Genomic DNA, 72,089 nt, shown 5'->3' with positions numbered 1-72,089 from the left:
ACCATAGCTCACACGTACATGGTTAACTAGTATGTAACATGATTCTCCGACCATGCCATACCCATTTCTCGTCGGTAGATCAAGCACCGGTTGTTGACGCGATGTTGCTGGTTCGGAAGGACCGGGAGGAAGTAACGGTAGTGAACGCCTGTTGCCTCTTCGTCCACGGTGTTGACCACTAAAGTTAGATGAAGTAGACGACGATGACGGTGAAGCTGGTTGTTTTCGGTCGCGTCGTCCACCACCACCACCACCCCTTCCACGGCCTCCACGACGTTGACCACCAAGGTGAGAAGAAGACGACGGTAAACCTCGATGTTCATCGCCGCCTCGGCCACCGCCTCCGGTTTCTCTGGACATCGGAAAAAGATAATGCCGGCGATGGTGAAAGTTTGTATGGTTTTAGACAATATGGGAGTGGCGTTTGCACTGAGCATGAAATTCAAAATACTACTGTTGTTTTGTCATTTACATATTCATATTCATACAACTATACCCTTTTGCATGATTCATTAAATGCTCTTGCTTTTATAATAAAATAATCAATTCTTACATATCAATATTATCAACAATCTTTTAATCTAGGATATTAATAATGCTCACATTTTATATTAAAATATAATCCATTATTACAAATCAATATTGTTTTAGTCCACGATAATAAACAATAGAGTAAATTGCTAAAATAGTCTCTGAGGTTTGGACATGTTTGCCATTTTCATCTAAAAACAACTTTTTTGTACCATATAGTCCTACACTTTTGAGATTTTTTGCCATTTTCATCCAAACGTCTGACTTTTTTTTTTTGCAAAAATCGTCCTTGAGATTTGGGATTTTTTGCCGTTTTCATCCAAATGTTTTACAGAAAAATAAAGCAAATTAGACATTTGGATGAAAATGGCAAAAAATCTAAAAAGTGAAGGATTATATGGTACAAAAAAGTTGTTTTGGATGAAAATGGCAAACATGCCAAAACCTCAGGGACGATTTTGGCAATTTACTCTAAAAAAATATGTGTGTAAAAATAAATCTCGATAAGAAAACAAATAACCCGTCTTAGGATGGGGTAAAATGTTAAGAAAATCTAACGCGTAATAGTCAGTTTCATGAACAGATCATATCATGGCTGCAATTCTGGTTGGTAAAAAGTACACGCGCCCAAATGAGGATGTCGTTTAGTCAAGTAAATACGTATAAATGTAAAAGCCATATTTAATTATATAATTTATTGTACATAATAAGAAACTTACAATGAAATTTTACATTAATATTTAATCTAACTCCACCTAGTTCTTTTAAGGTTCATAGTGCACGTAAAGTGCATCGATAACCACCTGCGGCTCCATTTGAGTTTGATGAAAGCTAGCTACCCTTTGTGTGAGCACATCCAACTTTTCCTATATTCTACGAATAGACATGGTGACTCGTTCAACAATATTTGTATGCACACACAAACATCCTTGTTTGCACGTGAATTAGTCATCCTAAAGGGAAACAATATGATGCTTAATGTAAAACCTCAAAACAAACACGCATAAGGCAAAGATAGGAGGGACCACAGCGGGCAAACCACCAACATATGAAAGGTCAAAGTTTTAAAAACCACTGAAGTGTTAAAATGTAAAAACCATAATAAGGAAACTGCTAAATCACAAACATAAACAACAAAGGACTGCCATACCAAGAGAGATAAGTTTAAAAACTCTAAATAAACATGTATAAGGCAAAGGCATGAGGGACCACAACAGCCAAATCAACAACATATGAAAATTCAACGTTTAAAACCATCGTAACTTCAAAGCTTAAATACCAAACCCACGATACTTCCAAATCATAAATAGCCAAAACAAGCGCAGCAATTAAGTTATAGCTTTAAAACTAATGTCGCCTAGGTGATTACTGTTTTGGTCAAAAATTACACAAGGATAATGTAACCAAATCTGATTTTTGTGAGGTTAGATGCTTGGTTAAACGAAAAAATGTGTAAACAAGAAATGAATGAAAATGATGATGAACACAAGGATTTATACGAGGAAAAATCCCTTGATCAATGAATGATCTCCAGCATAAAAAACCTCGGATAGTGAAAACTATCACTATCAACTATATTGAACAATAAAGATTACAACTTTGGATGATAACAAGCTTGATACAAGGATTTCTAGTATGTTTGTGTGTGTAATCGCCAACTGATTGCAGAGAGAGTTCGAATTGTCTAAAGTGTGTAACTATGTTTCTAAATATAGCTTGTTATCCCATACAAAATAAAAAATATCTAACTAACTAACTAACTAACTAACTATCTATCTGAATTGTGTGCTAGCCCCCCACGATCACCACAATGGTCATTAAGCTCTTGCACGTGCACTAAAATGGAGCATATTCTCCTGGAATCTCGAATGGAATAAGTCTCCTTCGCAATACACCTGCAAAACAAGCTAAAGGATAATGGAAACAATTGTTAGTTTAGAATAATAAAGAGGATCCTGGATCCTTAGCCTTCCTGCACCATTTCCTGAGGATCCTCGATCCATACTAAACTGAGGATCCTTAACCCAGGCTATACTGAGGATCCGTGATCCACAACCAATTATATTCTATCCCTAACAATTGTCCCCAAACATGACTAATTGAAATTCAATCGAATAGTCATGTTTCAGCCAAAAGCGGACTAGCCGTTACATACGGATAGAGTCGTTACAGGCTGATGTCAGCAACAATCATGCTTGCAACAAACAATCATTATAAATAGGATAAGGATTAGGGCGATCTATGCATTTAAATTTGAGACACTTCCCCTTTAAATCCACATTTGAAGATCACCAAGGTATCTCCTTCTTTCTTCTCTCTAATTTTCTCCTTTCTGATCCCCTGTTCTTCAAGAATCCATGGCAAAGATGAGCACCTGATCCTCTCCTGCCAAGGATCCTAAACAAGATAGCCCCATCCGAAGTTGATCAGTTACGCCATTGTTTCCCAGACGGAACCGTCTTTAGACCCTTTGACTCTTCGATGAAGAGTGACTGTCTATCAGACACATGGATCACCTTTCCTGCAGCCCCATTCCAGATAGGCTTCACATATCCTTTCCCGACTCTCACACAGGGCTTCTTCACACTGACCGGTCTGTGTTACATTCAGGCCATGCCGATGGTGTGGAGAGCTCTGTACACACTTGAGCACATCGTAGAACATGAAGGTATAGATATAGGCTTGTCTGAGTTGAGCCGCTTGTACAATTTAGTCAGCCGTGGTTCTCACCGCTACCTCTTCAATCCAAACCCCAGCAACCTCATCCAATCCTCAAGACCACTAAGAATGACACCAACCGGAGGAATCAGTTCTTCTTTGTAAGAAGAGATTCCATTCCAAACGGGAGTCATCTTCTCAAGAAGTGGAACACTCAGGGTAAGATATAAGATCCTTAGACCAGGACGACGGTAAGACTTCTCTTTTTTCTGTTGAGGATAACTGATCCTTTCTTGTTTTGTCTATGCAGCTATTTCACTTTCTCATATTCAAGGTTCTCCTGTTATTGAAGAGAGAATCTCTGCCTTCTGGAAAATTGATCCTGCTGTCAGAACATATCAACCCAAAGCAAAGGATACTCAAGAATTTTCCTCAAACATCCTTGTTTGCACGTGAATTAGTCATCCTGAAGGGAAACAATATACTTAATGTAAAACCTCAAAACAAACACGCATAAGGCAAAGATAGGAGGGACCACAGCGGGCAAACCACCAACATATGAAATGTAAAAGTTTTAAAAAAGTTTTAAAAACCACTGAAGGGTTAAAACGTAAAAACCATAATAAGGAAACTGCTAAATCACAAACATAAACAACAAAGGACTGCCATACCAAGATAGATAAGTTTGAAAACTCTAAATAAACATGTATAAGGCAAAGGCACGAGGGACCATAACAGCCAAATCAACAACATATGAAAATTCAACGTTTAAAACCATAGTAACTGTTAGGGCTGGATTTTTATGACCTATGATCCTTACATGTGATCCTAACAAGTGATCCTTACTTCTTTGGCAGATAGTAATCCTCAGAGGAGCTCCAGGATCAGGATCACGGATCATCCTAAGGATCCTCACACTAACGATTGTTCTCTTTGGATTAAATGTTGTTTTGCAGGAATTACTAGTTGGACTTGGTCTTAACAACGTAAACAAGGAATCTATCACGCTAATTTTGCACATGCATAATCAAAGATGGACGTTATGAAGAATATGGAAACTCAGCACAATTCAAGGGCGATTATTTAGGCTAAATTTACTTCTATTTCTAAAGGGGTAACGAGCTAATAGTTAGGTTATTTACCTAAAATACGACCACACACACTTGTATAAGTAGCACTCTTCAACATTCGGAAGACACAACACATTTCTCACACGCTTTGACACACGATACTATAGTGATCCTTGTACTTAGCTCGTTACCATCCGAAGTTGTAAAAATATTATTTGTTATATTGAAGCTTGGTGATCGGTAGTTGCCATCACCCGAGGTTTTTTTATGCCGGAGATCATTCATTGATCAAGGGCTTTTTCCTCGTATAAATCCTTGTGTGACTCGCGTATTTTACATCAAAGTGATCCTTTACTTTGTTCAACATACCAAGCATCATTCCCCGTTTACATAAGAGTTTGGTTGCATTATCCTTGTGTGATTTTTGACCAAAACAGTTTGGCGCCCACCGTGGGGCAATTGGTGCTTCATTCATAAGAAAATTTTCTGTTGGTGATCATTTCGAAGTATTGCATGGCTTCATCGTTGAAGAATACATCCACAGCAATGTCTGCAGTCAACTCATCCCAGAGCACTTTACCTTTGCCTCCACCACCAGCAGGATCTCAGAAAAACACTGAGAAGAGACCAACTCCTGCTTTCTCTAAACCTTCATCTTCTTCTGCTCTAACTTCTTCTGCTCCCAGTACTAGTGATATATTTACTTTGATTTTGCAGATGAGGGATCGTATGCAGCAGCAGGATGAAACTAATGACAGGATCCTCAGAGAAATCGGAGATCTCAAAAGACAAAAGAAAACGGCAGAGGATCATTCCCCACTGATGCCCAAATCTTTGAATTTTGATACTCCGATGGTTACTTCACAGCCATCAGAGGCCCCAGGCGTTCAACATATGGGTGGATTAAGAGGAGTGCATTTCGGCCCAGCAGTAGTGACTCAGGCATCAGGATCATATTTCCGACCGGCAGGATCCTATACTCAGCATATGGGATCCTTCATGAACTCAGGATCCTCCTTCGTTCCAGGATTATCCCAGGTTCAAGGATCCTCCTTAGTTCCAGGATTATCCCAGGTTCAAGGATCCTCCTTAGTTCCAGGATCATCCCATATTCAGGGATCCCTTCAGATACCAGGATCCTTGAAGAATTTGCAAACAGGAAGTCCAGATGTCCATCAAGGAGATTTTATTCCGATGCAGACCATTGCTTCCACTGATCCATCCATCATCCCAGAATCCCAGCAATATGGATTCACATCCAATGTTCCTAACTTGAACCCGATGGGAGGTAACACTTTAAATAATTCTCTTACCACTAACCATGGATTCGTGCAGGATACAGGTATCAACCATGCTATGGCCAGAGAACTGCAGAAACTGAAGGATATGATCTCAAGTGTTCCAGGGGTAGTTAAACCTATCCCGGAGATTGCAGATGGAAGCCATAAGGTATCTCGTTTCGCACCGCCAATTTGTGATGTTGAGATACCCAAAAGGTTCCATATCCCTACTATGAAGCTGTATGATGGTACTACGGATCCTGAGGAACACATAGCACAATACAGGGAGAGGATGGAGATCAATCCAATTCCAGAAAAGTTAAAGGAAGCATGCCTATGCAAGGGATTTGGATCCACTCTTACTGGATCAGCTCTTAAATGGCTGCTAAGTCTTCCCCCTTACTCTATTACTTCATTCGCTAATTTAGTTAACTTATTCAATAACCAATTTTCTTGTAGTAGAAAATTTGAACGATTGACTAGCGATTTATATAGGATAACTCAGGGTCATAATGAATCATTAAGGGATTATATAACCAAGTTTAGCAAAGAATCCTTGGATATTCCTAACTTGGACGTGGCCACAGCTGTTGAGGCCTTCAAGATGGGATTACTTAAGGATTCATTGTTCTATGATGATCTTGTTATGACACCATGCAGGAACCTAGACGAAGTAAGAACTCGGGCACTCAGGTTCATCCGGTTAGAGGATGACAAGAGGATCCAGGAGAGACAAGTAGGATCCTCAAAACAAGAAAAACAAGGATCCTCTTTCAAAAGCAACAGATTCAAATCCTGTAACAGAACTGACAACCAGAACGTGCATGCTGTTGACCAAGAAGAGGATGATGAAGATTTTCCTCCAATTTCTGAATACTGTTTTTCCGTTGATAACCATGAACTAATCCTTGCAATGCAGAATCTAGGAGAAAAAGCCAGATGGCCTAGAAAAAATGACAAATCAGCCGGAACTAAAGACAAATCGAAGTGGTGTGCATACCACGAGGATTTTGGGCATTTAACCGAAGAATGCATTGCGTTAAGAAAGGAAATTGGATATCTGCTAAGCAAGGGGCATCTAAAAGAGTTGTTGGGAAGAAAAAAGCAAAGGACTCAGGATCCTGAGAGGATCCCTGAGAAAGCTCCAGCTCCTCCGGCAGATGCACTAGTGATTAACTTTATATCTGGAGGATCAGACATCTGTGGTACATCCTTCTCAGCAGCTAAAAGGCATGCAAAGGAAGCTAAAATGGATAACGGAGAAAGACCTATTCGAACATCAAATGTCTTGGAAGGAAAAATCATAACCTTTGATGAGGATGATAGAATTAACATCCAGGATCCTCATCATGATAGTTTAGTTATTACTCTTTTTATTTCTAACCATTTTGTCCGCAGGATCCTTATTGACGGAGGAAGCTCAGTAAACATTATCCAGCTTGATGTTCTGAAGAAAATGGGTATCCCTGAATCAGATATCACACCAAGATCCTCCGTGCTTGTAGGATTTAGTGGCGAAACTAAGAAAACCTTGGGGGACATTAAACTCCCAATTTATGTGGAAGGATTACATAATTATCAAAAATTTTGTGTTATTGACTGTTTGTCCCGTTGTAATGTTATCCTTGGCAGGCCCTGGATACACGATATGAAGGCAGTCCCGTCCACCTACCATCAGTGTGTGAAGCTTCCTAGCCCATGGGGAATAATCAAGATCGATAGTGATCAACAGGAGGCTAAGGATTGTTACACCTCATCAATGAAACCAGCCTCGAAATCAAGGGAGCAATAGCAATTAAAGTATCCTCCAAGGGGTGTCTTGGAGGCAAGAGAGCAGGATGTGGACGAAATCCTCTTGGATCCTGATGATCCTGAATCCAAGATCTACATCGGATCAGGGATCCTTGATAAAATGAAAGAAGACATAGTATCCTTCCTCAAAAGAAGAAAATCTACCTTTGCATGGAAACATGAGGATATGACAGGTATATCTAAGGATATTATCACTCATAAACTTGGCATTGACAGGTCAATTAAACCGATCCATCAAAAAAGGAGGAAGTTTGCACCAGAAAGAAATGCCAATATCCAGGAAGAAGTAGAAAGATTACTTCGAGCAGGTATGATTAGAGAGGTAAAGTATCCAAAATGGCTAGCCAATGTGGTTGTTGTTCAAAAGAAAAACGGAAAGTGGAGGGTATGTGTCGATTTCACTGATTTGAATAAGGCATGTCCCAAGGATCCTTTCCCATTACCCCACATTGACTCCATGGTGGATGCAACGGCGGGTCATGAACTGTTAACCTTTATGGATGCATCATCTGGATTCCAACAAATTCAGATGGAACCATCTGACCAAGAGGATACGGCTTTTATGACCCCAACCAGTTTATATTGTTATATTGCTATGCCTTTTGGATTAATAAATGCAGGTGCAACATATCAAAGGCTGGTGAATATGATGTTCAAAGATCAAATTGGACAAACCATGGAAGTGTACATAGACGATATGGTGGTGAAATCCAAAAAAGCTGAGGATCACCTAAGGGACTTGGAGGAAGCATTTGATATCCTTGATAATTATAACATGAAGCTTAATCCTTCAAAATGTCACTTTGGTGTTAAAGCAGGTAAATTCTTAGGATATATGGTAACCCAGAGGGGCATTGAAGCAAGCCCAGAACAAATCAAAGCATTGGTGAATATCAAATCCCCTGCCAACGCTAAGGATGTGCAAAGGCTAACAGGCAGGATAGCAACTCTAAACAGATTCATATCCAAATCCTCAGAAAAGTGTAAAGAATTCTATGATATCCTAAGAAAGAACAAGAAATTCGAATGGACTGAAAAGCATGAGAATGCTTTACAAGCCCTAAAAGAATACATGTCCTCAGCCCCAGCATTGATGAAACCAGAAAAAGGAGATGTGTTATCCTTATACCTTGCGGTATCCTCAAAAGCAGTAAGTGCAGTCCTTGTTAAGGATCATGAAGGTACACAATATCCTGTCTATTATGTAAGTAAGAGTTTACTTGATGCTGAATCCAGGTATTCACACCTTGAAAAACTTATTCTTGCACTGATTATGGCATCTACTAAACTAAGACATTATTTTGAAACCCATGTTATTGTTGTTAGAACTAATTTCCCAATTAAGAATGTCCTCAGGAAACCAGAAATGTCCGGAAGAATGGCTAAGTGGGCAGTAAAGCTTAGTGCCCATGATATAAGATATGAGCCCAGAACAACCATCAAATCACAAGCATTAGCAGACTTTGTGGCTGATTTCAGTAGTGACTTACAAAAGGAAGCTGAATTGGAAGTCCAGCAGCTGGATGAAACTAAGGATCCTTGGATACTACATACTGACGGATCCTCAAATGTCAAAGGCACGGGGCTTGGTATACTACTAAAATAGCCACAGGGGAACATAATACCCCATTCCATAGCTTGTGAGTTCCAAGCCACTAATAATGAGGCTGAATATGAAGCCTTAATCGCTGGTTTACAAATCGCTAAACATATGAGGATCAGGTATCTTGAGGTATACGTGGATTCATTGTTAATCACTAATCACTTTAATGGATCCTATGCTGTTAAAGGTGAAAAACTAACCAAATATTTAGAGATAGTCAAAGAATTGGCACTCTCCTTTGTTTCTTTCAGTTTAACACAGGCACCAAGGGAGGAAAATACAGAAGCTGATGCATTTGCCAACCTAGGATCATCTTTGAAGATCCCAGAGGATATAAGTATCCCCATCATCCATATCCTGGCTCCTGCTTTTGAAAATCAGGTGGCCATGGAAATAGAAGAGGATACTGCAATGATCCCTAGTGAGGATACTCAATCTTATTCAGGATCATGGATCTCACCAATCATAAGATACTTACAACACGGGGAAATTCCTATGGGAGAAAATCCTAGGGCTTTCAGGATTAAGGTATCTCAATTCACAATCTTAAATAATGTGCTATATAAGCGATCTCTTGTAGGACCATATTTAAGATGTATCGAGGATCCTGAAGTTCAAGAAGTGTTAAAAGACTTCCATGAAGGAGATTGTGGAAACCACACTGGGGGCAGGGCATTGTTCTCAAGGATCTTAAGGACAGGATACTACTGGCCAACTATGAAAAGGGATGCTGTGGAGTATGCTAAGAAGTGTGATCCTTGTCAAAGACACAACAATATCCTTCATCAGCCGGCTGAATTTCTACATCCTATACCATCCTCTTGGCCATTCATGAGATGGGGGATGGATATAGTTGGCAAGCTCCCTAAGGCACCTGGTGGAAAAGTATTCATGCTTGCTATGACTGACTACTTCTCCAAGTGGATAGAGGCTGAAGCTTTTGCCCAAGTCAGAGAGAAAGAAGTTATATCCTTTATTAAGAGAAACATTATAACTAGATTTGGCATTCCTTCTGAAATTGTATGTGATAATAGTTTCCAATTTATTGGGAGCAGGACTACTAACTTTTGTGACAGTTGGGGGATTAAGATGATAACATCAACACCAGTCCACCCACAAGCCAATGGTCAAGCAGAATCATCCAACAAGATCATCATCAACAATCTGAAGAAGAAACTTGGATCCAAGAAGGGGAAATGGGTAGAGGAATTGCCTTATGTGCTTTGGGCTGATAGGACAACTCCCAAGAATGCTACTGGTCAAACACCCTTCTCTTTGGTGTTTGGGGCAGAATCAGTGATCCCAACAGAAATGGTGGTTCCAACTGCTAGAACAAGTACCCGTGATCCTGAGGAGAATGATGCAAACGTAGCTCAAGACTTGGATACTATTGAAGAAATCAGGGATCTGGCTAGGATAAGGATGGCTAGCTACCAACAAAGAATGGCTGGTGCTTACAACAAAAATGTCAGGATAAGGAAATTCCAAGTTGGGGATATGGTATTGAGAAAAGCATTCCAAAATACCATCAATCCTGCTGATGGGAAATTGGCACCAAAATGGGAAGGCCCTTACTTGATTGAAGCCGAAGCAGGAAAGGGGGCATATAGATTGCTAACCATGGAAGGAAAGTTGTTACCAAGAGCCTGGAATGCTGTTCACTTAAAGAAATATTTCATGTGAAGCAGGATCCTTCTGGCATGAGTGATCCTTACATTGGAAGTATCCTTCAAGGATCCCTGAAGGATCAATGATCCTTACTCTGGTAATGTCCTAAGCTCGAACTCTTATTTACATATCTTCTTATTTAAGGATAAGGATCATGTATCCTTCATCCTTCTCTCACGAGATTTTGAGTTCTGATAAGTCTAGGTATCCTTAGCATAATGTCAACAATCTTCAGAAGCAACTCAGATCCTTGGGCTTGTCCCCAGTTATCCTTGGGCTTGTCCCCAGTTTTCGCCTGTAGCGCACGATGATCCTGGTATAGTTCACGTCTTTGGGACCAGTACTCGCTTTAGGGGCTGATAACCTCATCGTACTGGCTATACCTAGGATCCTACGTATAATGGTAGACGTACCATACATCCGTTCCTAAGGTTTCTAACGTTTTCACGTTAGCTAAGGTTTTGGCATTTTCATGTCACTAAGTTTGGATAGTCGCCAGTGAGGGCCATACTCCAGTTTACATACGATCCTTGGGCTTGTCCCCAGTTATCCTTCGGGCTTGTCCCCAGTTATCCTTTGGGCTTGTCCCCAGTTACTAACTTATCTTTTATATTGGCTTAGTCCCAAGTTATGTTCTACTTTTCAGGTTTTCAAAATTAAACAATTAAGGACCTTTAATCCTTATTATCCATTAAAGTTTCACTTATGAAAGGTTAGGATCCTAACTTGGATCCTCGGGTATGATCCTCAACTACTTTCAATTTCATTCATTAATTGTTTGAATAACCCTTAGACTTTGACAACTGAACCTATGATCCTTAAAATAAACTACTTTGAAATTTTCGATTATAGGATATTTGATCCAGGATCATATCCTAAATTTCTTAAACATAATTTGCTTAACCTTTCTCACTCAGGCAAATATATATCAAAACAATTGGAAATTAAAAGGATAACAACACAAGATAAGCCAAAAAGATTAGAGTTATTTTATTAACAAAGGTTTAAAACCCTTCATAAGTTGTCAAAATTGCCAACCCACGTTTCTACCAGCAAAACGTGGCCCGTCCACATGGGTTGGCAAAGGGTGTCCATTGTTTGTGCGGTCATAGCATGCAGGAAATTAAAAGGCGGCAGGATCACAATGGCTTCATCCCCCAAACAGAGGATCCCTCCACCATGTGTAATCCTACCTATTGTCTGAAGGATCCTGGATACTCAACCCTAAACCTATTGTTCGAAGTTACAGATCATAATTGTTTAAAAAACATCAACAAACACAAAAAAAATTGGGCTCCGGCTAAGTCTCGAAGTTTCCATCTTTGCCCAATCCTGCAGCTCAATCCTTCGCTGCACCATCACCACCGGCTCCACTTGCCTCCCCAGCATGATCCTTGCCAGCACCTTCAAGCATCGGGATCTCCTCAGCCTCCTCATCATCCTCCAACTCTGCCAGCCTCGCCTTCCAGCCTTCCACGTCCCATGTGCTTTTGTCGAAGGCAGGATCCTGAGCTTCCGCAGCCATCTGCAGCTGGATCTTATACATGGCTATCGCAGCAGAGACCTTGGCGTCCTGGGTGATATCATGCTTCTCATAATCAAAGTTGATCAACATTTTGGCAGCATCATCCTTGGTAGCCTGGAGCTCCTTCTCAAGATCAGCAATCTTGAGATCCTTCAGCACACCCATTTGTTGGAGGTCAGCGATTTGGCGGTCTTGATCCTCAACGTGGCCAACATAAGTCTCTATTTCAGCAAATTTCTGCAAGGAAAACAAGGCATAACGTCAGAAACAAGTGATCCTCAAAACTGTCAGGATAACAAACAGGGGCAGTGATCCTTACCTCGTTGAAGTAGTCCAGAAACTGTTGGCGGAGCAGGGGCAGACCTTGTAAATCCTCAGAGGCCTTTCTCTTCTTTCCTTTACCCCTAATAGGTGCTTTAGGGGCTGAAGCGCTTGGGCTAGCAGGATTCTTCTTCCTTGAGGATTTCACGTTGGTCAGATCATCGATGCCAAACTTTGAGGCAGACTTAGAAGATTTTCCAGCACCTACACAACCAAAATAAGATAAGTATTCTAATTAAACTTGAAAATCCTACATAGAATTACTTTTCAAATAAGGATACTTACTTGACATTGTGACAGAGGCAGAGGATACTTCTTGAGAATCCTGGATGGCAACCTGAAAAGTTCTTGTCTCCGGATCAAGCTTCCTAAAGGCCAAGAGTCTCTCTTTTGCAGCAGGAGTCAACCTAAGATGAGCAACGGATATAGCTGCACAATAAACAAGAAAGTGTTAGTGATCCTTATCTTAAGGAACAAGTTCTATGGTGATCCCTCCAGGATCCTCTATCCTACCATGGGTAGCCCACTCCTTGGGCAAATCCTTCCCATTAGGGATGGAATCTCTCCTAACAAAAAAGAATCGTCGCTTCCAGTTCGTGTCGTTTTTGGTCACTTTGAAAACAGGGTGATCCTCTCCAGCTTTTTGCTTGAACAAATATCGGTGGGATCCAAAAGTGGTAAGATCATACATCTCAGCCAACTCCGCCATGCCAAGGTCAATACCCTCTTGCCCAATGATCCTTTCAGGGGTGTATAACACCCTCCAGATCATCGGCATAGCCTGGATATAGCTGATGCCGGTAAGGGAGAAGAAAGATTGGGTGAATTGGGGAAAAGGATACGAATATCCTATCAAGAAAGGAGTGACCGGGAAAGCTACCCAAGTCTCAGAAATATAATCGCTCAGAGCGGTAGGATCAAAAGATTTAAAGAGGGTGTTCGCCGGAAAACAATGACGGATATTGTCAATGTAAGGATCAGTAAAACAACACCTCTCAGTGGGAGAATCCCTGATGATCCCTTGACTCTTCAAGGGACTGTTCTTCTTAGGATCCTTGTGTGGGGAGTTCCGGAGCAACATTTTTTCAAGACGATGGAAAGAAAAAGAAAAACAGAGCAAGCAAGATAGAAGGAGAAGGGGAATACCTGTTCAATCCTCTGATCGCGGTTATAAAGGGAAGAGTTCTCGAATTTAAATGCAAACGATCCTATCCCTATTTCTATTTATAATGATGATTTGTGCAGGGCTGTCATCTCCATGACGTCAGATCGCAACGGGTAGTTCATTCTTAACGGCTATATATCCGTTGAGTTAGTTAGAGATAAGATTCAGCAAAATATAACTCGTTTATATTACATAAATACTCCTTATATTTTGGGGGCAATTGTTAGGGCTGGATTTTTATGACCTATGATCCTTACATGTGATCCTAACAAGTGATCCTTACTTCTTTGGCAGATAGTGATCCTCAGAGGAGCTCCAGGATCAGGATCACGGATCATCCTAAGGATCCTCACACTAACGATTGTTCTCTTTGGATTAAATGTTGTTTTGCAGGAATTTCTAGTTGGACTTGGTCTTAACAACGTAAACAAGGAATCTATCACGCTAATTTTGCACATGCATAATCAAAGATGGACGTTATGAAGAATATGGAAACTCAGCACAATTCAAGGGCGATTATTTAGGCTAAATTTACTTCTATTTCTAAAGGGGTAACGAGCTAATAGTTAGGTTATTTACCTAAAATACGACCACACACACTTGTATAAGTAGCACTCTTCAACATTCGGAAGACACAACACATTTCTCACACGCTTTGACACATGATACTATAGTGATCCTTGTACTTAGCTCGTTACCATCCGAAGTTGTAAAAATATTGTTTGTTATATTGAAGCTTGGTGATCGGTAGTTGCCATCACCCGAGGTTTTTTATGCCGGAGATCATTCATTGATCAAGGGCTTTTTCCTCGTATAAATCCTTGTGTCACTCGCGTATTTTACATCAAAGTGATCCTTTACTTTGTTCAACATACCAAGCATCATTCCCCGTTTACATAAGAGTTTGGTTGCATTATCCTTGTGTGATTTTTGACCAAAACAGTAACGTCAAAGCTTAAATACCAAACCCACGATACTTCCAAATCACAAATAGCCAAAACTAGGGCTACAATTAAGTTATAAACTTAAAAACTAATGTCGCATAGGTGCTTACTGTTTTGGTCAAAAATTACACAAGGATAATGTAACCAAATCTGATTTTTGTGAGGTTAGATGCTTGGTTAAATGAACAAATGTGTAAACAAGAAATGAATGAAAATGATGATGAACACAAGGATTTATACGAGGAAAAAGCCCTTGATCAATGAATGATCTCCAGCATAAAAAACCTCGGATAGTGAAAACTATCACTATCAACTATATTGAACAATAAAGATTGCAACTTTGGATGATAACAGGCTTGATACAAGGATTTCTAGTGTGTTTGTGTGTGTAATCGCCAACTGATTGCAGAAAGAGTTCGAATTGTCTAAGGTGTGTAACTATGTTTCTAAATATAGCTCGTTATCCCATACAAAAATAAAAAATATCTAACTAACTATGTATCTATCCGAATTGTGTGCTAGCCCCCCACGATCACCACAATGGTCATAAAGCTCTTGCACGTGCACTAAAACGGAGCATATTCTCCTGGAATCTCGGATGGAATAAGTCTCCTTCGTAATACACCTGCAAAACAAGCTAAAGGATAATGGAAACAATTGTTAGTTTAGAATAATAAAGAGGATCCTGGATCCTTAGCCTTCCTGCACCATTTCCTGAGGATCCTCGATCCATACTAAACTGAGGATCCTTAACCCAGGCTATACTGAGGATCCGTGATCCACAACCAATAAAATTCTATCCCTAACGATTACCCCCAAATATGACTAATTGAAATTCAATCACATATTCATGTTTCAGCCAAAAGCGGACTAGGCGTTACATACGGATAGAGCCGTTACAGGCTGATGTCAGCAACAGTCATGCCTGCAACAAACAATCATTATAAATAGGATAAGGATTAGGGCGATCTATGCATTTAAAATTGAGACACTTCCCCTTTAAATCCACATTTAATGATCGCCACAGGTATCTCCTTCTTTTTTCTCTCTAATTTTCTCCTTTCTGATCCCCTGTTCTTCAAGAATCCATGGCAAAGATGAGCACCCGATCCTCTCCTGCCAAGGATCCTAAACAAGATAGCCCTCCGAAGAGTCAGGGCCTCACTAAAAACCCCTCTATGGAACTTTGCCGCTTCACTGATCCGAAGTTGATCAGTTACGCCATTGTTTCCCAGACGGCACCGTCTTTAGACCCTTTGACTCTTCGATGAAGAGTGACTCTCTATCAGACACATGGATCACCTTTCCTGCAGCCCCATTCCAGATAGGCTTCACATATCCTTTCCCAACTCTCACACAGGGATTCTTCACACTGACCGGTCTGTGTTACATTTAGGCCATGCCGATGGTGTGGAGAGCTCTGTACACACTTGAGCACATCGTAGAACATGAAGGTATAGATATAGGCTTGTCTGAGTTGAGCCACTTGTACAATTTAGTCAGCCGTGGTTCTCACCGCTACCTCTTCAATCCAAACCCCAGCAACCTCATCCAATCCTCAAGACCACTAAGAATGACACCAACTGGAGGAATCAGTTCTTCTTTGTAAGAAGAGATTCCATTCCAAACGGGAGTCATCTTCCCAAGAAGTGGAACACTCAGGGTAAGATATAAGATCCTTAGACCAGGACAATGGTAAGACTTCTCTTTTTTTTGTTGAGGATAACTGATCCTTTCTTGTTTTGTCTATGCAGCTATTTCACTTTCTCATATTCAAGGTTCTCCTGTTACTGAAGAGAGAACCTCTGCCTTCTGGAAACTTGATCCTGCTGTCAGAACATATCAACCCAAAGCAAAGGATACTCAAGAATTTTCCTCAAGTTCCTACACCATGTCAAGTAAGTATCCACATATGTATGCATGTAAATGTTTAATAGAAATAGGATATGAATACTTATCTGTGTGTTTTACTTGTAGGTGGTGGTAAATCTTCAAAATCTGCTTTCAGATTCAGTGTTGGTGATCTTCAGGATATCGTATCTCCACGGTCTATCAAGAAGGAGCTGGCTGCAAGCCAAAGCGTCTCAGAGGTCAAGGGTACTTGCACCAGGGGTAAAGGAGCCAAAAGGAAGAAACCCAGTGAACCCTCTGAAGGTCTCCCTCTGATGGAACATCAACTCTATGAATACGTCTCCGAGGTAAGGATCTGGTATCCTAAAACTTGTACTTCTTCTGAGGATAAAGGATTCTGATTGTTGAACTGTTTTTATGCAGAAATTTTCTGAGGTCCAAATCTACCTGGACCAACATGTGGCTGAAGCCGAACAGAAAAACCTCGACCTCCAAGCAATAGCAGTTGCCAAGGACAAAAAGATCTCTCAGCTTGAAAAGGAGAACAAGGCGCTGCAAAAGGAGTTGCTCCTTGCTGAAATCACTGCTAGAAAGGAGAGGTTGGAGGTCATGGATGGAGCCAAACTCTCTGCTGCCATTGCAATGCTGAAGATCAATCTCCAAATGGCCAAGGAAGCTGCAGATCCTTCCTTTGACAGGTCTGAGTGGGACTTGGAGGCTTGGGCAAAGAGGCTGGCAGAGCTTGGAGACGACGAGGAGCCTAAGGAGGTGCTTGCCCTTGAAGCTGGTGGGAGCGGAGATAAGGATCCTGAAGAGGCAGCAGCTGGTGGCAGTGGTGAAGGCGGCGATGAGAAGGTGGAGGATGCAGCTAATGCATGAGCTGCACAAATGGGCAATGATAGAAAATTCTAGACGTGGCCGGAGCCCATTTTTTATGGTTTAATAGTTTTTTGGTTATGATGTTTTAAACAATGATGGTCTGTATGTTGAACAATAGTTTCTAGGTTTAAGGATCACTGATCCTTTGGACAATAGGGGGGTAACAAAGGTGGATGGGTCCTTCTGTTTGTGGAGGATGAAGCCTTTGATTCCCCTCGCCTTTTTATTTTCCTACACTACTTTAAACCTTATTAATATGGACACCCTTTGCCAACCCAAGTGGACGGGCCACGTTTTGCTGGTAGAAGTTTCGGTTGGAAATTTTGACAACCTTTTAATGGGTTAACCTGATAAATAAATAAAACTTTAACTTTTGGCTATCCCTTGTGTTGTTGATTTTGTCTTTAAATGTTGTTTCACATACATTTATTTGTCAATTTCCATTCTAAAACTTTAGGATTTGTAACTGTTAGAAAGGATATCAAATATATATTAAAATCAGTTTAAGTTAAAAGATTATATACTATATGATCAAGGATCATATATCATGTTGTCAAAGGATAAGGGTAATAAGAAAGAATAAAACGAAGGCAAATAAGGATCATACCAGAGAATCCACGTTAGGATTCTATATCCTTAACACTTACAACTGTGCCAACAAAAGATAAAGACTGATAGACTGTTAGGATCCTGGATCCTTAACGGTTTAGCTTTGGAAACGTGGAACAACATATATCTTGGGACTAAGCCAATTGTCAAAGAGAGAAAGTATTAGTAACTGGGGACAAGCCCAACAATCTGGGGACAAGCCCAATAAGCTGGGGACAAGCTCAAAACTGGGGATAAACCCAAAAACTGGGGACAAGCCCAAACATACTTGTGTAAACTGGAGTATGGCCCAAACTAGCGACTATCCAAACTTAGTGACATGAAGATGCCAAAACCTTAGCTAATGTAAAAACGCTAGAAACCTTAGGAACAGATGTATGGTACGTCTACCATTATACTTAGGATCCTAAATACAGCCAAAAGCAATGAAATTGTCAGCCCCTAAAGCGAGTAGTAGTCCTATTGCCTTGAACTATACTAGGATAATCGTGCGCAACTGGCGAAGGTGTAAGAACCTGACTCGTAGAAGGTAATAGATACCTTAAACTGGGGACAAGCCCATAAACTGGGGATAAACTCGAAGACTTTGGAGATTTGACCAAGTACTTGATCCTTTGCCAAAAATACACCTACTTCTGCAAAACTCAGAACTTGATGAAAAAGGATAAAGGATTCTAGTACCCTATCCTTATAATCAAATGAATTAAAGAATTTGAGAGATAATAATCAAATCATTACCAGAATGAGGATCATATATCCTCCGAGGATCCTTAACATGAACTGAGTATTAGGAGATCTAAGGATCATGGATCCTTGCTACATGAAGTACTTCTTCAAATGGACAACATTCCAAGCCCTTGGTAAAAGATCACCTTCCATTGTTAGTAAACGATATGCCCCCTTTCCTGCCTCAGCTTCAATTAGATAGGGACCTTCCCACTTTGGTGCTAGTTTGCCATCAGCAGGATTTGTGGTATTTTGGAATGCTTTCCTCAACACCATGTCACCAACTTGAAATTTCCTGATCCTGGCATTTTTGTTATAACCCCCAACCATCCTTTGTTGATAGCTAGCCAACCTTATCCTTGCTAAATCCCTGAGTTCTTCTGTGGTATCCAAATCTTGAACCAAGTTTTCAGCATTTCCTTCAGGATCACGGATGCTTGTTCTTGCAGTAGGGACTACCATCTCTGTAGGGATCACATATTCAGCTCCAAACACCAAAGAAAATGGAGTTTGACCAGTAGCATTCTTGGGAGTTGTTCTATCAGCCCATAATACATATGGTAGCTCTTCTGCCCATTTCCCTTTCTTGGATCCAAGCTTCTTCTTTATGTTGTTGATGATGATCTTGTTGGATGATTCTGCTTGACCATTAGCTTGTGGGTGGACTGGTGTTGATGTTATCATCCTAATCCCCCAGTTGTCACAAAAGTTAGTAGTTCGGCCCCCAATGAATTGGGATCCATTATCACAAATAATTTCAGAAGGTATGCCAAATCTAGTAATGATGTTTCTTTTGATAAAGGATATAACTTCTTTCTTTCTGACTTGTGCAAAGGCTTCAACTTCTATCCACTTAGAAAAGTAATCAGTCACAGCAAGCATAAATACTTTTCCTCCTGGTTCCTTGGGAAGTTTGCCAACTATGTCCATTCCCCATCTCATGAATGGCCAAGAAGAGGATATAGGATGCAGAAGCTCCGCTGGTTGGTGAAGGATATTGCTATGTCTTTGGCAAGCATCACATTTTTTTGCATATTCCACAGCATCCTTCTTCATTGTGGGCCAATAATGCCCTATTCTAAGGATCCTTGAGAATAGTGCTCTGCCCCCAGTGTGGTTCCCACAATCTCCTTCATGAAAATCCTTCAGAACTTCTAGAATTTCTGGATCCTCGATGCACCTTAGATATGGACCTGCAAGAGACCGTTTATACAATATGTTATTTAATAATGTAAATTGAAATACCTTGATTTTGAAAGCTCTAGGATTCTCTCTAGTAGGAATCTCTCCATGTTGTATATATCTTAGGATTGGAAGGATCTAGGATCCTGAATTTGACTGTGCACCATCACTAGGTATGATTGCAGAATCCTCCACTATCTCCATGGCTCTGTTATCCTCTATAGCAGGGGCTAAGATGCGGATAATGGGTATCTTAATATCCTCTGGAATCTTCAAAGATGATCCAAGGTTAGCTAAGGCATCAGCTTCTGCATTTTCTTCCCTGGGTACCTGTGTCAGACTAAAAGAAGTAAAAGAGTCTACCAATTTCTTGACTATTTCTAGATATTTGATTAGCCTTTCACCTTTAACAGCATAAGAACCATTATAATGGTTAGTAATTAGCAAAGAATCTACATGTACCTCAAGATATCTGATCCTCATATGCTTGGCAATTTGAAAACCTGCTATTAAGGCCTCATACTCAGCCTCATTATTAGTAGTTTGAAACTCACAAGCAATTGATTGGGGTATAATATCTCCCTGTGGCGATTTTAGTAGTATGCCTAGTCCAGTTCCCTTGATATTTGAAGCTCCATCTGTGAAGAGTATCCAAGGATCCTTAGTCTCTTAAAGTTGTTGAACTTCCAATTCAGCTTCCCTTTGTAGATCACTACTGAAATCAGCCACAAAGTCAGCTAAGGCTTGGGATTTAATGGCAGTTCTTGGTTCATATTTAATGTCATATGCACTAAGCTTGACTGCCTATTTTGCCATCCTTCCCGACATTTCAGGTTTCCTGAGAACATTCTTGATAAGAAAGTTAGTCTTAACAATAATAGGATGAGTTTCAAAATAATGATGTAATTTAGTAGATGCCATGATTAAAGAAAGAATAAGTTTCTCTAAATGAGAATACCTGGACTCAGCATCAAGTAGACTTTTACTTACATAGTATACAGGATGTTGAGTACCTTCATGATCCTTAACAAGGACCGTAGTTTCTGCTTTAGTAGAAACAGCTAGGTACAAGGATAATGGCTCCCCATTTTCTGGTTTCATTAGAGCTGGAGCTGAGGATAAGTAATCCTTGAGGGCTTTGAGGGCATTTTCATGCTTTTCAGTCCACTCAAACTTTTTATTCTTTCTCTGAATGTCATAGAATTCTTTGCATTTCTCTGATGACTTTGAGATGAATTTGTTCAAGGCTGCGGTCCTCCCTATCAACCTTTGCACATCCTTAGCATTGGCAGGAGACTTGATGTTCACAATGGCCTTAATTTGTTCTGGACTTGCCTCTATCCCCCCTTCTTGTCACCATGTAACCTAAGAATTTACCAGCTTTCACTCCAAAGTGGCATTTGGAAGGATTCAGTTTCATGTTGTATCTATCAAGGATATCAAATGCTTCTTCCAAATCCTTAAGGTGATCCTCAGCTCTTTTGGACTTAACCACCATGTCATCAATATAGACTTCCATTGTGTGTCCAATCTGTTCTTTAAACATCATATTTACTAGCCTTTGGTATGTAGCACCTGCATTTCTTAGTCCAAAGGGCATAGCAATATAACAATAGATACCAGTAGGGGTCATAAAAGCAGTATCCTCTTGATCAGATGGTTCCATCTGAATTTGTTGAAATCCAGATGAAGCATCCATAAAAGTCAACAACTCATGACCTGCTGTAGCATCCACCATGGAGTCAATGTGGGGTAAAGGGAAAGGATCCTTGGGACATGCTTTGTTTAAATCAGTAAAGTCAACACATACCCTCCACTTTCTGTTCTTTTTCTGAGCAACTACCACATTGGCTTACCATCTTGGATACTTTATGTTAGGGCTGGATTTTTATAACTTATGATCCTTACATGTGATCCTAACCAATGATCCTTGTTTCTTTGGCAGATAGTGATCCTCAGAAGAGTTCCAGGATCAGGATCACGGACCATCATAGGGATCCTCATACTAACGATTGTTCTCTTTGGATTTAATGTTATCTTGCAGGAATTTCGAGTAGGGTCTGCTCTTAGCAACGTAAACAAGGAACCTGTCACGCTACTTTGGCATATGCATAATCAAAGATGGACGTTATGGACAATATGGAAACTCAGCACAATTAAAGGGCGATAATTTAGGCTAAATTTACTTCTATTCTTGAAGGGGTAACGAGCTAATAGTTAGGTTATTTACCTAAAATACGACCACACACACTTGTATAAGTAGCACTCTTCAACATTCGGAAGACACAACACATTTCTCACACGCTTTGACACACGATACTATAGTGATCCTTGTACTTAGCTCGTTGCCATCCGAAGTTGTAAAAATATTGTTTGTTATATTGAAGTTTGGTGATCGGTAGTTTCCATCACCCGAGGTTTTTTATGCCGGAGATCATTCATTGATCAAGGGCTTTTTCCTCGTATAAATCCTTGTGTCATTTGCGTATTTTACATCAAAGTGATCCTTTACTTTGTTCAACATACCAAGCATCATTCCCCGTTTACATAAGAGTTTGGTTGCATTATCCTTGTGTGATTTTTGACCAAAACAGTTTGGCGCCCACCGTGGGGCAATTGGTGTTTCATTCATAAGAAAATTTTCTGTTGGTGATCATTCCGGAAGTGTTGCATGGCTTCATCGTTGAAGAATACTTCCACAGCGATGTCTGCAGTCAATTCATCTAATGGCATTCCACCTTTGCCTCCACCACCAGCTGGATCTCAGAAAAATGCTGAGAAGAGACCAACTCCTATCCCCTCTAAACCATCATCTTCTGCTCTAACTTCTTCTATTCCCAGTACTAGTGATATATTTACTTTGATTTTGCAGATGAGGGATCGTATGCAGCAGCAGGATGAAACTAATGACAGGATCCTCAAGGAAATCGGAGATCTCAAAAGGCAAAAGAAAACGGCAGAGGATCATTCCCCACTGATGCCCAAATCTTTGAATTTTGATACTCCGATGGTTACTTCTCAGCCATCAGAGGTCCCAGGTGTTAGGGCTGGATTTTTATCATACGTGATCCTTATACGTGATCCTAACCAGTGATCCTTGTTTCTTTGGCAAACAGTGATCCTCAGCAGGACTTCAGGATCAGGATCATGGACCATTAAAGGATCCTCATGCTTACAGTTACCTTGGTTTAATACAACATTATTTTGCAGGAACATCTAGCAGGATACGCTCTTAGCATCATAATCAACGGACGCGTCTTCACAATTATAGCATGAGCTCAATCAGAGATAGACGTTGCAAAGGATATGGAAACTTAGCTTGATTTAAGGGCGGCAATTTAGGCTAGATTGTCTTTTATTTCTAAAGGGGTAATGAGCTGATTATTAGTCTTTTTACCTAAAATAGGTCACCTACACTTGTATATATAACACTCTTCCTCATTCGGAAGAACAGACAACACAACTCTCACACGCTTAGACACTCGAAACTATAGTGATCCTTGTACTCAGCTCATTATCATCCAAAGTTGTAACTATTTTTCTTATATTGAAGTTTGGTGATCGGTAGTTGCCATCACCCGAGGTTTTTTATGCCGGAGATCATACATTGATCAAGGGCTTTTTCCTCGTATAAATCATTGTGTCTTTGCATATTTCACATTGAAGTGATCCTTTACTTTTTGTACAAACCAAGCATCATACCCCATTTACATAAAGTTTGGTTGCATTATCCTTGTGTGATTTTTGACCAAAACAGTTTGGCGCCCACCGTGGGGCAATTGGTGCTTCATTCATAAGAAAACCTTTTGTTCGAAATCATTTCATAGAAATTACATGGCTTCATCATTGAAAAACATGTCCACGACAATGTCTGCAGTCACCTCGTCCCAGAACATTCTGCCTCCACCACCGGCAGGATCCCAGAAGAATGCTGAGAAGAGACAAACTCCTACTAATTCTAAAACTCCATCTCCTTCTGCTATGAATTCTTATATTCCCAGTACTAGTGATGTATTTACTTTGATTTTGCAGATGAAGGATCGTATGCAGCGGCAGGATGAAACTAATGAAAGGATCCTCAGGGAAATTGGAGATCTCAAGAGACAAAAGAAAACGGCAGAGGATCATTCCCCACTGATGCCCAAATCCTTGAGCTTTGATACTCCAATGATTACTTCTCAGCCATCGGGAATTCCAGACGTGCAAATTATGGGAGAATCAAGAGGATTGCACCTCGGATCGACAGCAATGACTCAGGCATCTGGCTCACACTTTCAGCCGGCAGGATCCTATCCCCAGCATATGGGATCCTTCATGAATTCGGGAGCCTATCCGGGAGCACAGCAGTTTCAAGGATCCTACTTTATTCCAGGATCATCCCAGGGTCAAGGATCCTCCTTCGTTCCAGGATCATCCCAGGTTCAAGGATCCTCCTTTGTTCCAGGATCATCCCAGGTTCAAGGATCCTCCTTCGTTCCAGGATCATCTCAGATACCAGGATCCTTCCAGATGCCAGGATCCCTAAAAAGTTTGCAAACAGGAAGTCTAGATGTCCATCAAGGGGACTTCATTCCAATGCAGACCATTGCTTCCACTGGTCCCTCCGTTATCCCCGAATCCCAGCAACATGGATTCACTAACTTGAACTCAATGGGAGGTAACACTTTGAATAATTATCTTACCACTAACCATGGGTTCATGCAGGATACAGGTGTCAATCATGCTATGGCCAGGGAATTACAGAAACTAAAAGATATGATCTCAAGTGTTCCAGGGGTAGTCAAGCCTATCCCGGAGATTACAGATGGAAGCCACAAGGTATCTCGCTTTGCACCACCAATTTGTGATGCAGAGGTACCCAAAAGGTTCCATATCCCTACTATGAAGCTGTATGATGGTACGACGGATCCAGAGGAGCACATAGCACAATACAGGGAGAGGATGGAGATCAATCCTATCCCAGAAAAGTTGAAGGAAGCATGCCTATGTAAAGGATTTGGATCCACTCTTACTGGATCAGCTCTTAAGTGGCTGCTAAGTCTTCCCCCTTACTCTATTACTTCATTTGCTAATTTAGTTAATTTATTCAATAACCAATTCTCCTGTAGTAGAAAATTTGAAAGATTAACCAGTGATTTATATAGGGTAACTCAAAGTCATAATGAATCACTAAGGGATTATATAACTAAATTTAGTAAAGAATCCTTGGACATTCCCAACTTGGATATGGCTACGGCTGTTGAAGCCTTCAAAATGGGACTGCTTAAGGATTCATTATTCTATGATGATCTTGTTATGACACCATGCAGGAATCTAGATGAAGTAAGAACTCGGGCACTCAGGTTCATCCGGCTAGAGGATGACAAGAGGATCCAGGAGAGACAAGTAGGATCCTCAAAACAGGAGAAGCAAGGATCCTCCTTCAAGAACAACAAATTCAAATCCTACCATAGAAATGAGAACCAGAATGTGCATGCTGTTGACCAAGAAGAGGATGATGAAGATTATCCTCCAATCTCAGAATATTGTTTTTCCGTTGATAATCATGAACTAATCCTTGCAATGCAGAATCTAGGTGAGAAAGCTAGGTGGCCCAGGAAGAATGATAAACCATCCGGGACTAAAGACAAGTCGAAATGGTGTGCATACCATGAGGATTTCGGGCATCTAACTGAAGAATGCATAGCTTTAAGAAAATAAATTGGATATCTGTTAAGCAAGGGGCACCTAAAAGAATTGTTGGGAAGAAAAAAGCAAAAAACTCAGGATCCTGAAAGGATCCCTGAAAAGGCTCCAGCACCTCCGGCAAATGCACAAGTGATCAACTTTATTTCTGGAGGATCAGATATCTGTGGTACATCCTTCTCGGCAGCCAAAAGGCGTGCAAAGGAGTCAAAAATGGATAATGGAGAAATACCTATTAGAACATCAAGTGTCTCAGAAGGGAAGATGATAACGTTTGATGAGGATGATCGCATTAACATTCAGGATCCTCATCATGATAGTTTAGTTATTACTCTCTTTATCTCTAACCATTTTGTCCGCAGGATCCTTATCGATGGAGGAAGATGAGTGAACATTATCCAGCTTGATGTTCTGAAGAAAATGGGAATCCCAGAATCGGACATCACACCAAGATCCTCCGTGCTCGTAGGATTCAGTGGAGAAACGAAGAAAACTCTGGGGGACAACAAACTCCCAATCTACGTGGAAGGATTACATAATTACCAGAAATTTTGTGTTATTGACTGTTTGTCTTGTTGCAATGTTATCCTTGGCAGGCCTTGGATACATGATATGAAAGCAGTCCCATCCACCTACCATCAATGTGTGAAGCTCCCTAGCCCATGGGGGATAATCAAGATCAACAGTGATCAGCAGGAGGCTAAGGATTGTTATACCTCATCCATGAAGCCAACCTCGAAGCCAAGGGAGCAATAGCAATTACAGTATCCTCCGAGGAATGTCTTGGAGGCAAGGGAACAAGATGTGGACGAAATCCTCTTGGATCCTAGTGATCCTGAATGAAAAATCTACATCGGATCAGGGATCCTTGGCAAGATGAAAGAAGACTTAATATCCTTCCTCAAAAGAAGAAAATCTACCTTTGCTTGGAAACATGAAGATATGACAGGTATATCTAAGGATATTATTACTCACAAACTTGGCATTGACAGGTCTATCAAACCAATCCATCAAAAAAGGAGGAAGTTTGCACCAGAAAGGAATGCCATTATCCTAGAAGAAGTAGAGAGACTACTTCGAGCAGGTATGATCAGAGAGGTAAAGTATCCGAAATGGTTAGCCAATGTGGTCGTTGTCCAAAAGAAAAATGGAAAGTGGAGGGTATGTGTCGACTTCACCGATCTGAATAAGGCATGTCCCAAGGATCCTTTCCCATTACCCCACATTGACTCCATGGTGGATGCAACAGCGGGGCATGAACTGTTGACCTTTATGGATGCATCATCTGGATTCCAACAAATTCAGATGGAACCATCTGACCAAGAGGATACAACCTTTATGACCCCAACAGGTTTGTATTGTTATATTGCCATGCCTTTTGGATTGAGAAATGCAGGTGCAACATATCAAAGGCTGGTGAATATGATGTTCAAAGATCAAATTGGACAAACTATGGAAGTATACATAGATGATATGGTAGTCAAATCAAAGAAAGCTGAGGATCACCTAAGGGATTTGGAGGAAGCATTTGATATCCTTGATAATTATAACATGAAGCTTAATCCTTCAAAATGCCACTTTGGTGTTAAGGCAGGTAAATTCCTAGGATATATGGTAACTCAGAGGGGCATTGAGGCAAGTCCGGAGCAAATTAAAGCACTAATAAACATCAAGTCCCCTGCCAATGCTAAGGATGTGCAAAGGCTAACAGGCAGGATAGCAGCTCTGAACAGGTTCATATCAAAATCCTCAGAAAAATGTAAAGAATTTTACGATATCCTAAGGAAGAACAAGAAATTTGAATGGACTGAGAAACATGAGAATGCTTTACAAGCCCTTAAAGAATATATGTCCTCAGCACCAGCATTATGAAAGCCTGAAAAAGGAGATGTGTTATCCTTATATTTGGCGGTATCCTCAACCGCTGTAAGTGCTGTCCTTGTTAAGGATCATGAAGGTACACAATATCCTATCTACTATGTAAGTAAGAGTTTACTTGATGCCGAATCCAGGTACTCACACCTCGAAAAACTTATTCTTGCATTAATCATGGCATCAACTAAGTTAAGGCATTATTTTGAAACCCATACTATTGTTGTTAGAACTAACTTTCCAATTAAGAATGTCCTCAGGAAACCAGAGATGTCAGGAAGAATGGCTAAGTGGGCAGTAAAGCTTAGTGCCCATAATATAAGATATGAGCCAAGAACAGCCATTAAATCCCAAGCATTAGCTGACTTTGTGGCTGATTTCAGTAGTGATCTACAAAAAGAAGCAGAATTGGAAGTCCAGCAGCTGGATGAAACCAAGGATCCTTGGATACTACACACCGATGGATCCTCAAATGTCAAGGGCACAGGGCTCGGGATACTACTAAAATCGCCACAGGGGGACATAATACCCCACTCCATAGCCTGTGAGTTCCAAGCAACTAACAATGCGGCTGAATATGAAGCCTTAATTGCTGGCTTACAAATTGCTAAGGATATGGGGGTGAAATATCTTAAAGTATATGTAGACTCATTATTGATCACCAATCACTTTAATGGATCCTATGCTGTTAAAGGTGAAAAACTAACCAAATATTTAGAGATAGTCAAGGAATTGGCACTCTCTTTTGTCTCTTTCAGCTTAACACAGGTACCAAGGGAGGATAACACGGAAGCTGATGCATTGGCCAACTTAGGATCATCCTTGAAGATTCCAGAAGATATAAGTATCCCTATCATCCATATCCTGGCTCCCGCTATTGAAAATCAGGTGGCCATGGAAATAGAAGAAGATACTGCAGTGATCCCTAGTGAAGAAGCTCAATCTTATTCAGGATCATGGATCTCACCAATTTTGAAATACTTGCAACACGGAGAGATTCCGATGGGAGAAAATCCTAGAGCTTTCAGGATTAAGGTATCTCAATTTACAATCTTAAATAATGTGCTATATAAACGATCCCTTGCAGGACCATATTTAAGATGTATTGAGGATCCTGAAATTGAAGAAGTGTTGAGAGACTTCCATGAAGGAGATTGTGGAAACCACACTGGGGGCAGGGCATTATTCTCAAGGATCCTTAGAACAGGATACTACTGGCCAACCATGAAAAGGGATGCTGTAGAATATGCTAGGAAATGTGATCCTTGTCAAAGACACAGCAATATCCTTCATCAACCAGCTGAATTGCTACACCCCATACCATCCTCTTGGCCATTCATGAGATGGGGGATGGATATAGTTGGCAAGCTCCCTAAAGCACCTGGTGGAAAAGTATTTATGCTTGCCATGACTGACTACTTCTCTAAGTGGATAGAAGCTGAAGCTTTTGCTCAAGTCAGAGAAAAAGAAGTTATATCCTTTATCAAAAGAAACATTATAACTAGATTTGGCATCCCCTCTGAAATTGTATGTGATAATGGTTCCCAATTCATTGGAAGCAGAACCACTAACTTTTGTGACAATTGGGGAATTAAGATGATAACTTCAACACCAGTTCATCCACAAGCCAATGGCCAAGCAGAATCATCCAACAAGATCATCATCAACAATCTGAAGAAGAAGCTAGGATCCAAGAAGGGAAAATGGGCAGAGGAGTTACCTTATGTGCTATGGGCTGATAGAACAACTCCCAAGAATGCCACTGGTCAAACACCTTTTTCTTTAGTATTTGGGGCAGAAGCAGTGATCCCAACAGAGATGGTGATCCCAACTGCTAGAACAAGTACTCATGATCCTGAAGAGAATGCTACAATCCTGGCTCAGGATTTGGATACTATTGAGGAAATCAGGGACCTGGCTAGGATAAGGATGGCAAGCTACCAACAAAGAATGGCTGGTGCTTACAACAAAAATGTTAGGATAAGGAAGTTCCAAGTCGGAGATATGGTGTTGAGAAAAACATTCCAAAACACTATTAATCCTGCTGACGGAAAGTTAGCACCAAAGTGGGAAGGCCCTTACTTGATTGAGGCTGAAGCAGGAAAGGGGGCATACAGATTTCTAACCATGGAAGGAAACTTATTACCAAGAGCCTGGAATGCTGTTCACTTAAAGAGATACTTTATGTGAACGTGATCCTTCAAGCATGTGATCCTTACATTGAAGTATCCTCAGAGGATCCTGGTGATATCAGTGATCCTTACTCTGGTAATGTCCTTATCTTAAAACTATTACATTTCCTTACTTTTTACCAAAGGATAAGGATCCCGTATCCTTCATCCTCTTCTCACGAACCATTTGAGTTATGATAGTTCAGGTATCTACAGCATATCGTCAAAGATCTTCAAAAGCAACGCAGATCCTTGGGCTTGTCCCCATTTATCCTTGGGATTATCCCCAGTTTCCGCCAGCAGCGCACGATGATCCTGATATAGTTCACGTCTTTGGGACCAGTACCCACTTCCGGGGCTGACAACCTCATCGTACTGGCTATTCCCAGGATCCTACGTATAATGGTAGACGTACCATACATCCGTTCATAGGGTTTCTAACGTTTTCACGTTAGCTAAGGTTTTGACATTTTCATGTCACTAAGTTTGGATAGTCGCCAGTAAGGGCCATACTCCAGTTTACATACGATCCTTTGGGCTTGTCCCCAGTTATCCTTTGGGCTTGTCCCCAGTGATCCTTTGGGATCATCCTCAGTTATCCTTTGGGCATGTCCCCAGCTACTAATTTATCTCTTACATTGGCTTAGTCCCAAGTTATATTCTATTTTTTCAGGTTTTCGAAGTTAAACAATTAAGGATCCCTAATCCTTATTATCCATTAAAATTTTACTTATGGTTATCTCGGTTAAAGGTTAGGATCCTAACTTGGATCCTCAGGTATGATCCTTAACTATTTTTAATTTCATTATTCATTTGAATAACCTTTAGACCTTGACAACTGAACCTATGATCCTTAAAATAAACTACCTTGAAAATTTTCGATTATAGGATATTTGATCCAGGATCATATCCTAAATTTCCTAAACATAATTTGCTCAACTTTTCTTACTCAAACAAACATATGTCAAAACAATTGAAAATAAAAAGGATAATAACGCAAGATAAGCGACAAAAGTTTAAGATTTTATTTATTAACGAAAGGATTAACCCTTCAAAAGTTGTCAAAATTGCCAACCCACATTTCTACCAGCAAAACGTGGCCCGTCCACATGGGTTGGCAAAGGGTGTCCATTGTCTATGCGGTCTTAGCATGTGCAGGAAATTAAAAGCGGCAGGATCACAAAGGCTTCATCCCCCAAACAGAGGATCCCTCCACCTTTTGTAATCCTACCTATTGTCCGAAGGATCCAGGATCCTTAACCCTAAAAACTATTGTTCAAAGATTACAAACCATAATTGTTTCAAACCACAAACAAACCACTACCAAACTCAAAAAATTGGGCTCCGGCCTAGTCTCGAAATATCCATCATCGCCCAATCCAGCAGCTCACACCTTTGCTGCTCCATCACCACCAGCTTCTCCACCCTGATCCTTGTCAGCATCACCGCCCTCCAGCATTGGGATCTCCTCTGCTTCGTCCTCATCCTCCAGCTCTGCCAATCTTGCCTTCCAACCCTCCACGTCCCATGAGCTCTTGTCAAAGGCAGGATCCTGAGCCTCCGCAGCCATTTGTAGTTGTATCTTGTACATAGCAGTTGCGGCAGAGACCTTGGCATCCTGGATGATCTCCTGCTTCTCGCCATCCATGTCAATTAGCCTTTGAGCAGCCTCATCCTTTGTAGCCCGGAGTTCCTTCTCAAGATCGGCTATCTTGAGATCCTTTAACACGCCTATTTGTTGGAGGTCGGCGATTTGGCTCTCCTGATCCTCGACGTGGCCAAGGTAGGTCTCAATCTCAGCAAGTTTCTGCAAAAGAGAAAAAAGGTAAGTTCAGGATCAGGTGATCCTCAAAAAAGCAGGATATACAGGCAGAATATACGAGCAGGATATTAGAGAAGGATAACCAACAGGGGCAATGATCCTTACCTCATTGACATAGTCAAGGAACTGTTGGCGGATCAGGGGAAATCCTTGGAGACCCTCAGAAGTCTTCCTCTTCTTCCCCTTACCTCTAACAGGTGCTTTAGGAGCCGAAGCAGAGGGACTGGCAACAGAAGCCTTCTTTCGTGAAGACTTGACGTTGGCAAGTTCATCTATCCCAAACTTGGAGGCAGACTTGGCAGATTTGGCAGACTTCCCAACACCTACACAATCAAAACAAGATAAGTTCCCTTACTAATTAAACAATCCAGCATATAACTTACTTTTTATAAGGATACTTACTTGACATTGTGGCAGATGCAGAGGATACTTCCTGTGAATCTTGGGTGGCAACTTGAAAACTTCTGGTTTCAGGATCAAGCTTTCTGAAGGCTAGAACTCTCTCTCTTGCAGCAGGGGTCAACTTGAGATGAGCAACGGATATAGCTGCACACAAAAAACAAAGAAAGTGTTAGTGATCCTCAGCCTAAGGAACAAGTCTGATGATGATCCTTCAGGATCCTCTACCCTACCATGAGTAGCCCACTCCTTGGGCAGATCCTTCCCATTAGGGATGGTATCCCTCCTAACAAAGAAGAATCGTCGCTTCCAATTCGTGTCATTCTTGGTGACCTTAAGAACAGGGTGATCCTCTCCGGCTTTCCGTTTGAACAGATATCGACAGGATCCAAACGTTGTGAGATCATACATCTCAGCCAGCTCCGCCACTCCTAAATCAATCTCTTCTTGCTCAATGATCCTTTCCAGGGTATACAAGACCCTCCAGATCATCGGCATAGCTTGGATATAAGATATGCCGGTTAAAGAAAAGAAGGATTAGGTGAAGGCTGGAAAAGGATATGAATATCCTAGGGTAAACGGAGTTGCAGGAAAGGCCACCCAGGCATCGGAAACGAAATCACTCAGAGCGGTGGAAGAAAAAGACTTGAAGATAGTATCCCCCGGAAAACAGTGACGGATCCTATCAACATGAGCATCAGTGAAGCAGCACCTCTCCGTAGGAGAGTCTTTGACGATCCCTTGGCTTTTCAGAGGACTGCTCTTCTTGTGATCCTTGTGAGGGGAATTTCGGAGCAACATACTCTTGGCAGGGTAAGAACAGAAGAAACAGAGCAGAAAAAGGAAGAAAGAAAGGAAGAGAATACCTGATCAATCTTCGGTGGAGATTATAAAGGGAGTATATCCTGAATTTGAATACAAATCGATCCTCACCCTATCTCCTATTTATAATTATGATTTGCAGGGATGTCACTTCAGTGACGTAATGATCACAACGGCTAGTTATCCGAAGTAATCCGTTGAAGATAAGATCAGAGCAAAATATAACTCATTAATTTACAATAAACTCCTTATATTTTGGGGGCAATTGTTAGGGCTGGATTTTTATCATACGTGATCCTTATACGTGATCCTAACCAGTGATCCTTGTTTCTTTGGCAAACAGTGATCCTCAGCAGGACTTCAGGATCAGGATCATGGACCATTAAAGGATCCTCATGCTTACAGTTACCTTGGTTTAATACAACATTATTTTGCAGGAACATCTAGCAGGATACGCTCTTAGCATCATAATCAACGGACGCGTCTTCACAATTATAGCATGAGCTCAATCAGAGATAGACATTGCAAAGGATATGGAAACTTAGCTTGATTTAAGGGCGGCAATTTAGGCTAGATTGTCTTTTATTTCTAAAGGGGTAATGAGCTGATTATTAGTCTTTTTACCTAAAATAGGTCACCTACACTTGTATATATAACACTCTTCCTCATTCGGAAGAACAGACAACACAACTCTCACACGCTTAGACACTCGAAACTATAGTGATCCTTGTACTCAGCTCATTATCATCCAAAGTTGTAACTATTTTTCTTATATTGAAGTTTGGTGATCGGTAGTTGCCATCACCCGAGGTTTTTTATGCCGGAGATCATACATTGATCAAGGGCTTTTTCCTCGTATAAATCATTGTGTCTTTGCATATTTCACATTAAAGTGATCCTTTACTTTTTCTACAAACCAAGCATCATACCCCATTTACATAAAGTTTGGTTGCATTATCCTTGTGTGATTTTTGACCAAAACACCAGGCATTCAACATATAGGAGGACCAAAAGGATTGCACCTCAGCTCAGCAATAGTGACTCAGGCATCAGGATCATATTTCCAACCGGCAGGATCCTATACTCAGCATATGGGATCCTTCATGAACTCAGGATCCTCCTTCGTTCCAGGATTATCCCAGGTTCAAGGATCCTCCTTCGTTCCAGGATTATCCCAGGTTCAAGGATCCTCCTTCATTCCAGGATCATCCCAGGTTCAGGGATCCCTTCAGATACCAGGATCCTTGAAGAATTTGCAAACAGGAAGTCCAGATGTCCATCAAGGAGATTTTATTCCAATGCAGACCATCGCTTCCACTGGTCCATCCATCATCCCAGAATCCCAGCAATATGGATTCACATCCAATGTTCCTAACTTGAACCCGATGGGAGGTAACACTTTTAATAATCCTCTTACCACTAACCATGGATTCATGCAGGATACAGGTATCAATCATGCTATGGCCAGAGAACTACAAAAACTGAAGGATATGATATCAAGTGTTCCAGGGGTAGTCAAACCTATCCTGGAGATTGCAGATGGAAGCCATAAGGTATCTCGTTTTGCACCACCAATTTGTGATGCTGAGATACCCAAAAGGTTCCATATCCCTACTATGAAGCTGTATGATGGTACAACGGATCCTGAGGAACACATAGCACAATACAGGGAGAGAATGGAGATCATTCCAATTTCAGAAAAGTTAAAGGAAGCATGCCTATGCAAGGGATTGGGATCCACTCTTACTGGATCAGCTCTTAAATGGCTGCTAAGTCTTCCCCCTTACTCTATTACCTCATTTGCTAATCTAGTTAATTTATTCAATAATCAATTCTCTTGTAGTAGAAAATTTGAAAGATTGACTAGTGATTTATATAGGGTAACTCAGGGTCATAATGAATCATTAAGGGATTATATAACCAAATTCAGTAAAGAATCCTTGGACATTCCCAACTTGGATATGGCCACAGCTGTTGAGGCCTTCAAAATGGGATTGCTTAGGGATTCCTCGTTCTATGATGATCTTGTTATGACACCATGCAGGAACCTAGATGAAGTAAGAACTCGTGCACTCAGGTTCATCCGGCTAGAGGATGACAAAAGGATCCAGGGGAGACAAGTAGGATCCTCAAAACAAGAAAAGCAAGGATCCTCTTTCAAGAGCAATAAATTCAAATCCTACAATAGAACTGACAACCAGAACGTGCCTGCTGTTGACGAAGAAGAGGATGATAAGGATTATCCTCCGATTTCTGAATATTGTTTTTCCGTTGATAACCATGAACTAATCCTTGCAATGCAGAATCTAGGAGAAAAAGCCAGATGGCCCAGAAAAAATGACAAACCAGCCGGAACTAAAGACAAATCAAAATGGTGTGCATACCACGAGGATTTCGGGCATTTAACTGAAGAATGCATCGCGTTGAGAAAGGAAATTGGATATCTGCTAAGCAAGGGACATTTAAAAGAGTTGTTGGGGAGAAAAAAGCAAAGGACTCAGGATCCTGAAAGGATCCCCGAAAAAGCTCCAGCCCCTCCGGCAAATGCACAAGTGATCAACTTTATTTCTGGAGGATCAGACATCTATGGTACATCCTTCTCAGCAGCTAAAAGGCATGCAAAGGAAGCTAAAATGGATAACGGAGAAAGGCCTATTCGAACATCAAGTGTCTCGGAAGGAAAAGCGATAACCTTTGATGAGGATGATCGCATTAACATTCAGGATCCTCATCATGATAGTCTAGTCATCACTCTCTTTATCTCTAACCATTTTGTCCGCAGGATCCTTATTGACGGAGGAAGCTCAGTGAATATTATCCAACTCGATGTTCTAAAGAAGATGGGTATCCCCGAATCAGATATCACTCCAAGATACTCCGTGCTTGTGGGGTTTAGTGGCGAAACTAAGAAAACCCTGGGGGACATCAAACTCCCAATTTATGTGGAAGGATTACATAATTATCAAAAATTTTGTGTTATTGACTGTTTGTCTTGTTGTAATGTTATCCTTGGCAGGCCCTGGATACATGACATGAAGGCAGTCCCATCCACCTACCATCAATGTGTAAAGCTCCCTAGCCCATGGGGAATAATCAAAATCGACAGTGATCAGCAGGAGGCTAAGGATTGTTACACCTCGTCAATGAAACCAGCCTCGAAGCCAAGGGAGCAATAGCAATTACAGTATCCTCCAAGGAATGTCTTGGAGGCGAGAGAGCAGGATGTGGACGAAATCCTTTTGGATCCTAATGATCCTGAATCAAAAATCTATATCGGATCAGGGATCCTTGGCAAGATGAAAGAAGACATAATATCCTTCCTCAAAAGAAGAAAGTCTACCTTTGCATGGAAACACGAGGATATGACAGGTATATCTAAGGATATTATCACTCATAAACTTGGCATTGACAGGTGAATCAAACCAATCCATCAAAAAAGGAGGAAGTTTGCACCGGAAAGAAATGCCATTATCCAGGAAGAAGTAGAAAGATTACTTCGAGCAGGTATGATTAGAGAGGTAAAGTATCCAAAATGGCTAGCCAATGTGGTTGTTGTTCAAAAGAAAAACGGAAAGTGGAGGGTATGTGTCGATTTCACTGATTTGAATAAGGCATGTCCCAAGGATCCTTTCCCATTACCCCACATTGACTCCATGGGGGATGCAACGGCGGGTCATGAACTGTTAACCTTTATGGATGCATCATCTGGATTCCAACAAATTCAGATGGAACCATCTGACCAAGAGGATACGGCTTTATGACCCCAACCGGTTTATATTGTTATATTGCTATGCCGTTTGGATTAAGGAATGCAGGTGCAACATATCAAAGACTGGTAAACATGATGTTCAAAGATCAGATTGGACATACTATGGAAGTATACATAGACGATGTGGTCGTAAAATCCAAGAAAGCTGAGGATCACCTAAGGGACTTGGAGGAAGCATTTGATATCCTTGATAATTATAACATGAAGCTTAATCCTTCAAAATGTCACTTCGGTGTTAAAGCAGGCAAATTCTTAGGATATATGGTAACTCAGAGGGGCATTGAAGCAAGCCCGGAACAAATCAAAGCATTGGTGAATATCAAATCCCCTGCCAACGCTAAGGATGTGCAAAGGCTAACAAGCAGGATAGCAGCTCTAAACAGATTCATATCCAAATCCTCAGAAAGGTGTAAGGAATTCTATGATATCCTAAGGAAGAACAAGAAATTTGAGTGGACTGAAAAGCATGAGAATGCTTTACAAGCCCTCAAAGCATACATGTCCTCAGCTCCAGCATTGATGAAACCAGAAAAAGGAGATGTGTTATCCTTATACCTTGCGGTATCCTCAAAAGCAGTAAGTGCAGTCCTTGTTAAGGATCATGAAGGTACACAATATCCTGTCTATTATGTAAGTAAGAGTTTACTTGATGCTGAATCCAGGTATTCACACCTTGAAAAACTTATCCTTGCATTAATTATGGCATCTACTAAACTAAGACATTATTTTGAAACCCATGTTATTATTGTTAGAACTAATTTTCCAATTAAGAATGTCCTCAGGAAACCAGAGATGTCCGGAAGAATGGCTAAGTGGGCAGTAAAGCTTAGTGCCCATGATATAAGATATGAGCCCAGAACAGCCATCAAATCTCAAGCATTAGCAGACTTTGTGGCTGATTTCAGTAGTGATCTACAAAAGGAAGCCGAATTGGAGGTCCAGCAGCTGGATGAGACCAAGGATCCTTGGATACTACATACTGATGGATCCTCAAATGTCAAAGGCACAGGGCTCGGCATACTACTAAAATCGCCACAGGGGGACATAATACCCCATTCCATAGCTTGTGAATTCCAAGCCACTAATAATGAGGCTGAATATGAAGCCTTAATCGCTGGTTTGCAAATTGCTAAACATATGGGGATCAGGTATCTTGAGGTATACGTGGACTCATTGTTAATCACTAATCACTTTAATGGATCCTATGCTGTTAAAGGTGAAAAACTAACCAAATATTTAGAGATAGTCAAAGAATTGGCACTCTCCTTTGTTTCTTTCAGTTTACCACAGGTACCAAGGGAAGAAAATACAGAAGCTGATGCATTGGCCAACCTAGGATCATCTTTGAAGATCCCAGAGGATATAAGTATCCCCATCATCCATATCCTGGCTCCTGCTATTGAAAATCAGGTGGCCATGGAAATAGAAGAGGATTCTACAATGATCCCTAGACCATATTTAAGATGTATCGAGGATCCTGAAGTTCAAGAAGTTTTAAAAGACTTCCATGAAGGAGACTGTGGCAACCACACTGGGGGCAGGGCATTATTCTCAAGGATCTTAAGGACAGGATACTACTGGCCAACTATGAAAAAGGATGCTGTAGAGTATGCTAAGAAGTGCGATCCTTGTCAAAGACACAGCAATATCCTTCACCAGCCGGCAGAATTTCTACATCCTATACCATCCTCTTGGCCATTCATGAGATGGGGAATGGATATAGTTGGCAAGCTCCCTAAAGCACCTGGTGGAAAAGTATTCATGCTTGCTATGACTGACTACTTCTCCAAATGGATAGAGGCTAAAGCTTTTGCCCAAGTCAGAGAAAAGGAAGTTATATCCTTTATTAAAAGAAACATCATAACTAGATTTAGCATTCCTTCTGAAATTGTATGTGATAATGGTTCCCAATTTATTGGGAGCAGGACTACTAACTTTTGTGACAGCTGGGGGATTAAGATGATAACATCAACACCAGTCCACCCACAAGCTAATGGTCAAGCAGAATCATCCAACAAGATCATCATCAACAATCTAAAGAAGAAACTTGGATCCAAGAAAGGGAAATGGGATGAGGAATTGCCTTATGTGCTTTGGGCTGATAGGACAACCCCCAAGAATGCTACTGGTCAAACACCCTTCTCTTTGGTGTTTGGGACAGAAGCAGTGATCCCAACAGAAATGGTGGTTCCAACTGCTAGAACAAGTACCCGTGATCCTGAGGAGAATGATGCAAACCTGGCTCAAGACTTGGATACTATTGAAGAAATCAGGGACCTGGCTAGGATAAGGATGGCTAGCTACCAACAAAGAATGGCTGGTGCTTACAACAAAAATGTCAGAATAAGGAAATTCCAAGTTGGGGATATGGTGTTGAGGAAAGCATTCCAGAATACCATCAATCCTGCTGATGGAAAATTGGCACCAAAGTGGGAAGGCCCTTACTTGATTGAAGCCGAAGCAGGAAAGGGAGCATACAGATTGCTAACCATGGAAGGAAACTTGTTACCAAGAGCCTGGAATGCTGTTCACTTAAAAAAATATTTCATGTGAACAGGATCCTCCTGGCATATATGATCCTTACATTAAAAGCATCCTCGAAGGATCCCAGTGATGTCAATGATCCTTACTCTGGTAAAGTCCTAATCCTAAACTATTCCATTTTCTTATTTTTACCTAAGGATAATGATCATGTATCCTTCATCCTCCTCTCACGAGAATTTGAGTTATGATAGTCCAGGTATCCTCAGCATATTATTGATAGTCTTCAAAAGCATCTCAGATCCTTGGGTTCAACCCCAGTTATCCTTGGGCTTGTCCCCAGTTTTCGCCTGTAGCGCACGATGATCCTGGTATAGTTCATGTCTTTGGGACCAGTACCCACTCCAGGGGCTGATAACCCCATCGTACTGGCTATGCCTAGGATCCTACGTATAATGGTAGACGTACCATACATCCGTTCCTAAGGTTTCTAACGTTTTCACGTTAGCTAAGGTTTTGGCATTTTCATGTCACTAAGTTTGGATAGACGCCAGTAAGGGCCATACTCCAGTTGACATACGATCCTTGGGCTTGTCCCCAGTTATCCTTCGGGCTTGTCCCCAGTTATCCTTCGGGCTTGTCCCAGTGATCCTTTGGGCTTGTCCCCAGTTATCCTTTGGGCTTGTCCCTAGTTACTAACTTATCTTTTATATTGGCTTAGTCCCAAGTTATATTCCATTTTTTCAGGTTTTCAAAGTTAAACAATTAAGGATCCTTAATCCTTATTACCCATTAAAGTTTTACTTATGGTTATCCTGATTAAAGGTTAGGATCCTAACTTGGATCCTCAGGTATGACCCTTAACTATTTTTAATTTCATTCATTATTCATTTGAATAACCCTTAGACCTTGACAACTGAACCTATGATCCTTAAAATAAACTACTTTGAAAATTTTCGATTATAGGATATTTGATCCAGGATCATATCCTAAATTTCTTAAACATAGTTTGCTTAACTTTTCTTACTCAAACAAACATGTATCAAAACAATTGGAAATTAAAAGGATAACAATACGAGATAAGCCAAAAAGATTAGAGTTATTTTATTAACAAAGCTATAAAACCCTTCAAAGTTGTCAAAATTGCCAACCCACGTTTCTACCAGCAAAACGTGGCCCGTTGATGCGTGTCAGTGTGTATATATTTTTGATGTATATTTAAGCCCTTTTTACACTTTTAGCCAAGTTTTAAATTTATAAAACACGATATTCACTAACACTAAACACACATATGGGCAAGTGCACCCATCGTGGACGTAGTATAGTGTTGGTAAGATACCGAGGTCATCCAAGGACACAAGAGCTTTTAATACCGGTTTATCCTCAACGTCTAATCAAATCAAAAAGGTTAGAAAAATGTTTTAAACTAAGAAAAATAAAAACTAACTAAATGCTGAAAATAAAAATAAAATAAAAACAGATAGACAAGATGAATCACTTGGATCCGACACGTGTATTAGTATAACCTTTGATTATTTTCGCACTTTTGCACTTGTTTAAGAGATTATCTTAGTTATTGTAGTAGGCCCCTCTTTTGAAGGCGACGTTACCCTCAACCCAGTAGTTTGAGTCAGCAAGGATACAATCCTAAAGGGTCGGATTATTGAAAGATAATGAATTAAGTTATTAATGCAAATTATGGTAGGCCCCGCTTTTGGCGGTGACGTTACCCTCGGCTAAGTAGTCTGAGTCAGCAGGGATACAGTCCTAAATAGCCGGGTTATCTATACTACCTTATAATACATATAGGAAGGACTTCTTAAAGTCCATAAAAATTGCCTTCAAACACCTCTAAAGCATGGTTTACAACCCTCTAAAGCACAAAATAATTTACACTTCCAATTATGCCCCTCCAAAACTTTTTGCTTTTACCCGGATCCATCATCAGCCGTCCATTTCCTTTATGTCTTCACACGGATCGCAATCAGACGGCTGATGTATCTTTCACTCGGATCCATCTTTCCCCTTCATTCTCTCTCATCTCTCCTCTCACCAGTCTCTCTCTCTCTCTCTCTGGCGATTCCAGATCCAGATTTGGATCTAGGGTTTCTCTGCTCTCTCTGGCGATTCCAGACACAGTTATGCTGCTAGAAGCTCCTCCATCTTCACGGCCGTCGTGGTCCAGCAGCGCCGCATAAATCGACGCATTGCCGTACATGACGGCGAGTACGACGACCACAAAGTCAAAGCGGAGGTTGACCATTTAATCGAAGAAGAAATGCGTCGTAGTGCTAAAAGACCGTCTGATTATCTTAAAGACCTCCCTCCTGTTGCCAAATTCAACTTTGAGGTAGTTTTGTTCTTGTCAAATTTCTAGGGTTTTGAATTTTGATACATGCTCTGTTTTTAATAGATCCGTTTAAGTGTTGTTGTTATGTTGTTGTATGATAATATAGTGTTATTATGTTGTTATTTGCAATTGCTTGGTGTTCGAGACACCTTCTCTCAGATGGTTAACATGGTGGGGGATGGGGATAACTGTTTAAGACACCGTCCCTCTGATGTAACATGTTCTTAATTTTAGAGATAACTATTTAACCATTTAGTGTGATGGATAAGTTATAGTAGATTTTCACTGGTCATTTTTTTGGCATTTTAGATAATGTCATTTCTTTCATGTGTTTACCAATGACAGAGAATGAGATGAGTACAGGGTTGAATTGTTTTACAATTAAGTTTTTATTTTTGTTTAATTTATGGATCATTTATGATATTTTGAACTCAACATACTTATAGACAACTGTCTGGTATAAATTCTTTAATTAAGTATGCTAATTTAGATTTGTTACTGATAGTAAATCTTGGTTTTAAAATGTTACTAATAGTAAATCTTGTGAGTGAAGGTAGTCAAGGTGTCCATGTTTGTTTTGTTTCAGATGGGTGTGGTGTCTGATGCGAGCAAAAAGAAGAAGGCAGTCGCCTTAGCCAAGAGAGGAGGTACAGATCATTTTTGTTTCTTCTTGTTGAGATCAGTTCATAACATTTAAAGGTTATAAAGTGTTTAATGGTTTTTGAACTTGCAGTACAAGCTTTGATGAACATAAAGAATGGTCTAGATGATCCCATAGTGTCTTGAATTGGGATGCAGATGCTGTTGATCCATGTAGTTGTCCAAATGACCAGGTTTGACCCCAATGTCAAATTAATCTCAAAACTATAGTTAAACGGGTCAAATTAGAAAATCAAGGTAAATGGGTTAAACTTTGGGTAAAGTCATTTTTATTGTAACAAATATTATCTTGATGCCTTTCAAAAATAATAAAGAAAATCAAGTCTTTTTTTTGTTTTTCTTTTTGGAATTAGTTAATTATATTATATGACTGTGTGTTATGGTGTTGTGTGTATGGCATATGTGGGTGAATCAAGAGCATTACAAGCGTATTCCTCTGCATTAAAGATCTCACAGAAACTTGGATACAAAACTGGATTTTTTAAAGGATTTGGATTAGGAGCAACATATTTTACCGTCTTCTGTTGCTATGCACTTCTTCTATGGTACGGAGGCTATCTCGTTCGAAACAATCACACCAACGGCGGACTCGCCATTGCCACCATGTTCTGCGTTATGATAGGTGGACTGTAAGTTCTCCAGTTTCACAATTATTCAACTTTATTTTCAATCGTATTACGTCTATATATATAATCATATATATATATATCGACAGTGCTTTAGGCCAATCCTCTCCGAGTATGTCTGCATTTGCGAAAGCTCGGGTGGCCGCAGCGAAAATCTTTCAAATAATCGATCACAAACCGAGCGTTGGCAAAAATGGTGAAACTGGCATTGAACTAGACTCGGTTTCGGGACTCGTGGAGCTAAAAGATGTTAACTTTTCATACCCTTCAAGACCAGATGTCAAAATTCTTAATAATTTTAGTTTAAGTGTTCCTTCTGGTAAGACCATTGCCTTGGTTGGAAGCAGTGGCTCTGGAAAAAGCACAGTGGTTTCCCTCATTGAAAGGTTCTATGATCCCACTTCAGGTAACTGACAATGACTTTGCCTAGAAAGATGAAAAACATGATAAAGTGTGTTGCTTTTTGGTTGCAACATTATTACATTGTACAAATTCGGTGAATGGGACATTTGGTCAACCAAAAAAGTCCATATGTGGGGGAGGTGAAATTTTCTTTAATTAAGCACATTCATTAATGGATATCAGGATATGTTGATACAACATGGTTATTAAGTCAACAGTGCATGTGCCAACCCATAATCCTGAGCATGAGAGAGTGGTTGACCTAAAAGTCAAACCCTAAGATGAACTATAAAGTAAAGTAAACAATAAATAAGAACAAAGTCAGAGATTTAGTTTGACCAGGAACATGTTAATCCAAGATTAAAGATTACATAAACAATTAAATAAGAATGTATTTTAGTTCTTGAAATTATTTTAAAGATTTGATTTTTATAACAAAATAATTGTTTTTGGCAGGTTGGGGAGAGGGGGTTACAATTATCAGGAGGTCAAAAGCAGAGAATCGCGATAGCACGTGCGATGTTAAAGAATCCCGCAATCTTGTCCTTCTTGACGAAGCAACGAGTGCTTTGGATTCTGAATCTGAAAAGTTGGTTCAAGAGGCGTTGGATCGGTTCATGATCGGGAGGACAACTCTTGTGATTGCTCACCGTCTCTCCACCATAAGGATGGTGGATCTTGTGGCGGTTTTACAGCAGGGTGGTGTGTTGGAAATGGGAACTCATGATGAGCTTTTTGCAAAGGGTGAAAATGGTGTTTATGCTAAGCTTATAAAGATGCAAGAAATCGCACATGAAACTGCTATGAGTGGACGCTTTTTACCAGATAAAGGTAATATAAATTTAAATAAATCTAAAGATCAGCTGATTACCTCATGTTACATATATTAGCGTAATCGAACTTTATTGTGTGTATGGTGTGAATTGCAGCAATTTTTCAGAAACCCCAAGCTCTCTCTCTCTCGGCGATTCAGAAACCCCAAGAATTTCTATCACTCGACAATCGTCAGGTAAGCTTAAGTTGTTGATTGTGCAACTAAGCTTTTAGATATAGGCTTTTTCAGTGATTATCTCTCTATCGGACACCGGATCTGTGTAGTATTTCAGACATGCGCTGGGTTCGTCAACGATGGTGGCTGTGGTTGGAAGATGATGACGTTGGTTGGTGGCCAGATTGGTACTATCCTTACCAGATCTACCTTTTTTTTTTGTATTTGTGTGGTTTATGTTTATACGCTGTTAAATTTCATGTGTTATAAGTTGTTTTAAACAGTTTTGCTACTGTTTTTGGATGTATTTATGTTAGATCTGCATAAAATTTTCAGATCTGTGTTGGTTCTGGGTTTTTGCAATGTTTTGTGAACTGATATTGTGAATGGAGTGATAAAATGAAGGTTATTGCTTCATTTGATGGGTGAATAGCTGAAGCATGATTGAGAAAACAGTTTAATGTAGAATGTTATATGTTGTATTTGGTTTACACATCAGGTATTATGCTTCTTTTATGTTGTTAATTTTACAATGATCCTGTGGATGAGGATGCAGCCAGCACAGCCACAACAACTTTATACGGTAAGCGATTATCATATTTTGAAAAAACCATGTTATTTATGTTTCAAGAAATAAGTATGATTTGATATAATGCACAATTTAACACATGAGTTTAATGACAACTGTTGATGTAACGCATGCAGCCATACCAACTGTTATAATCTCCAACTGTGAAATAAAACGCATGGACCTCATCTCTAGAAAAAGTCGATTCTAGCTTTGCCTAGGATAAGCATTACGGGCAATAAAATGTGAAATATTATATCATTGGGTCGGTTTTCTTTTCTACCATTTTCCTTGGTTTACCCTTGACCCATTGTCAAGCAGATCCACCAGGCCTGAATGTAGAAGAAGAAAAACACAGACAAACGACTTACAACTGGCAGTCACGGATGCTAAGTCGCCCGGGCACAAAGCACAAGTAATGATCGTGTACCTTGCATTCTATTTTAAATGAATTTTATAGCTTTCATAATTATCTGATTTTTTACAAACTGCTATGTCCTGTTGTCATTTGTTGCGAGTGCAGGCGTTGCAGTATAAATAATGTTCTAGATTATGTAAGGGCTCGCGTGGTCTCGCAGAAGTAGCTGCTGGTGTAAATCACCATGACCAAGTACACGGTATGTTCCTCCTAAAAATATCGGTGAGATATATCGGTTATCGGCCCCCATGCAAAATATTAGTGTCAAATATTGGTCCCCACCGTGATAACCGATATTTCAAATATCAGTCGTTGACTGATATCCTATATTTTACCCATTAACTTCATAGATATTGATTAATGTTTTCTATTTAGTCAGTACCTGTTTTTTTTTTTTTTTTTTTTTTGTATTTATTTGCTGCTGGATTAGTATACATACTTTAATTTATGTATTTAAGAATTATGTCTTTAGTTTCTATTATTCTGTATTAAATTTTTGTAGTTAAGATTAAGATAAGCTTGTTTCCGTTTTCGTATGCTGGTGTTTCTTTTGTCTCCATTGACTATATGATGTTTTTTTATATTTAATACAGTTTTCTGTCTTATGATTTAGAAATCAGAACGATTTCAGCTTCAAGCACCCCCTCGTCTACATCCATATCAACCGATCCAGCCCGAAAGTACGGAACTCAAGATCCGACTAACAGGAATAACATAAGTTGTAATTTTTGTGGGAAGGTAGCTAAAGGAGGCGTTTATAGGCTGAAACAGCATTTCGTAGGAGGTTTTAGGAATGTAACTGTATGTTTAAGATGCCCGGAGCACGTACGTGAGGAGATGAAGATATACATGCAGAAAAAAAAATGTCAAAAGTCGAAAACGTCATGAACTCAAGGATTCGAGTTAACGAGTATGATCTTGATGACAATGAGGAAGATTGTAGTGAAGCAGGCTGTAGTAAGTTGCCTCAACATAAAAAAACAAGGGTAAAAGGTTTTATGGATATACCATTTACTTGGTCATGGTGATTTACACCAGCAGCTACTTTAGAAAATTAATTGAAAACAGTTTATGAAGCGAATAACAAGATTTTTAAAAATTGATAAAACTATATGGATAGAGATCAATGAAATTACCAATTGCTATGATTTTGAAGAAAAGACCAAATAGTTGACTTTCAAATATTAAAACGTCTCAAAATAACATAAATAAATGACACATACAATCACAATAATTGAACCAAAACCAACAAGTGATCAACAAAAATCTCTTGATCTACATATAATACTTAACCAAGTTTTGTACATACTTCCTTGAACTCAATGAGCAAAAAATAGTATAGTTACATTTACTTTTATTTGTTGTTCAAATCCGATTCTTCCTAACAAGGATTTAATGCACATGACCAAAAAAAAGGCATGCAACTTCTGCCGTAACGCAAACAAACCGAATGGTAAATTATAAGCGCCGCTGCATCGCGCGGGTTTGAATAAAAGCCATGTGCATAAAAATTAGGGGGTGTTAAACGAGTTCAACCTGAATCTGACCCCAACCTGTTTAGACTAAACCTAAACCCGTGAATTTCGTGTTAGGTTCATGTCGTATTTTCGAGTCGTATTAGAAATTCACACCCCTAATAAAAATAAATGACATGTAGTCAGTCTGACCCATTCTTTAAGGCAAACAAATTTAGATTTTAGTTATGACCCAACTGAACTGAACCTTCTCATGCACACCCTTAGAATTACTAAAAGTGCTGTGTTTTCCGTGGCATCGCGAATTTGATTTTGGTTATGGCTCAAAACCGAACAACCCCGTACATAGCCCTAAACTCACCAACCAAAGTGATATGTTTCCGCCCGCATCGCGCGGGTAAACGGCTAGTAGTATTAATAGTAGTTAACTTATGAGGGGGCCAAAGAGTTTGGATCCCCGCCATCCAATACCTATGGGCATTGAAGGAGATCCTACTAAATTTGACCCAGGTCCCAAGCAGGACCTCTAAACGCTGAACAAGGGCAAGACCCTTACCAAACCGTTCCCTTAACCCCCGACCAGGTAGCCAACATACCTCCATATAGACCGTGGAGATATGAATGGTGAAAATCTTTTATTTTATATAGACAGTAAAATAATGCCAAGACACCACAGACAAACGATAAGGAAAGATCACCTTCAACATAAGTAACTAGTTATTAAAGTCATTAATACAAAACCAAATAAAAAGTGCAAAAGATTAAAAATAAAAAGTATTATACTAAACACTTGTCTTCACCAAGTGATGTAAGAGACTTAGGCAAACATGGCCTTGATTGTCAAGAACTCTTACGATCAATCTTGGATCCCGAGACGACTCACACACTCTACGATGGACAATGGATGATGGTGGTGGATGATGGTGTTATGGTGGTGGTGGGTGGTGGATGAGGTGTGAGAGAGGTGGTGTGCCAAGGGATGAGAGAGAATGAAGCCAAGCTCCTCTATTTATAGGCTGAACAGAAGGCTGGACACGGCCCCGTGTCCGCTGGACACGGCCCCGTGCCCGCCTGACACTCTCTCTCCTCATTAATTGTAATTGCGAATTACAATTAATGCGCCTGCTGTACTTTCACCACGCCCCCGTGCTCGCTGGACACGGCCCCGTGGTGGGCAATGGAAGCTTCTACTGGTTTGTCTTTTCTGCTGCTTCCTGGGCACGCCCCCGTGTTCGCTGGACACGAGCGTGTTCAGACTCTGTTTCTTCCTTTTTGCTTTTGGAGGTGCCGTTGAGGGTCCGGGCAGTCTACTTTTGTTCCTTTTCTTGTATTTATGGTAGAATTAGTGGTCTTTTTGCTTCTTTTGTGATTTTGAGCTCATTTCATCCTGAAAATACAAAAGGAAGACAAAAACACTCTTTTTCCAACATTAGTACTTAAAAAGGGTTAGTTTTATGCCTTAATTGATGTGTTTTATATGTTGCATTTTACACACATCAAATACCCCCACACTTGAACTTTTGCTTGTCCTCAAGCAAAACTCTTTAAATGTGGCTTACACTCCCAAATGGAATAGGTAGAAGAGAAGTTTTTAGCTTGTCCTAGAGTGTCGGGAATCCAAGGTTTTTATAGGCTTTATTTTTATTTATTTACAATCCTATTCGTTATGATTTATTTTGAACTTTTCATAAGATAAATTACTTATTTGGGCATAGCATGCCTTATTAAAATTCTATTTATATACAAGTTCACATACCTCACGGGAGATCACTCAACACTCGGCCGAAGGTGTATATTTTAGTGAATCACTCGAGAGCGGCACGGAACTTACGTCTTTCCATAGGCTTGCCAAGCAATCAATCCTCCTCCTTTTTAACTTTTTACCTTTGTAAATATCAAGAGGACTTTTTGGGTGAAGGCTTGGGTTTAAAGGTGGGTGGTTGGTTAGTGGTTAGTAAAAAGGGCGAAAAATCGTAACAAGCGTCGGTTTTCGTGAAGTACCTTATTTTTAATGACTTTTTATTTTTGAAGTATTTCTCCAAACAAGCTTTTTATAGCTTTTGTTTGTTTTTGACTTCATCATCATATATATATATATATATATATATATATTTTTTTGATGTCACATGAAAGGGCAAGTTGACGAAAAACCGAGCTTGTTACTAAAATAAAGGGTGAAAAAAATGAAAAAAGGTTTTTGGTAGGTAAAAATGGTTTTTGGGGTAATGAAATGAAAGGTTTAGGCTCAAAGGGGCTATCTAGGGGGATTTTGGGTAGGTAAAAGAATGAAAAATAATGGTTTTGAAAGAAAAATAGTTAGTCCTAATGCCTCCATCATTTACTTACTTGGGTTTAAGTTGGTAAGGACCGGGAATGTATCGTCGTGGCAAGTTCTAGATTTGTAAGGACCGAGCGGCTATTCACACAAGAAATGAAAAATGAGCATTTAATCTAAATATGTGTATTTTTATGCTCAATAAAGGCTCAAAACTCACTTTTGTGGGAATGGGTTTTTAATGTGACCAAGCATATATAATCGAATTTTAAACTAGACTTGTTATGCCGTTTCATAATTTTCTTATGTTGGTTCCTTTTTTATCACGACGCTATCGGTTGTAAACTTGTAAAAATATAACCTTTTTTTAGAACTTGTTCTTCCCAACTTAAACTAAGACAAGTAAATAAAAAAAATGAAAAAGTTTTTGAAAAAATTTGGGGTGTTTAGCGGTTCCAATAGAGTTTTGTGTAAGGCTTGTGTTTAGGATTTTGCAAAATTTCAAGGTTTTAGCATCCCCCCCACACTTAAATTACACATTGTCCTCAATGTGTCCAAAATAATATTTTTGGTTGATTAGAATGTATAAAAGTGTGTTAAAAAGCAAAGATTTATGTTACTGGCATCCTGGACACGGCCCCGTGTTCACCGGGCACGGCCCCGTGGTCAAGTGCCAGTAACAAAAATTTCAGAATTGAAACAGAAGCCTGGACACGGGGGCGTGTCCGCTGAACATGGCCCGTGTCCAGTTACCTGAACTGGGTGATTTTTCTGCAGGGGCTCAGCACGGGGCCGTGTTGGTTGGGCACGGCCCGTGTTGAGCCTTCTGTAATGGAGATTTTTGTCGGGTTGCTCTGTTCTTCGTGCATGGTTCCATTTTTTCTCGTTCCCTTTTTCATCCATTACCACCATGAGTGTGTTTTATTCTGCAAAAATTAAAAGATTAAACTAAACTAAACTAAGGATAGATCCGCGGAATGCCTCCGTGGTGCGCCACGTTTATAAGGGTCCTTGGCTAGACCCGATTCCTGGTTATATATCTTCTGAGTGGAGTGCCTTGCTTCCCAAGTTACACCGTCGGAGAGCGGCATCCAAGCTTGAATCAATAACCTTCATGTAATTGATTGGGTCGTCATCCTCTATTTTCTTCCCAACTCCGAACTTCACCTCATCGTCCCCATACCTCAAAGTCAGTGTCCCTTCATTCATGTCTACCACTGCTTGTGCTGTGGCAAGGAAGGGTCTCCCTAGGATAAGGGGGACCTCGGTGTCTTCCTCCATGTCGAGTATGACAAAGTCAACTGGATAAACGAATTTGCTTACCCTTACCAAGACATTCTCGATGACACCTTGTGGGAACTTGACTGATCGATCAGCGAGTTGTATGCTTATTTTTGTAGGGCTCGTGGTTCCCAAGCCAAGCCTTTTGAACATTGATGAGGGCATGAGGTTAATGCTAGCCCCTAAGTCGGCCAAGGCATTGCGAACGGGTGATTCCCCTATTGAACATGGAATCGTGAAACTTCCGGGATCGATTTTCTTTTGGGGTAGTTTATTGAGTACGAGGGCAGAGCATTCTTCGCCTAAATTAACTAATTGCAAATTTTCAATTTTCTTTTTATGTGTAAGGAAGTCCCTCATAAATTTAGAGTATTTAGGCATTTGGGTTAGGACTTCGATAAAAGGAATATTGACATGCAATTGTTTTAACAAACTTTCGAATTTTGCGAATTGCTCATTGGTTTTTTGACGAATTAACCTACCGGGGTATGGAACTCGAGGAGCCTTGGTAGGTTCTGGTGATGGGGGAGAGTTCTTTTCCTGCAGATGTGTCGGCATTGTTTCTTCCGTTGGTGGAGGTACTTCTGCAGGCCCTACGGTGCGGTTTCGTAGTGTGATGAGGTGAACTTGCGCCTTTGGGTTTGTTTCGGTATTGCTAGGTAATGCGCCTTGTGGTCTCTCATAAAAATTTTGTGCTAGTTGATTTATTTGTTTTTCTATGTTTTGAATGCTAGCTTGTTGATTCCTAAAATTAGATTCTAATTGTAGAAATCTTTCCGAGTTTTTCTTTTCAGTGTCGGAGACGAGGCGAGATATAGTATCTTCGAGCCTTTCTCGTCCACCTTGTTGTTGAGTGAAATTTTGTGACTCATTTCTTGATTGCTGAAAGTTTGTTCGTTGGGTTTGTTGGTTACTACTATTGCCGGTTTCCCTCCAACCAAGGTTTGGGTGGTTTCGCCATCCTTGGTTGTAAGTTCCCGTTGGAGGACCCGACGGCCTAGGTCTATTATCAATGTAGTTTACCATTTCTTGTTGATCGTCCGTTTCTTTCATGCAACTCCAATTTTCATGTGACCCACCACACCCTTCACAAGCCATAACCGAGACTGTTTTTGTCATTTCTAATTTTTTTATTTTTGAAGAAAGGGCCTCGATTTGGGCTTGTAAAGAGGTGCTTTCGTCGACCTTATGGGCGCCCGGGGCGATAGACTTATTTCCCCGGGGAGTGTGCCATTGAAAATTGGTTTGAGCAATTTCCTCAATTTGATTATATATTTCGTGTGGGCGTCGATTACCTAAAAGTCCCCCGGAGCTAGAATCAAGTGTCTGCCTAGTGTGTGGCAACAATCCATTGTAGAAAGTGGATACTTGTTGCCATATTGCGAGGCCATGATGGGGACACTTACGTAATAGCTCCTTGAACCTTTCCCATGTTTCATATAAGGATTCCCCGTCCTCTTGTGAGTATGTGTTAATTTCAGCCATTAATTTAGCAGTTTTAGAAGGAGGGAAATACTTATATAGAAACTTTTGGGCTAGTTCATCCCAGGTGTTTACCGATCCAGCTGGGAGGGTGTTGAGCCAAGCTTTTGCTCGGTCTTTTAGTGAGAACGGAAACATACGGAGGCGTATGGCGTCGTTTGATGCTCCATTGATCCGAAAGGTGTCACATATTTCTAAGAAATTAGTTATATGTAGATGAGGATCCTCGTCCGCAAGCCCGTGGAAGGTTGCGGAGTTTTGGAGCATTTGTATCAAATGCGGTCGAAGCTCGAAGTTATTGGCTTCGACATTCGGAGCATTGATAGCGGCGCCTAGATTACCTACGGTGGGCCGTAGATAATCCATAAGGGTACGTTGGTCCGCCATTGGGGGTGGATCACCCGAAACCTTCTCTTGGTTTTTGGCTTTTAACCTTTTTCTGAGAAAGCGTTCGGGTTCTTCTAGCGGTTCTTTTATGTCTTTATTGGAACTGGAGCTCATACACTACGTGAGGATGGTGTCGGGTTCCAAGTCCTGCAATAAAAACAAAAAAAGAATGTCGGTCAGAAGGTTCACCACGGCCCCGCGTTGAGCGAACACGGCCCCGTGGTCGGAGATACAGTGATTGTTTTCCAGATCCCAGTTACTGGAAGTTGGACACGGCCCCGTGTTGCACCGGCACGGCCCCGTGGTCAGCCTTCTGTAACTTGAAAAACAAAAACTGCCAGTAACTTTGCTGAGCACGGCCCGTGTCCGACCAGGCACGGCCCCGTGCTGAGCTCTGCAGAAGCTAAAAATCTAAGAAAAAATCTAAAAAAATTAAAGAAAAATAAAAATATGATTAGGCCGTTGATTCCTAACTTTCTTAAAATCCTTGTGTCCCCGGCAACGGCGCCAAAAACTTGATGCGTGTCAGTGTGTATATATTTTTGATGTATATTTAAGCCCTTTTTACACTTTTAGCCAAGTTTTAAATTTATAAAACACGATATTCACTAACACTAAACACACATATGGGCAAGTGCACCCATCGTGGACGTAGTATAGTGTTGGTAAGATACCGAGGTCGTCCAAGGACACAAGAGCTTTTAATACCGGTTTATCCTCAACGTCTAATCAAATCAAAAAAGTTAGAAAAATGTTTTAAACTAAGAAAAATAAAAACTAACTAAATGCTGAAAATAAAAATAAAATAAAAACAGATAGACAAGATGAATCACTTGGATCCGACACGTGTATTAGTATAACCTTTGATTATTTTCGCACTTTTGCACTTGTTTAAGAGATTATCTTAGTTATTGTAGTAGGCCCCTCTTTTGAAGGCGACGTTACCTTCAACCCAGTAGTTTGAGTCAGCAAGGATACAATCCTAAAGGGTCGGATTATTGAAAGATTATGAATTAAGTTATTAATGCAAATTATGGTAGGCCCCGCTTTTGGCGGTGATGTTACCCTCGGCTAAGTAGTCTGAGTCAGCAGGGATACAGTCCTAAATAGCCGGGTTATAGTATTAATAGTAGTTAACTTATGAGGGGGTCAAAGAGTTTGGATCCCCGCCATCCAATACCTATGGGCATTGAAGGAGATCCTACTAAATTTGACCCAGGTCCCAAGCAGGACCTCTAAACGCTGAACAAGGGCAAGACCCTTACCAAACCGTTCCCTTAACCCCCGACCAGGTAGCCAACATACCTCCATATAGACCGTGGAGATATGAATGGTGAAAATCTTTTATTTTATATAGACAGTAAAATAATGCCAAGACACCACGGACAAACGATAAGGAAAGATCACCTTCAACATAAGTAACTAGTTATTAAAGTCATTAATACAAAACCAAATAAAAAGTGCAAAAGATTAAAAATAAAAAGTATTATACTAAACACTTGTCTTCACCAAGTGATGTAAGAGACTTAGGCAAACATGGCCTTGATTGTCAAGAACTCTTACGATCAATCTTGGATCCCGAGACGACTCACACACTCTACGATGGACAATGGATGATGGTGGTGGATGATGGTGTTATGGTGGTGGTGGGTGGTGGATGAGGTGTGAGAGAGGTGGTGTGCCAAGGGATGAGAGAGAATGAAGCCAAGCTCCTCTATTTATAGGCTGAACAGAAGGCTGGACACGGCCCCGTGTCCGCTGGACACGGCCCCGTGCCCGCCTGACACTCTCTCTCCTCATTAATTGTAATTGCGAATTACAATTAATGCGCCTGCTGTACTTTCACCACGCCCCCGTGCTCGCTGGACACGGCCCCGTGGTGGGCAATGGAAGCTTCTACTGGTTTGTCTTTTCTGCTGCTTCCTGGGCACGCCCCCGTGTTCGCTGGACACGGGGCGTGTTCAGACTCTGTTTCTTCCTTTTTGCTTTTGGAGGTGCCGTTGAGGGTCCGGGCAGTCTACTTTTGTTCCTTTTCTTGTATTTATGGTAGAATTAGTGGTCTTTTTGCTTCTTTTGTGATTTTGAGCTCATTTCATCCTGAAAATACAAAAGGAAGACAAAAACACTCTTTTTCCAACATTAGTACTTAAAAAGGGTTAGTTTTATGCCTTAATTGATGTGTTTTATATGTTGCATTTTACACACATCACCCGTCCACATGGGTTGGCAAAGGGTGTCCATTGTTTGTGCGGTCATAGCATGCAGGTAAATAAAAGGCGGCAGGATCACAATGGCTTCATCCCCCAAACAGAGGATCCCTCCACCATATGTAATCCTACCTATTGTTCACAGGATCCTAGATCCTCAATCCTAAAACTATTGTTCAAAGTTACAGACCATAATTGTTTCTAAAAAACATCAACAACCACAAAAAAAATTGGGCTCCGGCTTAGTCTCGAAGTTTCCATCATTGCCCAATCTTGCAGCTCAAGCCTTCGCTGCACCATCACCACCAGCTCCACTTGCCTCTCCACCCTGATCCTTGCCAGCATCATCACCTTCAAGCATCGGGATCTCCTCAGCCTCCTCATCATCCTCCAACTCTGCCAGCCTCGCCTTCCAGCCCTCCACGTCCCATGTGCTTTTGTCGAAGGCAGGATCCTGAGCTTCCGCAGCCATCTGCAGCTGGATCTTATACATGGCTATCGCAGCAGAGACCTTGGCGTCCTGGGTGATATCATGCTTCTCATAATCAAAGTTGATCAGCATTTTGGCAGCTTCATCCTTGGTAGCCCGGAGCTCCCTCTCAAGATCAGCAATCTTGAGATCCTTCAGCACACCCATCTGTTGGAGGTCAGCAATTTGGCGATCTTGATCCTCGACGTGGCCAACATAAGTCTCTATTTCAGCAAATTTCTGCAAGGAAAACAAGGCATAACGTCAGAAACAAGTGATCCTCAAAACCGTCAGGATAACAAACAGGGGCAGTGATCCTTACCTCGTTGAAGTAGTCCAGAAATTGTTGGCGGAGCAGGGGCAGACCTTGTAAATCCTCAGAGGCCTTTCTCTTCTTTCCTTTACCCCTAATAGGTGCTTTAGGGGCTGAAGCGCTTGGGCTAGCAGGATTCTTCTTCCTTGAGGATTTCACGTTGGTCAGATCATCGATGCCAAACTTTGAGGCAGACTTAGAAGATTTTCCAGCACCTACACAACCAAAATAAGATAAGTATTCTAATTAAATTTGAAATCCTGCACAGAATTACTTTATAAATATGAATACTTACTTGACATTGTGGCAGAGGCAGAGGATACTTCTTGAGAATCCTGGGTGGCAACCTGGAAAGTCCTTATCTCCGGATCAAGTTTCTTAAAAGCCAAGAATCTCTCTTTTGCAGCAGGAGTCAACTTAAGATGAGCAACGGATATAGCTGCACAACAAACAAGAAAATATCAGTGATCCTCATCCTAAGGAACAAATTTTATGGTGATCCTTCCAGGATCCTTTGGGCAGATCCTTCCCATCGGGGATGGTATCTCTCCTAACAAAAAGAACCGACGCTTCCAGTTCGTGTCGTTCTTGGTAACTTTGAAGACAGGGTGATCCTCTCCAGCTTTTCGCTTAAACAAATAACGATGGGATCCGAAAGTGGTAAGATCATACATCTCAGCCAGCTCCGCCATACCAAGGTCAATCCCCTCTTGTTCAATGATCCTCTCAAGGGTGTATAACACCCTCCAGATCATGGGCATGGCCTGGATATAGCAGATGTCGGTGAGAGAGAAAAAGGATTGAGTGAACTGTGGAAAAGGATACGAATATCCTATCAAGAACGGAGTAACCGGGAAAGCTACCCAAGTATCAGAAATAAAATCACTCAGAGCAGTGGGGGTAAAAGATTTGAAAAGGGTGTTCGCCGGAAAGCAATGACGAATTTTGTCGATCTGAGAGTCGGTAAAACAACACCTCTCAGTGGGAGAATCCTTGATGATCCCTTGACCCTTCAAGGGACTGTTCTTAGGATCCTTGTGCGGGGAGTTCCGGAGCAACATCTTTTCAAGACGATAGAAAGAAAAAGAAAAACAGAGCAAGCAAGGTAGAAGGAGAAGGGGAATACCTGTTCAATTCTCTGATCGCGGTTATAAAGGGAAGAGTTCTCGAATTTAAATGCATTCGATCCTATCCCTATTTCTATTTATAATGATGATTTGTGCAGGGCTGTCACTTCTGTGACGACAGATCACAACGGATAGTTCCATTGTAACGGCTATATATCCGTTAAGTCAGTTAGAGATAAGACCGGCAAAATATAACTCGTTTATATTAGATAAATACTCCTTATATTTTGGGGGCAATTGTTAGGGCTGGATTTTTATAACTTATCCTAACCAATGATCCTTGTTTCTTTGGCAGATAGTGATCCTCAGAAGAGTTCCAGGATCAGGATCACGGACCATCATAGGGATCCTCATACTAACGATTGTTCTCTTTGGATTTAATGTTATCTTGCAGGAATTTCGAGTAGGATCTGCTCTTAGCAACGTAAACAAGGAACCTGTCACGCTACTTTGGCATATGCATAATCAAAGATGGACGTTATGGACAATATGGAAACTCAGCACAATTAAAGGGCGATAATTTAGCCTAAATTTACTTCTATTCTTGAAGGGGTAACGAGCTAATAGTTAGGTGATTTACCTAAAATACGACCACACACACTTGTATAAGTAGCACTCTTCAACATTCGGAAGACACAACACATTTCTCACACGCTTTGACACACGATACTATAGTGATCCTTGTACTTAGCTCGTTGCCATCCGAAGTTGTAAAAATATTGTTTGTTATATTGAAGTTTGGTGATCGGTAGTTTCCATCACCCGAGGTTTTTTATGCCGGAGATCATTCATTGATCAAGGGCTTTTTCCTCGTATAAATCCTTGTGTCATTTGCGTATTTTACATCAAAGTGATCCTTTACTTTGTTCAACATACCAAGCATCATTCCCCGTTTACATAAGAGTTTGGTTGCATTATCCTTGTGTGATTTTTGACCAAAACACTTTACTTCTCTAGTCATACCTGCCTTGAGTAATTTGTGTACCTCCTCTTGGATGATGGCATTTCTTTCAGGTGCAAACTTCCTCCTTTTTTGATGTATTGTCTTGAAGGACATGTCAATGCCATGTTTATGAGTAATAACATCTTTAGAAATACATGTCATGTCTTCATGTTTCCAAGCAAAGGTAGCTTTTCTTCTTCTCAAGAAGGATATTAAATCCTGTTCAATAGTGTCAAGGATCCTGGATCCTATAAAAATCTGGGATTCAGGATCCTCCGGGTTCAGTAGAATATCCTTGACATCCTGCTCTCTTGCCTCCAGGACATCCCTTGGAGGATACTTTAATTGCTATGCCTCCCTAGGTCTTGAGGCTGGCTTCATTGATGATGTGTAGCAATTCTTGGCTTCTTGCTGATCACTTTCAATCTTCACCACACCCCATGGATTAGGGAGCTTCACACATTGATGATATGTTGAGGGGACTGCTTTCATATCATGTATCCATAGCCTGCCAAGGATAACATTACAGCAAGATAAGCAATCAATAACACAAAATTTTTGAACAAAATTTACTCCCTCTATATAAATAGGAAGTTTAATGTCCCCCAATGTATTCTTGGTCTCTCCACTGAATCCCACAAGGACAGATGATCTTGGGACAATATCGGATTCAGGGATGTTCATCCTTTTGAGGACATCTAATTGGATGATGTTCACTAAGCTTCCCCCATCAATGAGAATCCTGCGAACAAAATGGTTAGAAATGAACAATGTAATAACAAGACCATCGTGATGAGGATCCTGAATATCCACACGGTCATCCTCATCAAAGGATGTGACTTTTTCCTATGTAAGGATGGAAGTTCAAATACGCCTATCCCCATTCTCCATTTTTGTCACCTTTGCATGCCTTTTAGCTGCTGAAAAAGAATTGCCACATATATCAGATCCACCGGAGATAAAATGAATAATCTGTGCATCAGCTGGTGGAGCATGAGCCTTTTCAGGAATTTTCTCAGGATCCTGGATCCTGGATTTCTTTCTTCCGAATAGCTCTTTCAAGTATCCTTTGCTCAAGAGGTAACCAATCTCCTTCCTTAGTGCTATGCATTCATCTGTGAGATGACCAAAGTCTTCATGATAAGCACACCACTTCGAATTGTCTTTGGTAGCAGCTGGCTTGTCATTCTTCCTCGGCCATCTGGCTTTATCACCTAAGTTCTGCATAGCAAGTATTAGTTCACTATTATCAACAACAAAACAATACTCAGAAATAGGAGGATAATCCTCACCATCTGCCTCTTGTTCCACAGCATGCACATTTTGATTGTCAGACTTGTTGTATGACTTGGATTTATTATTCTTGAAATAGGATCCTTGCTTTTCTTGCTTTGAGGATCCTGACAGTCTCTCCTGGATCCTTTTGTCATCCTCTAAACGGATGAACCTAATGGCCCTGTTTCATACTTCGTCAAGGTTCCTGCAGGGTGTCATAACAAGATCATCATAGAATTTTGAATCCTTAAGTAAACCCATTTTAAAAGCCTCTACAGCTGTAGCAATATCTAAATTAGGAATATCTAAGGATTCTCTACTGAATTTAGTTATGTAATCCCTCAATGATTCATTATGACCTTGGGTTACCCTATATAAATCACTAGTTAATCGTTCAAATCTCCTACTACATGAAAATTGGCTATTGAACAAGTTAACCAGATTAGAAAATGAGGTAATAGAGTAAGGAGCAAGACTTAGCAGCCATTTAAGAGTTGATCCTGTCAATGTGGATCTGAAACCCTTGCAAAGACATGTGTTAGGTCCAGAGTTTTACGCTTATCTTTATTACGTTTATTTATATTTATTTGGTTTAAATTATGTTTTGGGCTTGGGCTAGGCCATGTGGGCCAATTGGGTAGAGGCTCCTATTTATAGTCATGTTTAGGTTATTGTAGTAGAGCTCTCCCATAGTGTCACCATGTAATCCCCAAAGGAGAACCTTGTACTCGACAATCCTAGAGATTGTGTGCAAGGTTCTCGAAGATCGTACCAGATAGTCCTTGAGACTGTGTGCGATCTAAGCAGCGACACTGAGTTGTTTAATGAAAAATCTCTTTTTGTTCTTTCGGTTCGATCTTACATTCCGCGTTCGATTGAACCGTCGAGTGATATCATGGGTTTTTCGGGACTAACAAGTGGTATCAGAGCCATTGAAGTCTTTCAAAGGCTCGGTTTTGATATCGCTCGAAGAACAAGAAGCGTTGCACAGTGTCGGGGGATGTGTGTTCGTAAAGGAAGAGATCTCGGTTCATGAAATCTGATATCCATCCTCAGATCTGAAAAATATAAGATCTGGTGAGGTTATTGCTATGATGTCGGCTGAAGTCGGCTGTTGGTTGGATTTTATTTGTGTCAATCATGAGCCGGTTTACAGCCGGAGGTAGATGAAGAGGTGGTCGTGAATGGTAGATGAAGAAGGTGAGGATTTTATGAAAGATCTAAAGAATACGAGAGGAGTACGTCACGAAAACAGACTCCGCACCGGACGTCGGTTCATCAGTCAGTTCGGCGCGGTAGCGGATACGGGTTTGAAATTGTTTTCTAGCAATGGCAGCTGATGTTGTTCTTGTTTGAGGAGGTTGGCGGTTGTTATTCAACTCATCAGCGGCGGTGAACAGATGATAAGAATGGAGACTTGGATTTAAGGTGAAGGATGATATGCCAGAGGTTGATGTGTACGGTGGTCGGATGTACGGAGATGGGGTGGTGACGGTTCAAAACGGAGAAAGAGATTCTGAAGAGGAGAGAGAGAGCGGCGGAGTTGTATTGCCTACGGCGAAGACGGCGTCGACGGTTTTACAGCGACTGCTGCTGATGTTGACAATGATGACCGGTGGAGACAAAGCCGTCAGTGGGAATGACGACATTGATGACGGCGACCAACCGGCGTTGGTCGGAGAAGACAGTAGACGGCAGCGGTCTCTCGACGGGACTAGCGGCGACACGTTTTCTCCGGTAGGTTTTTCCTTTCAGGCGAACTCGTGATTTTCCTTTTATACACAGAAACATGTACATCGATTTCATGTTTCTGGTTTGGTTAGTATGTATGGAATTCATGCATAAATGGGTGTCTCGCCGGTAACTTTGTCATCGTCGGAAAAGATGAAAAGGTCGGTTTTAGTACTGCTGATGTCATGGCTGATGTCATGGAACATTCCATTGCGGCTAATGAGGATGTCTCATCAAAAACCCTAAAAGCTGTGAACCGTCAGATGGGGAAAGATCAAAGGTCGAAAGGTGATGTCGGTTGGATAATGGTCTCAGATGAAGTTGGTTGCGGCTAGGGTTCAGAGGTTTGTCAACATGAGTCTTTTACTAATTGGGCCATGATTGTTGGATAAATTTGAAAATTATTGTTTAATGATTGGGCCATGATTGCTGTCCACATGATTGAGGAGCATGGGTATTTGAAAATTATTGTTTACAAATTACAAAATGTCAACATCAGAAAGTGGATAAAATCCCTAAGGGTCATGTGGTCATTTTCTCCGAAGAATTGTCACATGGGAAACCTAGGATTTGTTGCTTTGCTGCATGTTGGGTCTGGCCTAGTCCAGACATTTGCATAATTTGGATTTTAAATCTACTTGGGCTACGACACTTATAGTGAATGTATCAGGCCTTAAAGATATGCAGTTATTCGGCTTGGACTTCTAATCGGGCCGAATGGATATATTATTACTGGGTTGCAAATTTTTAGTGAAGTAGGCCAATTAAAGTGGTGCAAATTTTGGAGCATATTTGAATCAGATCTTTGTTGGACCGGAAGGTTTATGGAGGATGGGCTCGTTCACTGCTGGGCCACTAAAGGAGAAGACCCAAGATTGGAGATTATCTAAACCGTAATAAAGAGAGCATAAAACTAGGGGGAGATTGTTAGGTCCAGAGTTTTACGCTTATCTTTATTACGTTTATTTATATTTATTTGGTTTAAATTATGTCTTGGGCTTGGGCTAGGCCATGTGGGCCAATTGGGTAGAGGCTCCTATTTATAGTCATGTTTAGGTTATTGTAGTAGAGCTCTCCCATAGTGTCACCATGTAATCCCCAAAGGAGAACCTTGTACTCGACAATCCTAGAGATTGTGTGCAAGGTTCTCGAAGATCGTACCAGACAGTCCTTGAGACTGTGTGCGATCTAAGCAGCGGCACTGAGTTGTTTAATGAAAAATCTCTTTTTGTTCTTTTGGTTTGATCTTACATTCCGCGTTCGATTGAACCGTCGAGTGATATCATGGGTTTTTTCGGGACTAACAACATGCTTCCTTTAACCTTTCTGGAATGGGGTTGATCTCCATTCTCTCCCTGTGTTGAGCTACATGCTCTTCTGGGTCAGTTGTGCCATCATAGAGCATCATATTTGGTGTTTGAAATCTCTTTGGTATCTCTGCATCACATATAGGTGGTGCAAAGCGAGACACCCTGTGACTCCCATCCGGAATCTCATGAATGGGTTTAACCACTCCTGGGACACTGGATATCATATCCTTGAGTTTTTGCAACTCCCTTGCCATAGCTTGGTTGATCCCTAGTTCCTGCACAAAGCCATGGTTAGTATTATAAGATGTATTGAAAGTGTTACCTCCTAACTGATTCGAGGCTGGGATTCCAGATGTGAATCCAAACTGATGTGATTCCAGTATAATCGTGGGAACAGATGAAGCAATAGTCTGCATGGGGATGAAGTCTCCCACATGAATATCTGAACTTCTGGGTTGTTGGCACCCTAAGGATCCTTGATCCTGAAAGATATTGGATCCAATATACGTCAGAGCTGAAGGTCTTGAAGGATATCATATGGATCCTTAAACTTGCGATGAGGATCCTTGAGCCTGTGATGAGGATCCTGGATGCTGAGGGTAGGATCCTTGAACTAACAGCATCCCCATTTATCCTCCCGAACCAGAGAAGGATCCTTAATGCTGGAAGGAGGATCCTTTAGGTTGAAGAGAGGATCCTGAAGGCTGGAAGTAGGATCCTTGAGCCTGTGTTATTGCCGATGATCCATAGTGCATACTTGATGATCTTCCATGGTACTGGACACCTGATGCCTTAGAATGCTGAACGGTTGTTTCTGGAGTAGTGAAATCCAATGATCTGGGCACCAATGGAGAGTGATCCTCCGTCGATCTCTTCAATTTCTTGATTTCATCAATCTCACGAAGGATCCTATCATTAGTTTTATCTTGCTATTGCATGTAATCCTTCATCTGCAAAATCAAAGAATAAAGATCATTGTTAGTAGGAGCAGAAGAAACAGCAGTAGTTGCTTTTGTGAAAACGGGGGTTTGTTTCTTTGCAGCATTCTCAGCATTCTTCTGGGATCCAGAGGAAACAGGAGGCAAAGGTGGAATGCCCTGTGATGAGGAGATCGCCGGCATGGAGCTTGAAGTGTTTTTCCCTGGAGAAGCCATGTAGTTGAAGGTAATGAACATAAATGAATAAAATGAATAGAATTTTCAAGACTGAAGCACCGATTGTCCCATGGTAGGCGCCAAACTGTTTTGGTGAAAAATCACACAAGGATAATGTAACCAAATCTGATTTTTGTGAGGTTAGATGCTTGGTTAAATGTACAAATGTGTAAACAAGAAATGAATGAAAATGATGATGAACACAAGGATTTATACGAGGAAAAAGCCCTTGATCAATGAATGATCTCCGGCATAAAAAACCTCGGATAGTGAAAACTATCACTATCAACTATATTGAACAATAAATATTACAACTTTGTGTTTTGGTCAAAAATCAAGCAAAGATAATGCAACCAAATCTTTATGTGTGAGGTGTGATGCTTGAATCAATGAACAATATTAAGGATCACTCTGAAATGTAATGAACAAGTGACACAGAGATTTATACAAGGAAAAAGCCCTTGATCAAGAGATGATCTCCGGCATAAAAAACCTCGGGTGATGGAAACTACCGATCACCAACTTGAATAAAATAAAATGTGTATTACAACTTCGGATGATAGCGAGCTAGTTAAAAGGATCACTATAGTGTAATGTGCAAAAAAAGTATGTAATCGCCAAGTGAATTGTCAAGAGCTGGTGAGAGTAGTTGCGAGTGTGTGTGTTAAGCTAAAAATAGCCAAGTGTTTCTATTTAGCTCGCTATCCCCTTTAAAAATGAAAAAATATCTAAGCTAACAAACATTCCGCATTTTGTGCAAGTCCTCCACGAACTCCATAACGTCCACTTTAGTTAAGCACGTGCGGAATAAGTATGGAATATGCTCCAGGAATATCGCCAAGACCAAGTCCAAACACGTACTCCTGCAAAACAAGATCATATACAAAGCAGGTAATCGTTAGTGTAAGGATCACTATGATGATCCATGATCCTGATCCCACAATAACCTCTAAGGATCACTAATTCAATAGAATTGAGGATCACTAAGCCTGACAGTAGTTGAGGATCACTGATCATTGGAAAACCTTCCCCTAACAATTGCCCCCAAAATATAAGGAGTAAAATGTAAAATAACGAGTTATATTTTCTCGTTCTTATCCGTAACCAACCAACGGATATATAGCCGTTGAATCCTGACTAGCCATTGCTAACATGACGTCATTGAGGTGACTATATTGCAAAATCATCATTATAAATTGAAGTTAGAGATAAGGGCTGGAGGGCATTTAAATTCGTGCATTTCATCCTTTAAATCTTCATTCGGAGACTTGAACAGGTATTTCCCTTTCCTTTCTCTCTTTATCTTCTCACTCTGTCTCTTCTTTTTCACCACCGGCATCTCCTATATTCAAGCTATGCCAATGATGTGGAGGGTCTTCATCACCCTTGAAAGGATCATTGAGCAAGAAGGCATTGATCTGGGAATGTCGGAGTTGGCAGAGATGTACAACCTAGTGAGCCACAGATCCCACCGGTATTTGTTCAATCACAAACCTTTTGAAGAACACCCCATTCTGAAAACAGAATGATACCAACTGGAAAAGGAGGTTCTTCTTTGTCAGAAGGGATTCTATCCCTGATGGAAAGGATCTGCCTAGAAAATGGAACACTCATGGTAGGATAGAGGATCCTTAGAAGGATCACCGAATAAGCTTGCCTCTAATCAGGATTACTAACATATTTCCATTTCTTTTGTGCAGCTATTTCTGTTTCACATATTATACAGTCACCTGCCACCAAGGAGAGGCTTGCTGCTTTCAGAAAACTCGATCCTGCAACAAGGTCATTTCAAGCTAATACCTAGGATTCTCAAGAAGTATCCTCAGGTTCTGTAACAATGTGAAGTAAGTATCCAGCTTTTTGCATAATTAAATGTTTAAATAAAAACGAAATAAGGACACTTATCTGTTTTGGGTGTGTAGGTGCTGGAAAATCATCCAAGTCCGCCTCTCGTTTTAGTGTCACTGACCTTGACACCGTCCGGTCCGGAAAGAAAAAGGTCACCGCTAGCCCCTCTGCCATAGTCCCCAAAGCAACCACTTCGAAGGGAAGAGGTGGAAAGAAGAGAAAAACTGCTGGGACCCTTGAAGGCATTCCTCTGATCCAGCATCAATTCGAGGAATACGTTTCTGAAGTAAGAAAAGCTGATCCTTAAATGTGATTCTTATAAATGATCCTTCCATACTGAGGGTAAGGGATCCTGAATTGTATCTCCTTTTTTGCAGAAATTTGCTGAAATCCGGGACTATGTTGGGAATGTTGAAGAGCTTGAAGAAAAATACTCGGACCTTCAACAAGTAGCGGTGCTCAAGGATCACAAGATTGCTTCTCTTGAATAGGACCTCAATGATGCCAAAACCCAGACGGCTAAAGCTCTGATCAATGCTGACTACGAGAAGCACGAGCTCATGGAGGGTGCTAAAGTCTCCGCTGCCATTGCCATGTACAAAACCAAGCTGCAGATGGCCCAAGAAGCTTAGGATCCTGCCTTTGACAGGAGCAACTGGGACATGGAGGGCTGGAAGGCTAGGCTGGCTGAGTTGGAGGACGAGGAGGAGGCTGAAGAGGTTCTGGTGATTGAGGCAACCGAGAGTGGCAAGGATCAGGCCGGTGGAGAGGCGAGTGGAGCTGGTGATGGTGATGCAGCGAAGGTGTAAGCTGCAAGGATGGGCGATGATGGACACTTCTAGACATAGCCGGAGCCCATTTTTTTTAAGCTTGGTAGTGGTTTTTTGGTTGTGATGTTTTTGTTGAACAATGGTTGGTCTGTAATAACTTTAGACAATAGTTTCTAGGGTGAAGGATCATGGATCCTTGAACAATAGGCAGGATAATGGGTGGTGGATGGATCCTCTGTTTGGGGGATGAAGCCACTCGTTATCCTTCCGTCTTTTATTTCCTACACTACAAAGACCCGTAAACAATGGACACCCTTTGCCAACCCATGTGGATGGGCCACGTTTTGCTGGTAGAAACGTGGGTTGGCAATTTTGACAACCTTAAAGAGTTGAACATTTTGTGAATAAATAAAACTTAAGCTTTTTGACTTTTCCTGTGTTGTTATCCTTATGAATCCTTTAGTTTCCAAGTGTTATTATATACTTTGTTCGAATAAGAAAAGTTGAACAAATTAAGTTTAAGAATTTTAGGATATCATCCAGGATCAAATATCCTATAGTCGAAAAAGATAAACTTTAGAAAGGTTATGCCATTTTAGAATCATTGGGTCTGTTGTCAAAGAATAAGGGTCACTTATATAAATGATAAAATTAAAGTAATTTGAGGATCATACCTGAGGATCCAAGTTAGGATCCTAACTCCTTAACAATTATAATCAGGATAATCAAGAAAGACAAACCTTAGTGGAAGGTAAGGATCAAGGATCCTTGCTTGTTTAACTTCAAAACCCTGAAATAGAATATAACTTGGGACTAAGCCAACATATAAGATAAGTTAGTGACTGGGGACAAGCCCAACAATTCTGGGGACAAGCCCAATATACTGGGGACAAGCCCAAAGGATAACTAGGGACAAGCCTAAAGGATAACTGGGGACAAGCCTAAAGGATAACTGGGGACAAGCCCAAAGGATAACTGGGGACAAGCCTAACGGATAACTGGGGACAAGCCCAAAGGATAACTGGGGACAAGCCCAAAGGATAACTGGAGACAAGCCCAAAGGATAACTGGAGACAAGCCCAAAGGATCTTGTGTAAACTGGAGAATGGCCCTCACTGGCGACTATCCAAACTTAGTGACATGAAAATGCCAAAACCTTAGTGTTAGGGCAGGATTTTTAATGACCTATGATCCTCATGTGTTATCCTATTAGTGATCCTTACTTCTGTGACAGATAGTGATCCTCAGAAGTGCTTCAGGATCAGGATCATGGATCACCCTAAGGATCCTTATACTAACAATTGTTCACTTTGAATTTCGTATTGTTTTGCAGGAGTAACAAGTTGGACTTGGTCTTGGCAACGTTACTAAGGAATATTCCACGGTTATTTCGCACGTGTTTGACTGGAAATGGACGTTGTGGAGAACGTGGGAGCATGGCACGAATTGCTGATAGTTTGTTAAGCTAGTTAACTTCTATTTTTAAAGGGGTAGCGAGCTTGCTTTAGAAACACTTGGCTAATTTTGGCTGCACACACTCGTACAACCGCACTCTTGAGCATATAGCAAAACACTTAGCAATTTTTCACATTTCTGCACTTTACACTATAGTGATCCTTGTACCCAGCTCGTTATTATCCGAAGTTGTAAACAATTATTGATTAATTTGAAGTTGGTGATCGGTAGTTTCCATCACCCGAGGTTTTTTATGCCGGAGATCATTCGTTGATCAAGGGCTTTTTCCTCGTACAAATCTTTGTGTCACTTGTGCAATTTACATTTAAGTGATCCTTATCGTTGTTCCTCAATTCAAGCATCATACCCCGTAACAAAGAGTTTGGTTGCATTATCTTCATCTGATTTTTGACCAGAACAGTTTGGCGCCCACCGTGGGGCAATTGGTGCTTCGTTCCTAAGAAGTTTTTCTGTTTGTGATCATTCCGGTTCATTGCATTCAAATACATGGCTTCATCATCAAAGAATACTTCTACTGCAATGTCTGCGGTCAATTCATCTCAGGGCATTCCACCTTTGCCTCCACCACCTGCTGGATCTCAGAAAAATGCTGAGAAGAAACCAACTCCCATTTTCTCAAAACCTCCAACTTCTTCTGCTTCTTATACTCCTACTACTAGTGACATGTTTACTTTGATTTTGCAGATGAAGGAGCATATACAGCAGCAGGATAAGACCAACGAAAGGATTCTCAAAGAAATCGGGGATCTCAAGAAACAAAAGAGATCGGCAGAGGATCATTCCCCACTGGTGCCCAGATCTTTGAATTTTGATACTCCGGTGATAACTTCTCAGCCTTCAGTGATTCCAGACGTTCAATATGTGGGAGGGCCAAAAGGAGTGCACTACGGATCAACAACAGTGACTCAGGCATCAGGTTCATACTTCCAGCCAACAGGATCCCATCCTCAGCATATAGGATCCTTTACGAATTCAGGAGGATACCCAGGAGCGCAGCAGATTCAAGGGTTCTGGCCGTTTCCAGGATCATCCCAGGTTCAAGGATCCTCCTTTGTTCCAGGATCATCCCAGGTTCAAGGATCCTCCTTTGTTCCAGGATTATCCCAGGTTCAAGGATCCTCGTTTGTTCCAGGATCATCCCAGGTTCAAGGATCCTTCTTTGTTCAAGGATCATCCCAGGTTCAAGGATCCTCCTTTGTTCCAGGATCATCCCAGGTTCAAGGATCCTCCTTTGTCCCAGGATCATCCCAGTTTCAAGGATCCTTCCAAATGTCGGGATCCTTAAGGAGTTTGCAAACAGGAAGTTCGGATGTCCATCAGGGAGATTTTATTCCAATGCAGACCATTGCTTCCACTGGTCCTTCGATCATCCCAGAGTCTCAACAATATGGGTTCACATCCGGTGTTCCTAATTTGAACCCGGTGGGAGGTAACACTTTTAATAATTCTCTTACTACTAACCATGGATTCATGCAGGATACAGGTATCAATCATGCCATGGCCAGAGAATTGCAAAAGTTAAAGGATATGATATCAAGTGTTCCAGGAGTGGTCAAACCTATCCCGGAGATTGCAGATGAGAGCCATAAAATATCTCGTTTTGCACCACCAATCTGTGATGCTGAGATACCCAAGAGGTTCCACGTGCCAACCATGAAGTTGTATGATGGTTCAACGGATCCTGAAGAACACATAGCACAATGCAGGGAGAGGATGGAGATCAATCCAATCCCAGAAAGGTTAAAGGAAGCATGTCTGTGCAAGGGATTTGGATCCACTCTTACTGGATCAGCTCTCAAATGGCTGCTAAGTCTTCCCCCTACTCTATTACCTCATTTGCTAATCTAGTTAACCTATTTAATAGTCAGTTTTCTTGTAGTAGAAAATTTGAACGTTTAACTAGTGATTTATATAGGATAACCCAGGGTCATAATGAATCATTAAGGGATTATATCACAAAATTTAGTAAAGAATCCTTAGACATTCCCAACCTGGATATAGCCACGGCTGTTGAGGCCTTTAATGTGACAACCCTCACAAAACCAGGTATCCGTACGACTTAATTAACTATTAGTTGTTGCCTAATTACTGTGCTTAACTGAGATTTCTGATAAACTGCTACTTGATTGTTGATACTTGTACATATCTGCATCATACTTTGATTTTTCCGTCACTACATTATTTACTTATTGAACTCTAGTGACAAACATGATGCACAAAAGCACAGTAGCATTTGGACGGATAACCTATTGAACATGCTGATATAGCCAGCATCAGGCAAACACTGCCTCTAAAGGCATGAATGAGCCAGAAATATTTTACTACACCCATAGTGTGTGTAGGGATACAAGGGTTGTTAAACTGCGTCTCTAGGAATAAGATACAGAGATTGGATGTGCCTAAAACGTACTCTAAGCACGAAACACAGCACTTTTATCAACATACTAGCTTCTAGCTAATTAATAAAGTGCCAAAATATGAGGAAATATTTCTGACACTTTGCAGAATAAATTGTGTCGCTAAAAATATTAATTACGACGCTTAAAGGATTACTTAAGCACTTTAACGGATTACTATCCAACCGAACAACCGGACTATACCCGGAACATAAAAATATTGCCAGAAATATTGTTAGTATTTTTCTGAGCCACTTAGGGTCCCTGATTACCCTAACACCCACTTTATAACGCATCAAACAACTAACGGGGTTAATCTCTAAACTTAACCTACTTAACATAACTGAACTCTAACCGAATGATTGGAAACGAACCGGATGTCCTTTCCCCCTAAAGGGATCGGCCAACCAAGGGGACAAGGGGAGTACAACTTTTGATTTTTATATTGCATATGTCGGATATCAAGAGAACATAAGAACCGATGGACGAAGAACACAACTTTGTCTATAAAATCCAAGCTAAACACATTAGAGACTTCACATCCATTTCACCAAACAACTCTCTCTCCCTCTTGCTCCATTCTCGGCCGAACACCCACACTTGTCCACCATCATTTTCGAGTTCTTGTCTAGCCATTCCAAGCTAATACAAGGTGTTCGGGTCACGTATAAGGAAGCTTGAAGCAAGCGGAAGTTGAAGGACCTCACCCATTTGCTTTTATCCACGCCATTTTCGCCAAAGATCTTCCCTAGCCCCGAGCTAGAGGTATAACGTTTAAAACTCGCTCTTGATCGTATCTAAAGTGGTTAATATGATTTTTAACGGTAAAAAGTCGGAATCATGCGTTTTGAATCTTTAAAGGCTACTAAAACTCGAATATTGTTGGTTAAAAGCTCATAACATGTGTAAAAGTCGTAGTATTCGAATATGTTGATTATTGAGGCCCGATCTACGTTGTGGTGGCTCTTATCATCGTTTAACCCGACTTTGTTAAGATCACAAATCTTGACATAAGCTTGTTTTTGTCGGTACGAGGGTTAAAAGGTGAAACTCCACCACACGAGAAACATGAACTTGTGTAAAAGTATTTTGACTTGTAAAATAGTACTTAAAACGAGCCGATCTACGTATGTACAAGTGGTAAATTTGTAGAACCAAGTGTCGAGAAAAATCATGTTTTTTAAAAGTTGGATGACATGTTAATGAATATGATTTTTACAAACTACAAGTGTATAAACACTTGTGAAACGAAAGATCCGACAAAATAACAATTTTTACAAAAGTTGTCGGGAAGTTGTAAAGAATGATTTGTTCCAAAAACGGGGTTTTTGCAAGACTAAACTATTTTATACATAGATCCACTAAATATAAGGTGATCTACACTATGATTTTCGGAAAAACTACAAGTTCATGTAATAATATGATTTTACATACTAGTCTACAAATTTGATGTATTGAAACTAGTTTGAAGTATCGGAAATTGATTGGTTATTTAAAGAAGTGTTGGAGTGATTTTGTAAAAGAAAATGATACGCTTGAAAGCGTGGCCACCTCCTGTTACAGGGGAAACTCTGGCGAAATTTTTCTAAAATCTAACACTTAGAATTATTTGCAAGTGTTAAACTATTTTGAGATGTTTTCAAAATACATTTCGCCATTACTTTATTTACAAATATTCGGAGGTGGGATTTTCACAAAAACTAAATGTGATAAATATTTATTCGATAAATATATTTTTCACCACACTGTTTATGATTATTTTGTGAAAATATATAAATATTATTTTTAGAGTAAAAATAATATTTACAAACTTTGTCGAACCCAAAATAATACCAACGCCTACACGACAAACATATAAGTTACAACGGTAATTACTATTACCACTTAATCGCCAAAACGTAACTTACGCTTTATACGGAAATATTCATAAATGCGTATTTTGTCAACGTATTATTTTGGAAAGTATTATGTAAAAAGAAAATATATTATTTTTGAGAAAAATAATTATATTTTGGGATGAGAAATAAAATATATTAAGTGAGACTTAATATTATAAACGCGCATGTATTAATTCCCCCATCCTTGGGAAGGAGATTTACTACCAAATATATACAAGGAACGGTTGTCTAACTGTTTCCCGAAAATTAAACTATAAAGCTAAAGCACGGCCATCCGTCTAATAGAATTAGCACATGTAGGTCGTTGCACAGCTTTCGGACATTTGGAGTACTCTACTTAGCGAAGCACTGACTGTGAGTTCATGTCCCCCTTTTCTCTTAACTGTTTTCAGTTTTCTAAACTGCGGGGGTGAAATACATGTTACAATGATTATGAATATGTTTATACATGGTATGATTAGCGTAAGGAGGTTTGTTACTTAGATCATGTGAGTGGGTAGGCGGAAACTTAAGGCCATTAATCCTCATAGTAGGACCGAGGGACAGGAGCGGTAGATCTATCTGGGTGTAGCGAGCCCAGCCCCAGGTCCAGCTGAACGGACCTCGGGGTGACTTAGTGCCCGATGCATAAATCCGCTAGGTTTGAGTCTTCCTACTTGCACTTCACACATATCAATGGCCTTGCAAACCATTGGTGATCTCTTTTTCCTTATTTGCTACATACCAGGTTTTTGATAAAGATAAAGGTTTATTTACTCACTATCGCATGAACTCGCTCAACATTATTGTTGATTTTTCAACTTACATGTATTTCAGGAAACTAACGATCTGGCGCGGTATGGCTTGTTTTCCGCTGCATTAGGCTCAAGGTCATCCAGTGTTCGGGGAATGTGACTCTTTCCTGGACAAGTCACAGTCCTTGAATCGTGTTTATGTTATGTTTGGGTTTGTAATGTTTAGACAAGTTTATGGTTGTTAGGGTGTTAACCCGTTAAGACAATGTTTAATATTTTTATTATCAATGGATGATCTTGCATATTTTTAATTCATATAGCTTGTTATGATTAAGCTATGGTATTAAGAAGTCACACCAAATTAACCACGCTTCCGCAAAGCCAGGGTGTGACAGCTTGGTATCAGAGCTCTGATCATAGCGAACTAGGATTCCTTCTCGAGTCTAGACTATGATCACTATGGCTCTCACGAAAACATTTTTACTGCATACCACTTAAGTCCAGATCCAAAACGATTTTATAAACAAATGTTGAGCATATTTTATTTATTATTTTTAGGCTCAGTCTGGGAGGCTGAGGCTCGGTCTGGGAGACTGAGGCTCGGTCTGGGAGGCCGAGGCTCGATCTAATGGATCGAGGTAGTTGTCTAGTGGGACTAGGGAGTCAGTCTGGGAGGCTGGG

The 72,089-nt window shown here is 40.6% G+C and overlaps 2 long non-coding RNA genes and 2 other non-coding genes across 4 annotated transcripts; all 4 read left to right on the top strand.

The window, feature by feature from the left end:
• The first annotated feature begins 40,915 nt into the window (after positions 1 to 40,915).
• On the top strand, positions 40,916 to 42,030 carry LOC110934020. The gene is made up of 3 exons (XR_004890680.1): positions 40,916 to 41,195; positions 41,782 to 41,842; positions 41,929 to 42,030. It is a non-coding gene; the product is annotated as an uncharacterized LOC110934020 (transcript).
• Positions 42,031 to 43,825: 1,795 nt separating this feature from the next.
• LOC110937507 lies at positions 43,826 to 44,194 on the top strand. Its single transcript, XR_004890679.1, has 2 exons — positions 43,826 to 43,892; positions 43,982 to 44,194. It is a non-coding gene; the product is annotated as an uncharacterized LOC110937507 (long non-coding RNA).
• Positions 44,195 to 44,660: 466 nt separating this feature from the next.
• On the top strand, positions 44,661 to 45,862 carry LOC110935154. Its single transcript, XR_002588910.2, has 3 exons — positions 44,661 to 44,854; positions 44,963 to 45,056; positions 45,471 to 45,862. It is a non-coding gene; the product is annotated as an uncharacterized LOC110935154 (long non-coding RNA).
• A 5,410-nt stretch (positions 45,863 to 51,272) lies between these two features.
• On the top strand, positions 51,273 to 51,379 carry LOC118491877. The gene has a single exon (XR_004892322.1). It is a non-coding gene; the product is annotated as a small nucleolar RNA R71 (small nucleolar RNA).
• The last annotated feature ends 20,710 nt before the right edge of the window (positions 51,380 to 72,089 follow it).

Source organism: Helianthus annuus, chromosome 4 (assembly GCF_002127325.2).
Source record: "Helianthus annuus cultivar XRQ/B chromosome 4, HanXRQr2.0-SUNRISE, whole genome shotgun sequence".
Taxonomy (NCBI): Eukaryota; Viridiplantae; Streptophyta; class Magnoliopsida; order Asterales; family Asteraceae; genus Helianthus; species Helianthus annuus.
This window is presented reverse-complemented; position numbering and strand designations above follow the sequence as displayed.